We start from the raw sequence: 72089 nt of genomic DNA on the forward strand, positions 1-72089 counted from the left end.
GGTTTCTGTAATGGCCACCAAATGATATGCCTTGGTACTGATCTGTGCCACAAGTTCACTAACCTTGTTTTTAATACAACAGGCATTATGCTTATATGAGAATACTGTTCTTGGACTACAGTTCAGCATTCAACACCATCGTTCCATCCAGGCTCAACAAGAAGCTCAGAGACCTTGGCCTTAACCCTGCCTTGTGCAGCTGGATCCTGGACTTCCTGTCAGATCACCAGCAGGTTATAAAAGTGGACTCCCTCATGTCCAACCCTCTGACTCTCAATACAGGAGCCCCTCGGCTGTGTACTGAGTCCCCTCCTTTACTCCCTGTATACTCATGACTGTATTGCCACCCACAGCTCCAATCTGCTAGTTAAATTTGATTGGCCTTATCTCAAACAATAATGAGGTGGCCTACAGGGAAGAAGTCATCTCTCTGACATAGTGGTGTCAAGAAAACAACCTCTCCCTCAATGTCACAAAAACAAAGGAGCTGGTTGTGGACTACAGGAGGAATGGAGATGGGCTAACCCCTATTATCCTCAATGGATCTGGGGTTGAGAGGGTGACCAGCTTCAAGTTCCTCAGCATCCACATCACCAAGGACCTCATGTGGTCTGTACACACCAGCTATGCGGTGAAAAAGGCACAATAGTGCCTCTTTCACATCAGATGGTTGAGGAAGTTTGGTATGGGTCCCCAAGTCCTATGAACTTTCTACAGGGACACAATTGACAGCATCCTGACTGGCTGCATCACTGCCTGGTATGGGAGCTGTACCTCCCTTAATCACAGGACTCTGCAGAGAGTGGTGCAGACAGCCCAGCGCATCTGTACTTGTGAACTTCCCATGATTCAGGACATTTGCAAGGACAGGTGTGTAAAAAGGGCCCGAAGGATCACTGGGGAGCCACGCCATCCCAACCACAAACTGTTCCAGCTGCTACCATCCGGGAAGTGGTACCGCAGCATTAAAAAGCCAGGACCAACAGGTTCCGGGACAGCTTCTTCCACCAGGCCATCAGACTGATGAACTCATGCTGACCTGAGTGTACTCTATATTACATTGACTGTTCTATTTATTATAAATTACTATGACTGCACATTGCACATTTAGATGGGGAAGTAACAAAGATTTTTACTCCTCGTATGTGAAGTATGTAAGAAATGAAGTCAATTCAATTCAATTCATTTTATTTCATAAACCTCTACAAGCCTCCTACACTCGGGGGGAAAAACCAGACTAAGCCTATTCAACCTCTCTTTATAACTCAAGCCCCCCAATCCAGGCAATCTTTTTTCCCCTCTCCAATTTAATCACAGCCTTCCAAAAGCAAGAGAACCAGGACTACACACACTATTCCATGTATGGCCAAACCACTGTCACAGAATGTCCAGACTGCTGTGCTCACCTCCCAAGCCAATGCAAGCAGCATATCACCATCCTGTTTACCTGTGAGGCCATTTTCAGGGAATTCTGTATTTGCACCCCAAAAATTTGCTGTTCGATAACATTCCCTCAGGCCTCGTCATTCACTGTGAATGTTTTGGCCTGATTTAACTTCCCAAAGTCTATCACTTCACACTAATCTGAGTTAAGTTCCATCTGCCCTTCTCTTGCTGATTTTCTCTGTTGATCTAGAGCCTTAGTCATCGAGTCCACTCTACCATCAGTTTTCAGGGTCGAACTCTGGCTGCTTTGGCTGTGAGGCCAAAAACCCCAAATAAATGCAGCTGGTTTCTTTTGCCAGTTGCCTCCAAGCGAACAATTTCAGGCTCTCTACCTTCTCTGTATAAGTGGTCTGCCACTGTTGGTATAGTTACAGTGCGTCTCTGTACCATCATCAAGACTGTGACACCCTCCCTTTAGTATCATAGCCAGAAACAACAGCTCATCCAGTTGTGAGACCTGGCCAGTGATAGAAGGGTTGTCCACAACGTCCATATCAGACTGCTGCAGTGATAACTCTGCCAAAATAGTGGCAATACTTTTATCAGAGTAATGTTGATTCTAATCTTATTGACTTTATTGTCTGTTGTTTCCCATTGCCTCACTTTTCCAGAGGTAACGGATACGAACAGAGAAGAAATAATTGAAATGAATCCCTGCCACTTTTTGCTCAGAAGTGCCAGCAAAAACTGATTTCCTGTGGTATAACGAGCTTACTGATACAATTGTATCAAACATTTTGTAGTACTATCCTAACAACAGAAGGAAATTGTGCTTCTCACGGTTGCTCCCCATAACTCTCCACTCTTGTCGATCAAGGCTGTTTGACCATTTGTGAATATAAGACTCTTGACAATCACTCTCGTGATTTTTTCCTTCCAGCCGATTGCACCTTCACCACTTGAAGAGAAGCCTGTTTGGTTGGCTGTTAACGAAGATGGAATGAACATACTGGAAAGCAGTACAATGGTATGTGTCCACCGTAGGGAGTTTCTGCAAATGCGGGAAACCCTGAACAACGCACAGACTGCTGGGGGAGCTCAGCGGGCAGGTCAGGCAGCATCTGTGGAGAGTCGACATTTCAGGCTGAGCCCCTTCGTCAGGACTCCAGTCTTCCTTTTCTTTCCCCTTTGGTACTTTGCAGCTGTGGTGAAGAGATCCAAATATAATCCAGAAAGATAATTACTGTTTTAAAAAAAATACTATAGGCCTGACTGCTACTTCCAGGAGTAGGGATTGATTCTGTCAGAACTCCCATTACTAATGCAGGGGCAGCTTGCCCTGAACAGCCCTGATGAAGGGTCTTAGTCCAAAACATCAACTGTTTACCTGTCTCCATACATGCTGCCTGACTTGCTGAGTTCCTCCAGCAATTTTTTTTTTGTGTGTATCCACAATAGATCTGCTCAGATCTCCCACAGGTATTCAAACTTTGCATCCCAAATTTCCTCTACTTTCTGCATTGGTGTTCTGTAGCCTTGACGAAGAGGTCCAACTGGGACCTAGACAGATATTTCCTCTAACAATTGCTGGAAGTTACAACTGTTCCTTCTAGGTACAGTGGTTGATTCTCTGTCAGAATACTCATTACTAATGTGGAGACAGCTTGCACTAGACAATAACTGTCTACGGCTTATAATTTGCTACAGGGCCTGTTCAAATCTGCTCTAGGTCTGGTCCATCTCATTGAAATCAAATCAGGCAAGTGTTCTAGCAAAGCAACCTGCATTAGGGTATGATACATTGACTTCTGATTACTTCCTCCCTCCATCCAAAGCCCATTCCCGAGTTCACACACTATCCACAGAAAGGAGAAGGTAATGTAAATTCCATGTGGGTAGAGTTGAGAAACTGCAAGGTTAAAACAACTCTGATGGAAATTATATATATCCCCCCCCACCCCTGAACAGTAACCAGGATGTGGTACATGCATTTCAATTGGAAATAGAAAAGGCATGTAATAAGGACAATTTTATGATAAGTCATGGGGGATTTCAATATTGGGAAATTCAGATTGGTGCTGGATCCCAAGAGAGTGAATTCGTAGAATGCCTACAAGAAGGCTTTTTTGAGCAGTTTGTGGTGGAGCCCACTAGGGGAAAAGGCAATTCTGGATTGGGTGTTGTGTAATGCACAAGATTTGATTAGGGAGCTCAAGGTAAAGGAATCCTTGGGAAGCAGTTATCATAATATGATCAAAATCACCCTGCTGTTTGAGAGGGAGCAACTAAAGTCAGATATATCAGTATTCCAGTGGAGTAAAGGGAATTACAGAAGGATGAGAGAGGAGCTAGCCGAAGTTGATTGGAAGGGGACACTGGCAGGGATGATGGCAGAACAGCAATGGCTGAAGTTTCTGGGGGCAATTTTGAAGGCGCGGATTAGATACATCCCAGAGATGAAGAAGTATTCTAAAGGGAGGATGAGGCAACCATTGCTGACAAGGGAAGTCAAAGACAGCATAGAAGCAAAATAGAGAACATATACTATAGCAAAAATATTAGTACGAAGTTTGAGGATTGGGAAGCTTTTAAAAACCAACAGAAGGCAACTAAAAAAAACTATAAGAAGAAAACTGAAATATTAAGGTAAGCTAGCCAATGATATCAGAGGATACAAAAGGTTTTTTCAGATATATAAAGAGTAAAAGAGAGGCAAGAATGGATATCAGATTGCTGCAAAATGACACTGGAGAGGTAGTAATGGGGGACAAAGAAATGGCAGACAAACCTAATAAATATTTTGTGTCAGTTTTCACTGTGGAAGACACTAGCAGTATGCCAGAAATTCGAGAGTGTCAGAGAGCAGAAGCGAGTGTAGTTGCTATTACTAAGGAGAGGGTGCTTGGGAAGCTGAAAGGTCACCGGACCAGATGGACTTGCACCCCAGGGTTATGAAAGAGGTGGCTGAAGATATCACTCCATTCTTTAAGAAGGGAGAGAAAGTGTTAGAGTCCATTAGTAAGGATGAGGTTTTGGGGTAGTTAGAGGCACATGATAAAGTAGGCCAAAGTCAGCACGGTTTCCTTGACAGGAAATCTTGCCTGACAAATCTGTTGGAATTCTTTGAGGAAATAACAGGCAGGATAGACAAAGGAGAATCAGTGGATGTTGCTTACTCTCCTTTGTCTATCCTGCCTGTCAGAAATGATGTTGCAGGGATCTCATTGAACTCTTATCAGATGTTGAAATGCCTTGATAGAGTGAATGTTTCCTATAGCGGGGGAGTCTCAGACCACCACAGCCTCAGAATAAAGGGACGCCCATTTAGAACATAGATGAGAAGGAATTTCTTTAGTCAGAAATTGATGGAATTCATTGTCACAGGTGGCTGTGGGGGTCAAGTCACTAAATATATTTAAAGTGGTGGTTGATAGTGTCTTGTTTATTCAGGATGTCAAAGGTTACAGGACCTAGCGGCCTAATTCTGCTCCAATGTCTTATGGTCTAATGAATTGGGAGGCTATGTATTGTTAAGAGGGTGACTTTAAATACTTATTGCCAAGGAATATCTGGTATGCAGGAGTTTTGTCATTTCTGACAGAAAGTTTATTGCTTTCAGCATCTGGTGTTCAGTTACCCCTACCTGTCCATCATGACTTTTGGAGGATATCGCGATGACTTTATGATTGTACTCAGCAAACCCAAGGATGAGAGCACAGCAAAGACCACTGTAGAAAAGCTAGTGTTTGCCATGGCAAAGTCGAAGGTAAGCAATTTTGGATTGTTCCATCTGCTATTGAATCGCAGCAACTCTCCAGGGTAGATTGGCACAGGAGATATTCAGCCCATTGTGCCCTGTGCTGGCTTTTTGCACAGCTTTGCAATACTTTGTGCTGGTACTCCCCCACCAGAGCAGCAGTTCAAGAACCCAGTTCTCCACCACCTTCCCAAAGGCACTTAGGAACAGCCGACCAAGATCCCAATCCAAACTAATCACACCATTGGCTAGCTCCAGAGATTGTAGACTCAGCCAGCTCCATCATGGGCATAACCCTCCCCAGCGATGGGCACCATCAGTGGGCACCAGCGACGGTGCCTCAAAAAGGCAGTGTCCATCATTAAGGACCCTCACCATCCAGGAGGTGCCCTCTTTTCACCACTACTATGAAGGGGGAGATGGAGGAGGTACAGGAGCCTGAAACCTACACTCAGTGATTCAGAAACAACTTCTTCCCCTCTGCCATCAAATTTCTGAATGGTCCATGAATACTTCTTCATTATTCTTTTTTTCAGTGCTTTTTGTAATTTATCGTCATTTTGTCAATTTGCAAATCTATTGCTGCCAGAAGACAACAAAGTTCACATCGTATAAGACAGTAATAATATTCTAATTCTGATTCTATCTGAAACCTGTTACATTACAATTTTCAGAAAGGTATTGATCACTAATTACAAACACTGTTATAGGTTCCCTTTACCTCCCTAATGGTGGGCATCTTAACAACCCAGCATGTGAGTCACCCCTTAGGCTGGACAGCCCCTGGGCCCCCGTTAGACCAGACAGCCTCAGAACTGGAATTCATGCAGCCTTTCGACCTGTTTGGAATTAATCCTAGTTTTAGTTTGGCCAAGTAAACTCTACTGTTGTCAGTCAGTTAAGCATAATGGTTAGAGTTTCCCAATTGCAATGCTGAAAGCATTTCAGTAAACTGCGTCTCTGTCATTGTGATAAGTGGGGAGATCTAGGCTAGTATTTTTGAGCATGATTGTCTGCAAGTATCTTGGCAACCCTAGGCCACTCCTTCCCTTTCCTCAATTGTTGTCCTTGCAGAGTAAGGCCGGGGATCCCAAGCTCCAGAGGGTGGGGAACAAGTGCTGTGAAGTTACTATTCCTGTTTCCAAACTGATGGAGAGGACAGAGTGGGAGAATACAGCCCAAGTATGTTTTAGTTACTGACTACTTCCTGTGCCTAATTTACTCAGACATAAACCTGGCCAATGTTGTTTAATGAGATATTTTCTTCTCAACTCCACATCAGCAAATGGGTTAGAGATGGCACAGGTTAACAGTGGTCAATTGTGCAGCAAGATCTAATGGCCTGTTCCTGCACTATACTGTTTTACGTTCCATGTTCCGTAAATCCATTACCCACCACTCTGTGTGATTAAAATAAAACCATGCTCACACATCTCCTTTGCACTTGACCCTTCTCACCTCTAGAATAAGGCATTTTGACCATGGGAAAAAGATACCACTTTTAATCTGATAACTTTGAGTTTTATTCGTTAGCATGAACAATGTCTGAAGAATTTCATAATCATAGAAAAAGTACCACAGAAACAGGCCCTTTGGCCCATCTAGTCTGTGCTGAACCATTTAAACAGCCTAGTCCCAAAGATCTGCACCCAGACCATAGCCCTCCATACCCCTACCATCCATGTACCAATCCAAACTTCTCTTAAACGTTGAAATCGAGCTCGCATGCACCACTTGTGCTGGCAGCATGTTTCCCTTAAATGTTTCACCTTTCACCCTTAACTCATGACCTCTTGTAGTCCCACCCAACCTCAGCGGAAAAAGCCTGCTTGCATTTACCCTGTCTATACCCTCATAATTTTGTATACCTCTATCAACTCTCCCTCAGTCTTCTACATTTCAAGGAATAAAGTCCTAACCTCTTCAATCTTTTCTTATAACTGAGATCCTCCAGTCCCAGCAACATCCTTGTAAATTTTCTCTGTACTCTTTCAATTTTATTTACATCTTTCCTGTAGGTAGGTGACCAAAACTGCACACAATACTCCAAATTAGGACTCACCTACATCTTATACAACTTCAACATAACATCCCATCTCCTGCGCTCAGTAATTTGTTTTATGAAGGCCAAAGTGCCATAAGCTTTCTTTATGACCCTATCCACTTGTCATGCTAGTTTCAATGAATTATGTACCTCTATTCCCAGATCCCTTTGTTCTACCACACTCTCAGTACCTTACCATTCACTGTGTAAGATCTACTCTGGTTGGTCCTACCAAAGTGCAACACTTCGCACCTGTCTGTATTAAATTCCATCTGCCACTTTTCAGCCCATTTTCCTAATCCAGATTCCGCTGCAAGCTCTGATAGTCTAGCTCACTGTCTGCTACACCCCCAGTCTTGGTGTCATTCACAAATTTGCTGATCCAGTTTACCACATTATCATCCAGATCATTGATACTGATGAAAAACAGTAATGGAACCTGCACTCCAGTAGTCACAGGCCTAGTCAGAGAGACAACCCTCTACTACCACTCTCTGGTTTCTCCCACGAAGCCACTGTCTATTCCAATTCACTACCTCATTCTCAATGCCGAGAGACTGAACCTCCTTGACCAGCTTCCTATGCGAACCTTGTCAGATGCCTTGCTAAAGTCCATAGAGACAACATCACTGCCTTGCCTTCATCAACTTTCCTGGTAACTTCCTCAAAAAGACTCAATGCAACCTACCACACACGAAGCTATGCTGACTATTCTTAAACAGTCCATGTCTATCCAAATACTCATATATCCGATCCCTTAGAGTACCTTCCAGTAATTTTACCACTCCTGATGTCAAGCTTACCAGCCTATAATTTCCTGGTTTATTTTTAGAGCCTTTATTAAACAGTGGAACAACATTAGCTATCCTCCAATCCTCCAGTACCTCACCTCTCACTAACAATAATTTAAATTTTTCTGCTAGGGCCCCTGCAATTTCTGCACTTGCCTCCCACAGGGTCCAAAGGAATACCTCGTCTGGTCCTGGGGATTTAACCACCCTAATTTGCCTCAAGACAGCAAACACCTCCTCCTCTGAAGTCTGTATAGGGTCCATGACCTCACTGCTGTTTTACTTCACTTCTACAGACCCTGTCTCCTGAGTAAATACAGATACAAAAAATGCATTTAAGATCTCCCCCATCTTTTTTGTCTCTATGTATAGATTACCATCCTGATCTACCAGAGGACCATGTAAAGGAATTATCTTGTACGGGGAAATTGCTTAAAAAGGGGCTGAATGTCAAAATTAGAAGTGGGCTGTACTGCACAAAAGCTGAAAAAAAACATTTTATGCTCACACAGGGTGCAAATTATAATTACTAGAATGATTGAAATGTAATAGTTTTGTGTGATGTCTGTCAAGGGGCGAGGAGCAAAGATGGGGATGTGGAATTGGCCTGGTAGTTACCCGGATTAAATTAATATGGCATTGCCATCATACGTTGGCAATCACTCAAGAGACACCAACATGACAGCTAGGAAATTAAAGTCTCATTTCACAAGAAGCTCTTTATTAACTTTCACCTTCTGAATATGTTTGCAGATCCTGGAGTTGACGCTGATCCTGGCCAGCTACATCAACCACAGCAGCTGTCATCCGCTGGCCATCTCGTCCAGCTCGCCGCCCACAACCCTCTCCAGCAAGAAACTGTGGGAGATAGACAGCAAACACTTCCCGAGCATGACGCGGACTACGCAAGGTCCCACCCTGCTCTGAGACCCTTTTGCCGGTGCTGAATGGCGTGGAGCTGTCAGGGGACAAACCAGTTGGACAATTCAAATGGTGCACAGTTGACACTTGTGTCTGAACTTTATTGCAGTTGTGTGTATTTATGTGCTCGATTAGTGCTTAGACTTTGTTTATCTACTGACGATTCACATACCACCTCATGGCCCATTGTTAGCGGTTGGGTTCATACTGGTGTCAAGTTTTGGGCTCCTTGGGGACATTAATGCTGAGGCTGGTCCACATGCAACAAACTGGAATGTTTGTGGCTGTTTAGATGGAGACTGTCCATTGGGGGAGGTGCCCTCCTTTTGGGAAGAGTGCTTTCTATCAGGAAGAACCTTTCTCAAGGGCTCATTCTGACCCCTTACATTTATTCCAAACCCCATCCAAAGATCCCCCAATTAAGATGGGTTGGAATGCCAAGGGCAAGGGTACAATGCACATTATGTTGCTGCTAAGTTATTTCTGAGTCAGAGACTATGAAAGTTCCAGCGGGAACTGGATACCTGTGGATGATAAAAAGCCCTGCTGCGCCAGGAAACCCAGTAGCATGAACAGAGCACCAGCATGGTCCTTGAAAGTGGTCCCAAGACCTGCGAAGCTGCTCAGCGTCCCCTCCCCTTCAGCCTTTTCTATTGGGATTGATGGCAATGCCATAGGTTGCTTCCTAATGATGGAGAGAGTGAACTGTTCAGCAGCTCATGGTATTTCAGGCCGTTGCTGAAGAGGCTGCCTTGTAAGGTCTCTGGAATAACCAACAGATCCCTCATCAAAGCCCCTCGCCCCCACTGCAGTGCCTGATACAACGAGCACATACCTCTTGAACGCGTGCCACTGAGGTACAAAGGACACTGGAGTGACCCTCTAAGTGAGGAGGGTGCCAACAGCACAGCACGAGCATCATTGCACAGCCCGGCCGCGGGTAATCAACAACCCAGTCCTTCAGTCAATGTCTCCATTCGATTTAATAACTGGAAGGGGTTTCTGGGAGGGACTGTGAAATGCTTAAGTGACCCAATTTTGTCCTCGTTGTCAGTGGGGGGGTCGGGGGCCAAAGTCACCACTGAACACAGCAGCTGCTAGTGCCCAGCAGTGAGTTATCTGAACACAGTGTAAAGCAGGTGGATATGTTTGTGGCTGAGTGAAGTTGTGTGAGATTACTGTGGAGGGATTGTTTATCAAAACAAATCATGACTATAGTTGAAGCTTCACCTTTCCAGTGCACTTGATTCAACTGCCAACTGGAAGAGGCTGGTACTGGACTGATCTTTTGTTTCTGCCAAGTGTTCATTCTTCCTGCCCACCCAAAGCACCCACTGGTTCACAGACAGTCATTGTCCCTTGATGCATGTGCAAGGGAGATGTTTATAGAGACATTCTGGTTCTTCACATTTGCACAGCTGCACCACACACCTAACCCTTGCCTTCAGAAAGTGGGAGTGAGGTGTGCCCCCTTGTGGAGGATGTTTGTTTATAATATGAGTGACTACCTCAAGGACAGTGAGAGCCAAGTGTCCTTAATAAAACACCATTACTGAACCATTTCTTCTCTGTACGTGGACAGCGTTCATTACCAGACCCAGCTCTCACATCTTACTACTCTGATGCAGTTTTAAATTCTGACTTCTGAGTTGCTATCTTAGTAACCATGACTCATTCTTTAACACTGTTAACATCTTGCATTTTGAGTCACTCTCCTGTGTAGTACAAAAGCAGTGCTGCATTCTCAGAGGTGAGAAGTTAATCTTCACTCTTAGATGAATGTGGAACTAGTCAATATCCTGACCCAGCATCTCTAAGTGACATTTATCACAGTGTCGTTTGTGCGATTTCATTGTACACAAGTTGACTGCTGAGTTTCTTCTTAAACCTAGTCACTGCACTTCTCACTTCAAAAGTGTTTTGGCTGTAAAGTGCGCTGAGGCATCCTGATGTCAAAAGTCCTGTTTGGACGAATATTCTTAAGTTTCATCAGTGATTTAGTTGTATTTCTGCATTGACGCTACAGAGTTGCATATCATTAGAAAATAGTGGTCTGAGGGCTGTGTAAAATGCCAAGAAAGAAAATTTTCCAAGTTCACTGCCTTTCACACCATCAGGCAGTCCCAAAACAAGGCCTTTGTAAAGTAGGGAAAAATACTAACCTGTCATTGACTCCCAGTAAAGAACATGGGTCCATGCAGTCAGCCAGATGCTTCCAACAACCAGTAAAGACGGGCACCTTAGAAAATCGTCTTACACCCACCCCCTCCAGCCAGCCTAAAGGCTGATTTATACTTGTGCGTACCAGCTTGCGCCATCGCCTACACAAGTGGGCTACACGAAGAAACTCAAACTTCAAATAATGGCGACTGAAACTGAGGGAGGGTGAATTTTCTGTGCTAGTCTGGCCACTGAGAGACATGGACGAGGAAATGCATTTCAAATATTTTCAGATGTCGGCAGGTAGATTTGATGATTTGGTTCATCGTCTCCAACCATTTATTTCGCATCAGTGTACGCAGAGTATACTCAGAGACTGGCAACCACCATTCGAGTTTTAGCTTCAGGTGGAAGTCAACAGGCTGTAGCTGCTAGCTACAAACTGGCGTCAAGCACAGGGTCCTCCATAATTTCAGAGGTCTGTGAGGCTTTATGGAAAGCATTGCAGCCAGAGTTCCTTCCCTGCCCTTCAGTCGCCCAATGGGAAGCTATTGCAGCGTAGGAGAAATGCGATGCTACCAAGCGGACCAATCGCAGTTGTTGCGGTCTGCGTCGCCGCAACGCGTAGTTACATTTTGGGAGAGGTGCGCGTCAGGCTACAGTGTAGGGTTGGTGTAGAGTACAGTGTAGGGTACAGTGCTACGCCATACTTACGGTGTACCTTTGACACACAAGTATAAATCAGCCTTTACAGTCACCTTGGGTCCATTCTCAGGACACGATACTCTTTCTACCATCAGCATTCGCCAATACACCAATGTATCTTCTTGCTTCCCATAACTTCCCTCTGTATCTGAGTCAAGTCCTTGCCGCTGAAGTAACAATTTGGCCAGCATTGTAATAATTCAGAACATAGAAGGGTACTGCATAGGAACAGGCCAATCAACCCACAATGTTGTGCTGAATCAGGTAAAAAGCAAATCAAAAATACACAAATACTAATCCCTCCTACCTACCCCATGTCCATACCCCTCCATCTTCCCCACATCCATGTGCCTATCCAAGCATTTCTTAAAAGCCTCTGATGTATTTGCCTCTACTGCCATCCTGGCATCTACCACTCTGAGTATAAAACTTAGCCCTCATATCTGTCTTAAACCCACCCCCTCTCACCTTCAATGCATGCCCTCTGGTATTAGACACTTCAATCCTGGGAAACGGATATTCCCTGTCCACTCTATTTATGTCTCTCATAATTTTACAAACCTCTATCAGATCTCCCCTCAGCCTCCAGTGCTCCAGAGAAAACAGCCTAAGTTTATCCAGCCTCCAGTGATAACACATGCCCTCTAAACCAGACAGTATCTTGGTAAAACTCTTCTGCACCCTCTCCAAAGCCTCAACATCCTTCCGCTAGAGGGGCGACCAGAACTGTATGCAGTACTCCAGAAGTGGCTGTACTGAGACATTTCAGATTACTTTCCTATACTCCAATTGAGACTAAAGTTGGGTGTGTTAGTGAAAATCCTCAGCAAATAAGGCAGTACACATTGAGAGGGCAGTTAACATTTCAGACCAATGATCTGTAATCTGAACTGAGAAATGCCCCATATTTTGAATATTACCAAGCCAGGTGAAAGTGCTGTGGGGGTTGCTGATAGCTGGGAGGTGCTTGTGGTCTTGTACAAGACCTTGGGGATGGTCTGTGATGGAAGGCAGGAGGGAATTGTGGAGGAGGGGGTCAGGGCAAAGGGTGGACAGGTGGTGCAAATGTCACAGCAAGACCAGTAAAGCTGCTGTCTGGTAAAGGGACATTTGGTCTTTATGATCTCGTTGAGTTGGAATGTCCCAGCAGCCCTGCCCCACTCTGTAAAGAATTCACCATTCTGACCTGACCTGCCTCATTGTGGAGCAGGTTTAAAACTAGCATCAGTAATATTTTTAGTTTGTTCTGAACAGAATGAGTAATATCCTTGTGTGAATAGGGAGATGAGCAATTTCAAAGCAATAGGTTTAAATTTGGGCATTGCTTTTCTGCCCTCTTCAAAGCCTGAATACAGAGCTGCCAACACATGTAATGCCAAATAGGGACATTAATAACTTTACCTGGAGAGACTAGGGACTATAAGTGCTGAGATCTGGATTAAAAACACAAACTGCTGAAAGAATTTGGCAATTTACTGGTCAATTAGACTCTCCTAAATGTGTGTTTATCTGTTGGGAGCCAATTACAACTACATTTATGTGAGTATGATATAAAAGATGCCAGGATAATCACCCAAACCCTCTCCCATTTCCCAAAGATCGTCAATGATGTTCCAACCCAAAGCTCTTGATCTTTGGGGATGAATTGGGTTTAGGAGGACTTGCTGTTAAAATATAAAGAAAATCAGAAGAAATTCAGATGATTTGGAAATTACTATTAACATGGATGAAATCAGCAACCATTTGCTACACTACAACAGGTGAAAGTCCACCTGGTGTATGTTGCAATTGATGGTTTTGGCTCACTTTGTGTACTGTAGCCGATCTTACCAAGTTGTCTCCTGCTGTTCAGCATAAGACATAGGAGCAGAATTAAGCCATTGGGCCCATAGAGTCTGCTCTGCCCTCCCATCGTAGCTGATTTATTACCCCTTTCTCCTGCCTTCTCCCTGTAACCTTTGATACCCTTACTAATCAAGAACCTATCAACCTCTGCTTTAAATACACCTGTCCACAAATGCATGTGGTTGAGTTGTCAGTACCTTGTACTGGACCACTGCTAGCCATTTGAGTAGCCACTAGCTGTTCCAATAACCTTTTTTTTTCCCGCTGTTCCCCTGTCTAGTGTTGGATCTGACAAGTAAAATCCTGCACTGCAGCCATAGTCAATTTGCGTCACTCCTCAACCACTTCAAACTTGCACACACAGTCAAGTCTGACTATTCAGCAGAGAAGGCTGATAATGGGATCTGGTGATTGAACAGAATTCTCATAACACACAGTGTGTCCCTTCGCCCTGGTTATAAACACTACACACTTTGTGCTATAAATTGAATACTTGATCCTAATGGGGCAAGACCCATCTCTGAATGGTTATACCTGATGTACTGTAGCTTTTATTTATTCCAGCTGTTGAAGTGAACAGTGAAGGTTTTTTTCACTTTAACTTGAGTTGTCTATAGTTTGACATTCACAATGTGAAAGAGGATTGTACTGGAATATTCTCATACTCCTTTCCCTCCATGACTGGTAGACAAAATAAAGTAATGCCAAAAGCATTCTTCAGTATTATTAGCATCTGCAGTGAATGCTTGCTTCAAAGTTCATGTGCTCTGCAGTTACCAAGCAGTACTTTACATTTTCTGAGCCAGTTAACGTTGCTGTAGATCTGACTGTTCAAAAGAACTTAGAACTATATAACACAAGAACAGGCCCTTTGGCCCACTATGTTGTGCTGAAATAATTAAATTAATGATATCTAATCCCTTCTGCCAGGCCGCAGGCCATATCCCGCCATTCTCTGCAGGGAGAATGCAGAGGGTGTACTTATCCTGTGCTTAAAAGCCAAGTGATTGTCAAGGAGCAGATGGTATCTCAGGCATGAGCTGCATGCAGCTAGTTTTGACTGCAAGTATGCCCTTAGAGGTTTCCCCAAGGAAACTGGAGATCCTCTTAAAAGATGCCATAATATGCAGGTGGTAATTGACTGAAGAATCTTAATAGAACATGGAACTAATCAGCCCACCATGGTGCACTGACCTTTCAAAACATACTCCACCATAAATCCAACTGTTTCCTTGTACTTTTTTCTACTAACACCCCTGCCAGTGTATTCCAGGCATCTACGACTCTGTGTAGAAAAAAAACCTCTGCTGTCTCCCCACTCTCCTTAAACAAATGTCTGCTGGTACTGGCTATTGCCATCCCAGAGAAAAGGCATGGTGTTCCACTCTGTCAATGCCTCTCGTCATCTTATAGACCTCTATCAAGATACTTCTCATCCTCTGTCACTCTGAAGATAAAAGCACTAGCTCGCTCAATCTTTCCTCATAAGGCACATTCTCATATCATCTGCACCCTTTCTAAAGCTTCTACATCCTTACTGTGGTGAGACCATAAGACATACAAGCAAAATTAGGCCATTCCATCAAGGCTGATATATTATCCCTCTCAACCCCATTCTTCTGCCTTCTCCCCATAACCTTTGACACCCTGATTAATCAGGCACCTATCAACCCCCACCTTAAATATACACAATCACATGGCCTGCACAGCTATCATTGGCAATGAATTCCACAGATTCACCACCCTCTGGACTAGACTCTCCCATTATAGAAAACACCCTCTCCACATCCACTTTATATCGGTCTTTCAATATCCAATAGATTCGAAAAAGATTTCCCCCTCATTCCTGGGATCATTCTCATGAACCTCCTCTGGGGCCCCTTTATTCCCCCTCTGCCTCCTGCCAGACAGCCAATTTTCCATCCATGCTAGTATCTTAGCCTCATGTGTGGTACCTTGTCAAAGGCCTTCTGAAAATCCAAATACACAACATCCACTGACTTTCCTTTGTCTACCCTACCCATTATCGAAACACAGAAAACCTACAGCACAATACAGGCTCTTCAGCCCACAAAGCTGTGCCGAACATGTCCTTATCTTAGAAATTACCTGGGGTTACCCATAGCCCTCTATTTTTCTGAGCTCCATATACCTGTCAGGAAACTCTTAAAAGACCCCATCATAACCGCCTCTACCACCGTCGCCGGCGCCCATTCCACGCACTCACCACTCTGTGTAAAAAAAAAACTTACTACTGACATCTTCTCTTGGTACTTCCAAGCACCTGAAAACTGTGCCTTCTCGTGCTAGCCATTTCAGCCCTGGGGAAAAGCCTCTGACTATCCACACAATCAATGCCTCTCATTATCTTATACACCTCTATCAGGTCACCTCTCATCCTCTGTTTTCTAAGGAAAAACGGCCGAGTTCACTCAACCTATTCTCATAAGGCATGCTCCCAAATCCAGGCAACATCCTTGTAAATCTCCTCTGCACCCTTTCTATGATTTTCACATCCTTCCTGAAGTGAAGTGAGCACAGTACTCCCAAGTGGGGTCTGACCAGGGTCCTATATAGCTGCAACATTACTTCTTGGCTCCTAAACTCAATCCCACGATTGCCGAAGGCCAATACACCGTATGCCTTCTTAACCACAGAGTCAACCTGCACAGCAGCTTTGAGTGTCCTATGGACTCAGACCCCAAGATCCCTCTGATCCTCCACACTGCCAAGAGTCTTACCATTAATACTATATTCTTGTCATCATATATGACCTTCCAAAATGAACCACCTCACACCTATCTGGGTTGAACTCCATCTGCCACTTCTCAGTCCAGTTTTGCATCCTATCAATGTCCTGCTGTAACCTCTGACAGCCCTCCACACTATCCACAACACCCCCAACCTTTGTGTCATCAGTAAATTTACTAACCCATCCCTCCACTTCCTCATCCAGGTCATTTATAAAAATCACGAAGAGTAAGGGTCCCAGAACAGATCCCTAAAAGGGATTATTTTTATTCCCTCAAAGAATTCCAATAGATTTGTCAAGCAAGATATCCAAGGAAACCATGCTGACTTTGGCCTATTATGTCATGCACCTCCAAGTACCATGAAACCTCATCCTTAATAATAGACTCCAACCACTGAAGTCAGGCTAACTGTCCTACAATTTTCTTTCTTCTGCCTCCCTCCTTTCTTAAAGAGTGGAGTAACATTTCCAATTTTCCAGTCCTCTGAACCATTCCAGAATCTAATAATTCTTGAAAGACCATTACTAATGCCTCCATAATCTCTTCAACTACCTCTTTCTGAACTCTGGGATGTAGTTCATCTGATCCAGGTGACATCTAGCTTCAGACCTCTCAGCTTCCCAAGCACCTTCTCCTTATTAATAACAATAACACTCACTTCTGCCCTCTGAAGTCTTACATTTCTGGCATTCTGTTAGTGTCTTCTGTTTGACGTAAAATACTTAAGTTTGTCCATCATTTCTTTGTGTTCCCCCCCCCCACCATTAATACTTCTCCAGTGACAATTTTTCAGCAGTTCAATACCAACTCTAATCTCTCTTTTCAGATATATGAAAAGACTTTTTGTATCTTCTTTTATCTAATTGGCTAGCTTACCCTAATATTTCATCTTTTCCCTCTTTATGGCTTCTTAGTTGCCTTTTGGCTTTGAAAGGCTTCCCAATCGTCTAACTTCCAGGTAATTTTTGCTCTATTATATGCCTCTCTTTTGATTCTATGCTGTCTTTGGCTTCCATTTTCAGCCACAGTTGCCTTATCCTCCTATTAGAATACTACTTCATCTTTGGGATGTATCTATCTTGTACCTTCTGAATTGCTCCCAGAAACTCCAGCCATCACTGTTCCGCCATGATCCCTATTAGTGACCCCTTCCAATCAACTTTGGCCAGCTCCTCTCTCATGTCTCTGGAATTCCATTTACTTAACTGTAATACTAATACATCCAATTTTACTTTCTCTTTAGAAACTGCAAGGTGAATTCGATCATATTATGATCACTGCCTCCTAAGGGTTCCTTTACCACATCATATCTGCCAATCTTTAACTGCACTACAAGATCACCTACCTTATTTATGCATTCAAATGTAACACCTCCAATCCTGTATTCATCATCCTTTTTGATTTTTCCCTATTGCTCTTTAACTCATCCCACTGACTGTATTTTTGCCCTATCATTGGCCTGTCCCTCAAAGTCTCACTACACAATACATATAGCTGCAAACCAACTTCCCCACCCTCAGCCCTATCACTCTAGTTCCCCTCCCCCTGCCAAATTATTTAAACCCTCCCTAACAGCTCTAGCAAACCTGCCTGCAAGGATATTGGTCCCCCCTGGGTTTAGGTGCAACCCGGCCTTTTTGTACAGGTTACACCTTCCCCAGAAGAGATCCCAATAATACAGAATTCCAAAACCCTGCCCCCTGCACCAATTCTTCAGCCACACATTGATCTGCCAAATCATTCTATTCTTACCCTCACTGGAGCATGGCAGAGGCAGCAATCCAAAGATTACTACTCTGGAGATCCTGCTCATCAGCTTTACCTTGCAGCTCTTGAACTCAGTCCCCTGACTAATGAAGGCCTACACACCATATGCTTTCCTAACCACCCTATCAACTTATGTAGCAACTTTGAGGGATTTATGGATTGGACCCTAAGGTCACTCTGTTCCTCCCCACTGCTAAAAATCCTGCAATTAACCCTGTATTCTACCTTCAAATTCAACCTTCCAAAGTGAATTACTTCACATTTGTCTGGGATGAAATCTATCTCCCACTTCTCAGCACAGCTCTGCATTCTATCAATATCCCATTGTAACCTACAACAACCTTCTATGCTTCCAAAACTCCATCAAACTTTGTGTCCTCTGCAGACTTATAAGCCACACTTCCACTTCCTCATCCAAGTCATTTATAAATATCACAAAGAACAGATGTCCCAGAACAAATCCCTGTGGAACAGTACCAGTCATCAACCTCCAGGTAGAATACACTCCATCTACTTCCATCCTCTGCCTTCTGTGGGCAAGCCAATTCCAAATCCACAAGGATCCCATGCCTCGTGACTTTCTGGACAAGCTTATCATGGGGAGCATTGTCAAATGTCTTACTACAATCCATATTCACCACTTCCACTGTTCTAATTTCAATTAGTTTTGTCATCCCTTCAAAAACTCATGTAGGCTGATGAGGCATAACCTACCCTTCACAACACCATGTGTACTATCCCCAAGAAGACTATGCTTCTCCAAATGCTCATAAATCCTGTGCCTCGGAATCCTCTCCAATAGTTTGCCCACCAATGATCTATAATTCCCAGGATTATATCTATTACCTTCCTAGGACAATGGAGATGTATCCCAGGGAAAATTTGTCTCACAATCCTCAAGGTCCCTCTTCTTGGTGATCACTGAAGCAAAGTATTAATTAAGGACCTGCAATGCCTCCTCCACTTCCAGGCACATTTCCTGAGCAGTCCATCCATCACTCTAGTTATCCTTCTGTTCTTCACTTGTGTAGATTGCCATTGAGGTTTCCTTAATTCTTCTTGCCAAGGCGTTCTCATGCCCTTCTCAATCTCCTAAATTACTTGATAATCTCCTTCCTGGCCACCCTATAACTCTCAACAATCCTGTCTGATTTTTGCTTCCTAAACCTTAAGTGCACTTCCTTCTTCCTCTTCATTAAATGTTCCACTCTTCTTGGCAACCATAGTTCCTTCACCCTATCACCCTTTCTGTCACAGCAGGGCAACCTAACAACCTTTACATTTCTGATGTGCATTTCGCCAAGAACATCTTTTCCCAATTTATGCTCCCAAGTTTCTGCTTAATACCACCATAATTAATCCTCCCTCGAGACTTTCCTATATGGTCCACTCCTATTCTTGTACATGGCCATAGCTAAGGTCAGAGAGTTGTGGCCACCATCTCTGAAATGCTTGCCCATGGTGAGGTCTGTCACCTGTCCAGGTTTTTTTTATCTAGTATAAAATCCTCTGTGACCCCATCTAAACCTCTTGCACTAAGGAGGTGCCAATCTGCATTAGGGAAATTGAAGTCACCCGTGACAACAATCCTGTTATCTTTGCACCTTTCCAAAATCTGCCTACTTATTTAATTTTATCTATCTTTATTTGTTTTGTTTGTAGAGGTACAGCGTGAAATAAGCCCTTCCAGCCCTTCAAACCACATCACTCAACCCTAATTAACACTAACCTAATCACAGGACAATTTACAATGACCAATTAACATGTTTGGACTGTGGGAGGAAACTGAGCCCTTGGAGAAAACCCATGCATTCCACAGGAAGGATGTACAGAGACTCGGTGCATAGAACAGTTCCGCACAGGAACAGGCTATTCAGCCCACAATGGTGTGTCTAACCAGCTATAAAGCAAATCAAAAACACCCAAACACTAATCCCTCCTACCTACACAATGTCCTTATCCCTCCATCTTCCTTACATCCATGTGCCTATCCAAACTTCTCTTAGAATTCTCTAATGTATTTGTCTCTACCACCATACCAGGCAGCGCATTTCAGGCATCCACCACCCTGAGTAAAAAAACTTACCCCTCACATCCCCCTTGAACCTACCCCCTCTCACCTTAAATGCATGCCCTCTGGTATTAGACATTTCAACCCCGGGAAGCAGGTACTCTGTCCACTCTATCCATGCCTCTCATTATCTTGTAAATCTCTATCAGATCTTCTCTCAGCCTCCAGAGAAAACAACCCAAGTTTATCCAGCCTTTCATAACACATGCCAAGGCAACATCCTGGTAAACTCTTTGGCACCCTCTCCAAAGCCTCAACATCCTCCCTATAGTGGGGTGACCAGAACTGTATGCAGAGGACACCAGGTTTGAACTCTGACACGTTGAGTTATAATAGCATTGCGCTAACTGCCACCGTGATATCTTATATGCTCCTCAGTGTCCCGGTGGGTACTACAGGACCTACAGAAAACTGTACTCCCTATAGAGTGATTGCTCCCTTCCCATTTCTGACTCCCACCTATATTGACTCAGTAGACAATCCCTCCACAACATCCTCCCCTTCTGTAGCTGTGACACAATCCCTGATTAGCAATGCCACTCACTCCACTCTCATCTCCCTCCATCCCTTTAGAAACATCTAAACCCCAGAACATCGAGCAGCCAACCCTGATCTTGTCACAGCCAAATCTCTATAATGGCTACAGCATCATAACTCATTGTATTAATTCATGATCTAAGTTTATCATCCCGTAATACTTGTTCATTTAAATTAAACGCATTTCAACCCATTTCAACCGACTGTATTTATACCCTATTCTCAAAGTCACTCTATACATTGCATCTACCTTTACACTTACTGCTCCATCATCTGACCTACCACTCTGGTTCCCATCCCCTGCCAACCTAGTTTAAACCTTCCCCAACAGCTCTAGCAAACCTGCCCAATGACATTCGTCTCTCTCAAGTTCAGATGAAACCTGTCCTTTTGTACAAATCAAACCTTCCACAGAATCCCAATGTTCCACAAATCTGAAATGCTGCCAGTGCACCAGCTCCTCATCCATGCATTCATCTGCCAAATCATCTTATTCTTACCCTTGAAGTCCCACTGCTTGGCAGCCTTCCTAGTTCCCTGTGTTCCCTCTTCAGGACTTCGTCCTATCAATGTCATTGGTAGCAATGTACATCATAGCTTCTGCTGCTCACCCAACCCTTAAGAATGTTGTGGACTCTGATCCTGGCACCTGGGAGGCAACATATCATCCTGGAGCCATCCTTTCATCCTCAATTGCCTATTTCCCCAACTAATGAATGGCCTTATCACTACTGCTCTCTTCTTCTTCCCGCTTCCCTGAAGAGCCACAGAGTCAAACTCCATGCCAGAGATTTCCTCTGGTAGGTCATCTCCCCCACAACACTATCCAAAATGATGTACTTGTTATTGAGGGGTACCATCACTAGGATACCATGCACTGACTGCCTATTCCCTTTCTCTTAGTCACTCAGCTACCTGCAATTTAGGTGTAACTACCTAGTAACTTGTAATTCTTGTCTATATACTGCTCAGCCTCCTGATTGACCCCGAGTTCATCCAGCTTCAGCTCTCCACACGGTCTGTAAGGAGCTGCAGCAGCATGTTCTTTTCTCAGGTATAGTCATCAATGACACCGCAGTTCCCCTGACTTCCCACATCCTACAAGAGGAGTACACCACTGCCCTGACTGCCATTCCACTGCTCTAAATATGCAATAAAAAGGAAACCACACCATAGCCTCCATTCACCAAAACCTCCTGAACTAAAGCTGAATCAATGATTAGAATAAAATAAAACCTTACTTGTTCTTACTTATGCCTACCTACCGAAATTTTTTTTTCTAGGGAGCCGATCTCACTTCCTACACTTGGGCAATTTACTCCACCTCTTGAACCAAAGCCTCATCTCTGCACTCCAATGCTGGCCTGCATGACTGCTACCAATTAGCTGATTACCCAATCAAATATCAACTAACAATTTGAAAATATACCTAATTTAGGATCTTGCTACATGAAACTGAACAGAAAGTCCCAAGACTCATCTCTTTTAAAATCTCCCAGCTCTCACTGCGTCTCAGCTCCTGCTTCGTAGACTCTTGGTGTCATCCTCAGGATCCCACTCTTTCATCCAGGAGAAGTCCATGCTGCTAGTCATCTTTACTGGGTCTGAGAGTGGAGTTGGCTTCTGACTGTGCACTGCTGCTACTGCAGCTGAGCAGTGATACAAACACTACAGGGTACATGCCCAACTGGTGTGGAGGTTTGATTTGTAGTTCCGCGTCCTGTCCAAGAGACATTAACCAGGAAACCCAGAGCCAAATGATCTGGAAGCAGACATAATCAGTGGGCCAACAGAAGGAGGATGTTCCTCCTCAACAATATGGGGTTCTGAAAGGGATATGTTGTCTGGTCACAAAGTAAGGGACCCCTCCCCCCCCCCCCCGTCACCTTTACGGTGACACAACAGCACATATGGTAATAAATATGTACAAAGCAGATGCACGGCCACATTGACTCGGTGTCATAAACACAAAATAATCCTTCTATCTGCACTTGATCTTTTTATCTCCAACTGTCGCCGAGACATCAACCGTCTCAACTTCACCACTCCTCTCCCCTGTTCCAACCTCACTCCCTCTGAACGCACTGCCCTCCACTCTCTCCGCACTAATCCCAACCTCACCATCAAACCGGCTGACAAAGGTGGTGCTGTAGTAGTCTGGCGGACGGACCTCTACCTCACTGAGGCCAAACGGCAGCTTTCTGACACCTCCTCTTACTTACCCCTGGAACAGGACCCCACCAAAAAACATCAAATCATTGTCTCTCGTACTATCACCGCCCTTATCAACTCTGGAGACCTTCCGTCCTCAGCCACTAAACTCATAATTCCCACACCCAGTACCACTCGGTTTTACCTCCTCCCCAAGATCTACAAGCCTGACTGTCCCAGCAGACCCATAGTTTCTGCCTGCTCCTGTCCCACCGAACTTGTATCTGCCTACCTGGACTCCATTTTGTCACCCATAGTTCGGCCCCTCCCCACCTACATCCAGGATACATCCCTTGCCCTCCACCTCTTCAATAACTTTCAGTTCCCCGGTCCAAACCGCTTCATTTTCACTATGGATGTCCAATCCCTATACACCTCCATTCCCCATGAAGAAGGCCTCAAAGCCCTCCACTACTTTCTGGATAAAAGACCTTACCAGTTCCCCACCACCACAACCCTCCTCCAGTTGGCAGAACTGGTTCTCACACTCAATAACTTCTCTTTTGGCTCTTCCCACCTTCTTCAGACCAAGGCTGTAGCTATGGGAACTCACATGGGCCCTAGCTATGCCTGCCTCTTCATTGATTATGTGGAACAGTCTGTGCTCCAAACCTATTCTGGTACTGCTCCCCAACTTTTCCTTCGCTACATTAACGACTACATTGGTGCTGCTTCCTGCACCCATGCTGAGCTCGTCAATTTCATCGACTTTACTTCAAACTTCCACCCAGCCCTCAAATTCACTTGGTCTATCTCCGACACTTCTCTCCCCTTCCTCGATCTCTCGGTCTCCATCTCTGGAGACAGACTGTCCACTGACATCTTCTACAAGCCCACTGACTCTCATAACTACCTCAACTATACCTCTTCCCACCTCGCCACATGCAAAAATGCCATTCCCTATTCCCAGTTCCTCCATCTCTGCCGCACCTGCTCCGAGGATGAGGTTTTCCATTCCAGGACATCTCAAATGTCCTCTTTCTTTAAGGATCGTGGTTTCCCTTCTGCTATCATCAATGATGCCCTCACCCGCATCTCCTCCATTTCCCGCACTTCGGCCCTCACCCCATCCTCCTGCCACCACAACAGGGACAGAGTTCCCCTTGTCCTCACCTACCACCCCACTAGCCTCTGGATCCAACACATTATCCTCCGCAATTTCCGCCACCTTCAACAGGACCCCACCACTAAACACATCTTTCCCTCTCCACCTTCCGCAGGGATCGGTCCCTCCGCAACTCCCTGGTCCACACGTCCCTCTCCACGGATCTCCCACCTGGCACTTATCCCTGTAAGCGCAAGTGCTACGCCTATCCCTACACCTCCTCTCTTACCACCATTCAGGGCCCCAAACAGTACTTCCAAGTGAGGCAACACTTCACTTGAGAGTCTGTTGGGGTCAGCTATTGCATCCGGTGTTCCCGGTGTGGCCTCCTCTACATCGGTGAAACCCGACGCAGATTGGGGGACCGCTTCGTCGAGCACCTCTGCTCCGTCCGCCAAAACAGACAATCTCCCGGTTGCCACGCACTTCAACTCTGCTTCACATTCCCATTCAGGTATGTCCATACATGGCCTCCTCTACTGCCATGATGAGGCTAAACTCAGGTTGGAGGAGCAACACCTCATATACTGTCTAGGTAGTCTCCAGCCCCTTGGTATGAACATAGAATTCTCCAACTTACGGTGATTCCCTCCTCCTCCCTTCCCCTATCTCCATTTCACTCTGCCCCCCTCCCCCAGCTGCCTATCACCTCCCTCATAGTTCCACCTCCTTCTACTACCCATTGTGCTTTCCCCTATTCCTTATTCACCTTTCCTGCCTATCACCTCCCTGCTTCCCCTCCCCCACCCCTTTGTCTTTCCCTTTACTGGTTTTTCACCTGGAACCTACCAGCCTTCTCCTTCCCACCCTCCCCCCACATTCTTTATAGGGCCTCTGCCCCTTCCCCCTACAGTCCTGACGAAGGCCTCCGGCCTGAAATGTTGACCGATCTTTTCCACGGATGCTGCCCGACCTGCTGAGTTCCTCCAGCGTGTTGTGAGTGTTGCTTTGACTCGGTGTCAGTGAGCACACATGACCTCTGTACCACCCTGTGCAGGAGGTGGACTCTCTTCACCAGCATAGTGAGATGCTGCACTCAGAACCACAAAACAATAGCCCATCCCTTACTTGCCCTCCATACTCTTATTCATGGTTTTAGCTTAAATAGAGGACAATGAATGACCTTATTGTTATCCTAGGCTTGTGAAGCTTGAGGCAAGTGTGAGGATAAATTGTCTATGCTGAGGGCATGGGATGGGGATAGAAAGAGAAAGGGTGTGTTTATGTCTGTCTCAAAATCCATTATTTTCCTTCAACACAACATCAAAGTTGCTGGTGAACGCAGCAGGCCAGGCAGCATCTCTAGGAAGAGGTGCAGTCGACGTTTCAGGCCGAGACCCTTCGTCAGGACTAACTGAAGGAAGCCCTGACGAAGGGTCTCCGCTTGAAACGTCGACTGCACCTCTTCCTACAGATGCTGCCTGGCCTGCTGCGTTCACCAGCAACTTTGATGTGTGTTGCTTGAATTTCCAGCATCTGCAGAATTCCTGTTGTTTTCCTTCAACATGGGCTTTTCAGCCCAGTGGGTCTATGGTGGCTTTGCAGAGAACTTCCATCAGTCCCATTTCTCCACCTATTCTCCCTCTACTTGTGTCAAAATGAAGGAACAGTAATTTTAAGCAACATACAGCCCATATTCACGCATCTGGGGAAGTCATACCATTTCTTTAAATGCTTTTCAGAATCAGAATCAGGTTTATTATCACCGGCATGTGATGCGAAATTTCTTAACTTAGCAGCAGCAGCAGTTCAATGCAATACATCATCTAGCAGAGAGAGAGAAAAAAAAAGAAATAAAATAAAAAATAATAAATATACAGATAAAATATGCAAAAACAGAAATACCATATATTAAAAAAAAGTGAGTAGTGTCCAAAGCTTCAAAGTCCATTCAGGAATGGGATGGCAGAGGGGAAGAAGCTGTTCTTGAATCACTGAGTGTGTGCCTTCAGGCTTCTGTATCTCCGACCTGCTTACCTCAGCACTTACATACTATCACTTCCATACTCATCTAGACATTGACTGTAACTTCATTTCAGCGCTTCCCATCAGAAAGCACCAGACGCTTTCAGTGTTTATTCTAACCTCCAGTCTGGCTGTTTTACACAGGCTGTTTAAGAGAGCCAGGTTCTCAGTTTCACTTCACGAGTAAAGCTGAGTTCACTGCTGTCTGGAAATTCTGGAGTACTTTGGCTTCAGAGAACAGGATCAGAATAAAAAGGGGTTTTGCTTTCTTGTTTGCACACAGAATTAGGTAGTCACTGCCAATGTTGTATCTTCAAGCCCAGTAGGGAAGCTAGTTTGGTGGGCACTACATCATCAACAGCAAGATATACTCAGTTTCTGTTGAAGGTCTCAGTACAAGTTGACTGCTGTGACTTCTTTAATTACAACATGTGGCACTGCCATACTTGTTAAACATAATTAGCCTTTAATCATCACTCAAGGGCCCACTCAAGCTAATATTCCATTACATGTAGACTCAGCCTTAAATTCATTTTCCATATTTCTTTACAATATAAATCATTCAGCCCACAGTCTATGCTGTCTTTCAGGGTGATTCCATTTGTCATATTCCATGTGACCTACTGTCTCTCAAATTCCCATCAGCTCTGATCCTCCTGCCACCACCAGGAATAAGGAGCAATTTACAGAGACCAATTAACCCACCTTTGCAATGTGTGAGGGAACACAAGGACTCGAGAGAAACCAATGCAGCTGAGGAAGACAACATCAGAGGTGAGAACTGAACCAGGATGGTTAGTGATACAGGGCTGCATATCTACTGCACCACTGCCACCCCAAAAAAATGTTTTAAAATGAAGCTCCTCCATTACCAAACAAATAATTAAAACAATAGTGTGATACACACCAAACAATAAGATATCAGTAGATGGAATATTAGGTACAGGTTTCCATAAAGAAATTCTTTAGCAGCTTTACTTCGGAGCACATAATGTTTGCTGACCTCTGCTTCAATATGGAAGGGGTTGCTACAGTATCAAATGCACAGCTTTTCAGATGAACTATTAAAACCCTATTTAATCACTTAAGTTGATCATGTGCTAGTATTTCAACAAGGACCAGAAGAAGCTTCTCTCTGGTACGGTCAATGTTTTGACTCTCAACCAACACAACACATCACCTTGCGGGAGATCACTGTGTAAAACTCAACAGTGGATACATTCCAAAAGCACTTCTTTGGCTGCAAAGTGTTCTGGCACATCCTTAGATCACGAATGAAAACTTTTCTTTATTACTACAACTTGGGGGGAAAAAAATCCTTTGTGCTGTAACTCTCTCACCAATTCTATATCCAATGTTTTGCTGTATTTTCAAAGTAAGGAAGAAAACGTTCTTCACGATATATCCCATCAACACTGCAGTCATCAGTAGCGCCAATGGACAGTGGCTTGGTGCTTTGTAGCTGCTAGGCCCACCTCTTGCAAGCTGTGGCAAGTTTTCAAAGCTTTCTGCTAATTGGTTGCAAGTGTCCTTTGGTGCAAATATTTTAAAAGGGTATTTTTTAAAATATCTTCCCTGATCTGGATCTCTACCTGAAAGAGAAAAATTCCACATTATTCTCTGGCAGAGATGTTTCTCAAGCACACACTTGTATTTATCTGTATCCTCCATTACCAGTTTTTCCTCCTTTAATGGTCCTCTGGCTGGGATAGAGTTCAGTGGGCAAAACTAGACCCTAAGGATGGCCAACTGACTGACTTTATTGGGCATTACGCTCAATTGAAATACTAGTATCTATTGACAGGAAATTAGAAATGTGTGCAATAAAGGAACAGCAGTTATAATGGGTGACTTCAATCTACATGTAGATTGGGTGAACCAAATTGGTAAAGGTGCTGAGGAAGAGGATTTCTTGGAATGTATGCGGAATGGTTTTTTGAACCAACATGTCGAGGAACCAACTAGAGAGCAGGCTATTCTGGACTGGGTTTTGAGCAATGAGGAAGGGTTAATTAGCAATCTTGTCGTGAGAGGCCCCTTGGGTAAGAGTGACCATAATATGGTGGAATTCTTCATTAAGATGGAGAGTGACATAGTTAATTCAGAAACAAAGGTTCTGAACTTAAAGAGGGGTAACTTTGAAGGTATGAGACGTGAATTAGCTAAGATAGACTGGCAAATGACACTTAAAGGATTGACGGTGGATATGCAATGGTAAGCATTTAAAGGTTGCATGGATGAACTACAACAATTGTTCATCCCAGTTTGGCAAAAGAATAAATCAAGGAAGGTAGTGCACCCTTGGCTGACAAGAGAAATTAGGGATAGTATCAATTCCAAGGAAGAAGCATACAAATTAGCCAGAGAAAGTGGCTCACCTGAGGACTGGGAGAAATTCAGAGTTCAGCAGAGGAGGACAAAGGGCTTAATTAGGAAGAGGAAAAAAGATTATGAGAGAAAACTGGCAGGGAACATAAAAATGGACTGTAAAAGCTTTTATAGATATGTAAAAAGGAAAAGACTGGTAAAAACAAATGTAGGACCCTGCAGACAGAAACGGGTGAATTGATTATGGGGAGCAAGGACATGGCAGACCAATTGAATAATTACTTTGGTTCTGTCTTCACTAAGGAGGACATAAATAATCTTCCAGAAATAGTAGAGGGTCCAGTGAGATGGAGGAACTGAGCGAAATACATGTTAGTAGGGAAGTGGTGTTAGGTAAATTGAAGGGATTGAAGGCAGATAAATCCCCAGGGCCAGATGGTTTGCATCCTAGAGTGCTTAAGGAAGTAGCCCAAGAAATAGTGGATGCATTAGTGATAATTTTTCAAAACTCGTTAGATTCTGGACTAGTTCCTGAGGATTGGAGGGTGGCTAATGTAACTCCACTTTTTAAAAAAGGAGGGAGAGAGAAACCGGGGAATTATAGACTGGTTAGCCTAACGTCGGTGGTGGGGAAGCTGCTGGAGTCAGTTATCAAGGATGTGATAACAGCACATTTGGAAAGCGGTGAAATGATCGGACAAAGTCAGCATGGATTTGTGAAAGGAAAATCATGTCTGACGAATCTCATAGAATTTTTTGAGGATGTAACTAGTAGAGTGGATAGGGGAGAACCAGTGGATGTGGTATATTTGGATTTTCAAAAGGCTTTTGACAAGGTCCCACACAGGAGATTAGTGTGCAAACTTAAAGCACACGGTATTGGGGGTAAGGTATTGGTGTGGGTGGAGAATTGGTTAGCAGACAGGAAGCAAAGAGTGGGAATAAACGGGACCTTTTCAGAATGGCAGGCGGTGACTAGTCGGGTACCGCAAGGCTCAGTGCTGGGACCCCAGTTGTTTACAATATATATTAATGACTTGGATGAGGGAATTAAATGCAGCATCTCCAAGTTTGCAGATGACACGAAGCTGGGTGGCAGTGTTAGCTGTGAGGAGGATGCTAAGAGGATGCAGAGTGACTTGGATAGGTTGGGTGAGTGGGCAAATTCATGGCAGATGCAATTTAATGTGGATAAATGTGAAGTTATCCACTTTGGTGGCAAAAATAGGAAAACAGATTATTATCTGAATGGTGGCCGATTAGGAAAAGGGGAGGTGCAACGAGACCTGGGTGTCATTATGCACCAGTCATTGAAAGTGGGCATGCAGGTACAGCAGGCGGTGAAAAAGGCGAATGGTATGCTGGCATTTATAGCGAGAGGATTCGAGTACAGGAGCAGGGAGGTACTACTGCAGTTGTACAAGGCCTTGGTGAGACCACACCTGGAGTATTGTGTGCAGTTTTGGTCCCCTAATCTGAGGAAAGACATCCTTGCCATAGAGGGAGTACAAAGAAGGTTCACCAGATTGATTCCTGGGATGGCAGGACTTCCATATGAAGAAAGACTGGATGAACTGGGCTTGTACTCGTTGGAATTTAGAAGATTGAGGGGGGGATCTGATTGAAACGTATAAGATCCTAAAGGGATTGGACAGGCTAGATGCAGGAAGATTATTCCTGATGTTGGGGAAGTCCAGAACGAGGGGCCACAGTTTGAGGATAGAGGGGAAGCCTTTTAGGACCGAGATTAGGAAAAACTTCTTCACACAGAGAGTGGTGAATCTGTGGAATTCTCTGCCACAGGAAACAGTTGAGGCCAGTTCATTGGCTATATTTAAGAGGGAGTTAGATATGGCCCTTGTGGCTACGGGGGTCAGGGGGTATGGAGGGAAGGCTGGGGCGGGGTTCTGAGTTGGATGATCAGCCATGATCATAATGAATGGCGGTGCAGGCTCGAAGGGCCGAATGGCCTACTCCTGCACCTATTTTCTATGTTCTATGTTTCTATTGAGCCCAGTTCCACAGAATGCTCTTCTACACGATAACACTCTGGATTCTGGCAAATGGACGAATTTAGCAGCTTCAATAACATAATTAGGTTTTGCGATTAAAGATCTTACTTAACTTGTACTTTCACAGTGCCAGTCAGTGCTGAACAGCTGCTTGGTGTTGGCAGTTGTAAAATTAGGTGAACCACTGGAACTGGTTACTTAACATTAACTATCAATACCAATCAACTTAGGTTTTTAGAATTCTTGCTTATATATATAAATATAAAGAATAAGCTGTGTAAGCACTAACAGAATACAAAGTTCAAAGAAAAACAATTAAGTGAAGCACGGCAAAAAGGGCAGCAATTCTTGTACTTTATTGCTGTTTAGTGAGTTAACCCGGTAGAGACATTGCAAGCCACTTCAGACCCATGCAGTGCACATGTGATTGGTATAGAATGGATGCTTCCTAGATGATTCAATGCAAATCACTGACATGGTTAAATCACCAATTAGAAGCTCAGCAGCAGAAAGTAGCAATAGCTTTAGTGAAAGAGAGAACGGGTTAGTGAACATGCAGGTGGAAGACCAGTTCATGTCCTTTCCAAGGAGCAGCACGCGTAATATGGGGGTGATACAGGGGGAGGGTTGGGAATAGGGTGGAGGACGTGGCAGACAAGAGTAAAGGTGAAAGAGTATAGTGTTATAAAGTGCAGCTCTGAGGCCAGCAAGGGAAATTAGAGAGGTCTACACTTCAGAAGTAGCAGAGAAGTCATGAAAACATGACAAGAACTAATGGCTGTACAGGACATTGTTAGGGACAGTCAATAGGTGGAGGATCTGGTGAGAAATGGTCTTTTAAAACTTGCACAGGAAGGGATGAGAGAGCAGACAACGTGTATTTGGGTGAAACAATGCTTGGGAAGAAAAGCAGGTTGGAAGAGAGTCCACTAACTGACCTGTGCTAGAGGGGATTCAACCATGTCTACTGGGTTCAGGTCATTATTTCCTTGGGCTCAAATCAGGTCCTATTTCTTTTTCTCCCATCTCTTGGAGGTCAAGGTAAGAGAGGGATTGGACCAAGGGAGATGACAATAGTACTGAAAGGGACATGCTTATAAGGACAAGCCACAGTCAGCCAAGAAGACATTCCCTTTCTGTCAAATTCATTATCTCCTCTAGCATTCTCTTCTTCTAAGATGAAGCTCTAAGAATTCAGCCAGTACCATGTTTTAGTGAACTCAGAGTGTGCTACTTGAACTGGTCACATATTGTTACTTCATGCAGATTAGTGAAGGCTACACAGGGAAGTGTAAGGAACTTGATCAAGATACACCAGTTAGTCTACGTTATTGTTTGCACACAACTCTGCACAAAACACCAACCAAAACAGTATTAAAAAGAACATTACCTTGAAACAGATTGCCCTTCAACTGTGATAAGTTCACTGATCAACCTGTGCCTTCTGTAAGATTTCTTGACAGCTTCTGTACACTTGGGACAGACAATCTAGGCGTGGTTTTGCACTCTTGAAACAAGAAAGATGAATCCATTAAGGAACCATGGATTTTTTTTGGTTGGCCATTCAACTGTTCACACCTGCTCTGTCACTCAACAAAATCCTGGCACATCCTTTGTCTCAATACCATATCCCTACTTTCTCCCCATACACATTGAAGCTTCTTGAATCGAGAAAACCATCTCTTTCTTAAACATATTCAGAGACTTGGCCTCCATGATTTATGTAGTAATAATAATTTCTATAGGAATAATAAAAAATCACCAACAAGGTGGAACAGACAAGAGATCCAGGGAAATAGCAAGTCAGACATACAATGGCACAGAGAAAGATGTTGTACATGCCTTTTTCCTTTCATTAATGAATAGACTGTTGCATCTGGAAGGCCTACTGTTGAATACTTGGGCAGTACAACAGACACAGCTGAGTTGAATGTGGCGTTTGTGCACCAGGATGGAGAAATCATCAGGGTAGAAGTCTGTGACCAACTTACTCCCAAGTCTATTCCCAGTACAGTAGCTGTGCAAGTGGCACTTACGACTTCCACACAGAGGAGGGCAATATTACACACAACCATTTGACTTTCCTGCAATTTACCTGGAACACTGGCACCACTTCAGACACTCCTCTAGGGCTCTCTGGGTCAATCAGTAGTATACACAAGTAGTAGATGACCTTCTGCTGCAAAAAGAAAAATAATTTACACAATAGGTCCCTTGTTAACTCCCCCCTCCCATGTTTCTCAAAATGCTGGACTACCTGATTGATTTCAATTCATCCTTGAGATATGGACAACATTGGAATGGTTAGCAATTTTTGCCCATATCCCTGAGCATGGTGAAACACTACATTAATGAGTCTACCTTGTTAAGATACTCCCATGGTGTTAATGAAACTACACACATCCAAGCAAGGGACGAGTACTGCTTATTTGTGAGACAGAGGAGATCTGGAAAATGAAGAGGAGACCACTCACTACAGAATAGTCTGCCTCTGATATGCTCTAAAACCCAATGTATTCATGTAGCTGAACCAGTTGGGTTTCTGATTACTGATCCCAAACTCACACTTCCCAGCTTCCCAGTCAGGTTTACAGTGGGAGGTTCAGCACTGCTGATGATAGTGAAGGTGCATGGATTCAGTCTTGTTGGAAATGCCCATAGCTCTGGAGTAGCTTAAATCTGGATGTGGTCCATTGGTGCACTTGGTCATAAACTGCTTCAATTTCTGACAGATTGTTACTTGAACTGAGCAAACTCTGAAAATGCCATCAAACATTTCTGACCTTATAGTCAAGAAATCAGTGGTGAGGCAGCTAAAGATGACTATGCAGGCCACCACTGAGAAATTTCCTCGGTGGTCTCTCCAGGAATACTACCTTTTATTTCCACTATTTATTTTGTAATTTATCGTAGTTTTTACATCTGCTGCCACAAAACAACAAACTTCACATCAAATAAGTTAGTAATGATAAACCTGATTCTGCTCGGCTTCCAATATCCACAACCATTTTCCTTTCTGCTAGTATGAAAACCACCACTGAGGAGCTATCGCCTGATTATCATTAACCTGTTTCAGCAGTATTCCTTGCTAAATATTACAACCACCCCTGGGTAGTTATCCAGATTATAATTAACTTGCTTAACTGGGACCCTTTGATGCCTCACTCAGTCAAAAATGTCCTTGATGTGAAAAAGATCTGAGCCTTACAAGAGGAATTCCAACATTTACACCAAAACTGCATCCATTATTTAATTGTGATCCTCCCACTTCATTACCTTTGACTGGAATGAGCTTCTAAATGCCAGTTTCAGGCTCAGAAAGCTAACATTCTACTTACTGTCCAGAAAACAGCACAACGAGGAAAATTATTCACAACCAGTTGTTGCAAAAGGTTATGAACTGAAACATAATCCAAGCTTTCTTCCACAAATGCTGCTGCAAACTGTCAACAGCTTGTCTGTTGACAACAAGCTAAAAGCCCGAGAGGGGTTTATTCGTCATACACGCCAGAAAAGCACTAGATCCTTTTTCAGCTTGTTTTTAATTCAGATTTTCAGCAGCAATTGTATTTTGAAATGGGAAAGTACAGGTGAAAGCCATTCAGTTGATTAAAACTGTGCTAGCCCCTTGAAAGAGTGGTCCAATTAGTTCTATTCTGCTCCCTATCTCTTGACTAATTTCTCAGATATACATGCAATCCTTTTTAGCTTCTTACTCTCCAGAATAATTATTATTTTCCAACCTTATGCATTTTTTCTTGTTCTCTTGTACCACTTTTTAACTAATCTATCAAGTTCTAAGACTTGGATCTGCAAAACTTTTCCTTTTATGTCTGTGAGTTTTTGAACAAAAAAGCTAAGTGACACCTCCTACATTTCACTCTGTTTCCTTTCGAACATTCCCTGCCACCTCTCAACAGATTTCACTACCTTTTTTTATCACTGCTTATTTAATTTACATATTCTCTCCCACTTAATTGGGACAGGAGCCTGTTGCTAAACAGTTTTTAACTAATGTCAGTTGCATGCACTTGTGTGGGCATTAGATACTACACTGTGCTTAAAGCAATCAGTTTTTAAAATAGTGTTAGTTGTGTGTGTTTGTGTTCACAAAGCAGTGGTTGTTGTCACTGATAGTTGCAGATAAATAAGCCATTCTGAACTGTTTTTCTCAACACGGTTTCAAGCATTAGGCTTGGAGATGCCAGAAACGGCCGAGAGAGAAAATGAAACAATTTCACTACTTCAACAAGTTAGGAAATACGAAGAATTTGAAGACATTGACAATCATCTTGAAAGTTACAATTAAGTTTAAGATTTGGAGGATGCAATCATTCAAAACATTGTACAAAGGCAGTCTAGTATCTGTACTAGATATCTGTGCTGAATTTGGTCATTTACAGTCAAACAAACAGAGCAGCACAACCAAAATTACACTGAATGAGTTCCTCCATCGATAGCTATTCGGTACTAATACAATTCTATAGTACTGTAGTAGTATTGGTAGTGTTCTAACTTGTTTTGAATTGTTCATTTATAGGCATCCGTTAGTTTCGTGAGACCATGGATTTGCGCCTTGGAAGGTTTCAAGGGTGCAGGAGGCTGCCCATGCTGCAAGTCTCCCCTCTCCACGCCACCGATGTTGTCCAAGGGAAGGGCACTAGGGCCAATACAGCTTGGCACTGGTGTTGTCACAGAGCAATGTGTGGTTAAGTGCCTTGCTCAAGGACACAACACGCTGCCTCAGCTGAGGCTCGAACTAGCGACCTTCAGATCACTAGACCGACACCTTAACCACTTGGTCACGTGCCAACATAATTGTTGAATTGTTCATATATTTCATTTAAATACATAATTAGTTATTCTGTTAAATAGTGATTTGTATTTTTATACCTCTTTACCTATTTCCATGAATCTATGGCTAATTAGGGCAGCCACCAAAATGTACCAGTCCAAATGTGTTCCAATTAATTGTAATCTCTCTCTCTCTACCTATCTATATAATTGTAATTTATAGTTTTTTATTATTATGTATTGCACTGTACTGCTACAGCAGAACAACATATCTCACCACATATACCAGTGATATTAAATCTGATTCCGATTCTCCCAGTACCATCTGTCACCTTCTACATTATATTTCCACATTTCAGAACCCTTACTAATGTTGATTTAGTCATACAGTAATACAGAGTGTTGTTGATTTTGTTATATTTCCACACTTCAGAACCCTTACTACTGTTGATTTAGTCATAGAGTAATACAGCAGGAAACGGGCCCTTCAGCCCAATTTGTCCATTCCAACCAATGTACCCACTGGAGATAGTCCCATTTGCCTGTGTTTTGTCCACATCTCTCTGAACCATTCCAATCTATATAGGTACTTATACAAAACACTTTTAAATGTTGTTATTGTACCCGCTTCAACTACATGCTTTGGTAGCTTATTCCATACGCACATCACCTCGGAATAAAGAAGTTGCCCTTCAGTTTCTATTTAAACCTTTCCCCTCTTAAACCTATGCCCCCTAATTCTTAATTCCCTTTCCCTGAGAAAAACAGTGTGCATCCACCATAACTTCAGAGGCTTTTTCCCAGGGCTGAAATGGCTAACACGAAAGGGCGCAGTTTTAAGGTGCCTGGAAGTAAGTATAGAGGAGATACAGTATCAGGGGTAAGTTTTTTTTACGCAGAGTGGTGGGTGCGTGGAATGGGATGCCGGCGACGGTGGTGGAGGTGGATACGATAGGCTCTTTTAAGAGACTCTTGGACAGGTACATGGAGCTCAGAAAAATAGAGGACTATGGGTAACCTTAGGTAATTTCTAAGGTAGGGACATGTTCGGCACAGCTTTTTGAGCCGAATGGCCTGTATTGTGCTGTAGGTTTTCTATGTAACTATACCCCTCATGTATAAAATCATTTACAAAGTCAACTCTCAGTTTCTAACATTTCAAAGAATAAAGTCCGAGCCTGCCCAATCTCTCTCTAGAACTCAAGTCCTTTAATGATCTTTAAAGTTTTAAATGAACATTTTAACATCACCTTAATTTCTAACTTTCAAAAGTCTTATTTTAGTAACTCTACATAAAGTAAAAGATTTGGCCTAGTCAGTCACAGGTAAAACCCTTCCCACCATTGAGTACATCTACATGGAGTGTTGTTGCAGGAAAGCAGCATCCATCGTCAGAGACCCCCACCACATGCTCTCTTCTTGCTGCAGCCATCAGGAAGATGGTGCTGGAGCATTAGGACACACACCACCAGGCTCAGGAGCAGTTATTACTCCTCATCCAGCAGGCTCTTGAACCAAAGGGGATAACTTCACTTGTCCTATCATTGAAATGTTCCCACAACTAATGGGCTCACTTTTAAAGACTCTTCATCTCATGTTCTCAATATTTATTTGTCATTTATTATTATTTCTTTCTTTTCGTATTTGCACATGGGTTGAACGCCCAAGTTGGTGCGGTCTTTCATTGATTCTATTATGGTTATTATACTATTATGAATTTATTGAGTATATACCCAAAAGAAAATGGATCTGTGTTGTAAACAGAGACATATATGCACTTTGATAATAAATTTACTTTCAACTTTGAACAACTGCACTCCACTCTATTACATTGTTAAAACGAAACTCAGTCAACAATATGACATAGTTTACTATCCCTTACAAATTCAGAACATTTCTCCCTTATCAATCCACACTGATCCCACTTAAATTTCTCCTGAATTATTGCATCTAAAATGTCATAGGATTGCCTTTAGTCCGAAGGAGAACTTCCGTTCTGCCAGATATTTTGTTCTCATTTTTGAACATTTGCAATCTGTAAAGATGGAATTAGGAAAACATTAAAGATCCAGTTAAAACTCCACACCCATAGTAACATCCCTGATGAAGGATTTGCTCAAGCATCAAATTCTAAAGTCTGACTTTCAGTTGCTGTATTCATAGCTCCTTTGCTGCTGAAAATTAATGGTAATCAGTCTCTGCTTCACTTACCATATAAAAGCCTTCATTGATCACAATATCCTTCACTTTCTTCATCTCAATGAAATTCACGTGCTCTCTGCCCGAGGCATACAAGGTGTTCATTTGGACTCCAATCGATCCAATAATCAGCATGGATTCCTGATCGACTTTACAAAAATGAAGGTGCAGAATCATTCCAAGGAGAGTGATGATAATGGTAGCTGAGAGCACTGAAGTGTTCTGCAAAAATCAATTCCACATATGAAGTATCAAGTTTGTCTCTATGACATGCTGACAGACGCATTGTAAACTCTACTCCAACCAGCACTGTGCGTCCACATTCCTATGCCTGAGCAGTACCATTTTCTACCCCACACATCATAAGCAAGGGTTTATACCTTATTATTCTGTCATTTCCATGCAACAATTTAACATGTTTCTCTTGCTCAAATTTTGGGCCATCCTGAATGATGTTCTTGTTAAAATTATAAAAAACAAAAAAAAAATTACAATGCATCAATAAGTGTAAAGTGCGAAACCAGTTTTGAGAACAAAGCAGACACGGCCTTCTGACTAACTTTGTTGAGACCACAGTTAAGAGTGTTGTGTGCAGTTTTGGTCTCGTTGCTAAGACAGAATAAGCAGGCTATGGGAGGGGCGGGGGGGGGGTAAGAGGATTACAGTAAAGGTTCATCAGACTGATTTAACACAGAATGTGTGAGTATGTGGAGACACTTGCCGGCTGTCCCAAGCACATCCTTAGGTTTTGTTGGTTGTTACCGCAAACAACACATTTCACTTGATGTTCTAATGTACATGTATGTGTGATAAATAAATGAATCTGAATCCTGAGACATGTGGGTGCATGCTTGGAGGAACTACACGGGCTGTGGGTTACCTGCAATTGATTCATTCCATTGGGTTGTAATTTATCAAGGTGGAATACTAATTTTTGTTGTTCCAGTTTGCACTTGCCTTCTTCGTAGCAATGGAGAAAGCTGAGGGGTAGGCAGCTTGGTGAGGGAATGTGAAGGAGAGTTAAAATGACTTGCAACTGGATTTCTTCACTCAGAGGATACTGAATGTGTGGAATTCACTACCATTGTAGATGGAAGATCATATTAAATGGAAGAGCAGGCTTGAGGGACTGAATGACCTCCTCCAACTCCTATATTGCATGTTTCTGTTTTAGTCAGTAAAGGAATACCAATAAAAGCTAATTAGAGATTAAAAAGATGTGCTCAGTCTGGTTTGTGTTTTGACATGAGAATGTATTTTATACCAGGAAGTGTTCCCACGTTATCAGTTTAATTCTGTCTCCTGGACCATTAGCTTTCCATTTGTCTAAATCATCTTGTGTCCCATGGTTAGTTAGTGCTCACCAGCTAGCCTTTCAATGATAGTCCCAGGTCTGCCTTACACAGTGATCTCAGTCACATGTAACCCTTCACTGGTTGCTCTAAACCAGGACATTACTCAGCAACTACAATTTCACAAAAACTAAGAGCTTGGCTCAATCTTCACAGTCGGTGCTGTCCGTGCACGCTGCGACTATGTAGGCTTTCAGCAGTGCTTCCATATTGCAATGACAAGTTGGTAGATTAATTGGCTACTGTAATACAGTATAGGGAAGTTGCAAACAAATCCAAGGGGTATTGATAGGCATGTGTAAAGAGAATGGGGTTTCATGGAAGAAGTAGAAATGGGATGGATGTTGTTCTGCTAGGATAAACCAAGTGTGCTGTGCTTTTCCTTCATTTCCTTATTCTATCAGATAAGGGGTGTATGGGGTGTCAGGGAGGGGTAGCACCTCTGGTGGGGGAACATGTCGCGTCCTTTTCAGGGCGGTTAGTCCACCTTTGGTCCCCACCTGGCACTCAGCTCTCACTTGTGGCTCCCCGTAGCTGTTTGCATGCGACAGCGGCCACACCCCGGGCAACGGCTTCGACAAGCCGGCCAAACCAGGTGAGGGTAGCCGACGGGTTTCAAACCCTCAGTGTGATAGAGAGTTGTCTATCCCAGCATGTGAAGACAGACTCTGGCGGATTGAGCGGACGAGACCTATGGAAGGTCCAATGGTCAAGAAGGCGGTCTCTGCAAGCGTCGTGGAACGTGTCGAGCACGACAAGACACAGAAAACGTCCTGGTCATCCACTGCGCCTAGTCCCATTTCCAGCCGTCTCGACTCTTGTCTTGCCACTGGATCCAGATGGGAATTGGGAAGAGAGAGTGAGGCTGACGCTGCGCAACTCTCCCTCACTTAAATCCAAATCACGTGCTAGTCTTGACATCATCATAATGGTGTCGAGGTCCTCATCGACGTCAACGATGGACGAACGACAACAACAACTATCAGATAAGCACAATTCTCCAGGCAGTGCCCTCTTTCCCAACTTTCCACTCTCAGCAATTACTGCCCACTGCGAATCATCCTATCACTTCTCTAGTACAGTGGATTCTGGTTAACTGGGCTATTGGTTAATCAAGGCAGCCACTTATTTGGGACAACTCTTAAACAGCCTATTTGGGACATGATGCCTCTTAATTGGGACAACTGCCCAGCAGTTTCTAGCATCAGTTGTGTGCACGTGTGTCCATGAGACACCACGCTATACTTAGAGCAAACAGTTTTTAAATAGCATCAGTTGTGTGTGTTTGTATTCAAAAAACAGTGATTCTTGTCACTGATAATTGGCGAGAAATAAGCACTAAGACAATTCGGAACCTTTTTCCTCACTGAAGTTTCAAGCATTCAGGCTTGAAGATACCAAAAATGGCCGGGAATGAAAATGAAAGAATTTCACTAATTCAACTAGTTAGGAACTACAAAGAATTTCAAGGTGCAGACAATCATCTTGAATATTCAGTGGAAATCAATATGTGGTGGATGTAACCACTGAAAGTATTGTACGAAGGCAGTCTATTGGGTGTTTACATTGATTTTGTTCATTTTCAGTCAATCAAAAGAACATAGCAGAGTGCACTAGATGAAATCCTCCATCAAATTAATACACAGTTTTATAGCACTGTAGTGGTATTGGTGAGTGTTCTAATTTGTTCTGTGTTTCATTTAAATAGCTAACTTGTTACTCGGGTAAACGGTAGTTTGTCTTTTTTTATACCTTTTTACCAATTTCCATGAAACTTTGGCTAATTGGGGCAGCTGCTTATTTGGGCCAAAATATACTAGTCCCAATGAACTAGAATCAAGTGTACTGGTATATTATTGCCACATGTATCAAGGTACAGTGAAAAAGATCTTCTCACAATATCAGTACTTCTGGATAACAAAAGGGAAAGCATTAACAAAATGCAGAATATAATGTTAAAGTTACAGAAAAAGTGGGGTGTGGACAGACAATGAGGGGCCAATGTCATTATCAAGTCGGCTGTGTGAAGAGTTCATAACTGCGAAGTCAATAGAACATCTGGTTTAGAGGAACTAATGAAGATTACAAACTGTACCCAGTGAGTAAGATAGCTGCATAATACAATCACACCAGTACCCAAGACCACCACTGAGCTGCCTCAGTGCCTCTCATCCAATTGTACTAACATCGACTGTGATGAAGTGCTTTGAGAGGTTGATCATGGCCAGAATCAACTTCTGCCTAAGCAAGGACCTGGACCCACTGCAATTTGCCTATCACAATAAAGGTTACAGCAGATGCAATCTCACTGGCTCTCCACGCAGTCTTGGCTCACCTACACAATAGCAATACCTATGTCAGGCTTCTGTTTATTGATTACAGCTCAGTGTTCAACACCCACAGTATTAATCGACAAGCAGCAAAACCTGGGCCTCTGTACCTCCCTCTGCAACTGGATCCTTGACTTCCTCATCGGAAGATCATGGGCAACACAGATCAGAAATAACACCTTCTCTTTGCTGACAATCAACACTGGCATAACTCAAGGCAGCGTACTTAGCCCAATGCTCTCCTCTCTCTACAAACACAACTACCCTGTGCATAGGGGCAGCTCAAACTATCTATGAATTTACTATTGTTGGCGGGATTTCAGATGGTGACAAGGAGGTGTACAGGAGTGAGATACAACAGCTGGTTGAGTGGTGTCGCAACGACAGCCTTGCATTCAACATCAGTAAGACCAAGGAACTGATTGTGGGCTTCAGGAAAGGGAAGTTGAGGAATCAGAAGTGGAAAGGATGAGCAGTTTCAAGTTCTTGAGCGTCAACATCCCTGAAGATCTATCTTGGGCCCAAAATATTGATACAATTACAAAGAAGGCACAACAGTGGCTATATTTCATTAGTTTGAGGGACACTTGGTAATCACCAAAGAAGCTAGCAAATTTCCACAAATGTATCAAGGACAGCAATCTAACGAGTTGCATCACCTTCTGGTATGGAAGGGCCTCTGGCACAAAATCAGAAAAAGCTGCAGACAGTTGCAAACTCAGCCAGCTCCATCGTGGGCACTAGCCTCCCCAGCATCAAGGGCATCTCCAAAAGGTGACGCCTCACAAATTGGCATCCATCATTAAGGGCCCCCATCACCCAGGGCTTGCCCTCTTCTCATTGCTACATCAAGGAGGAGGTACAGGAGCCTGAAGACACACGCTCAACATTTTTAGGAAAAGCTTCTTCCCCTCCGCCATCAGATTTCTGAACAGACAATGAAACAACCCATGAACACTCCCTCACTATTTTTATGTCACTTATTTATCTTTTTTTTTAACTTTTTTTGTTATAATTTATATTTTTTTTACATATTGTACTTCTTCCCCACCACTATCAGACTTCTGAATAAACACATGCACACTACCTTACTATTTTTTCTTCTTTTTGCTCCATCTAAATATATTTCATACTGTAATTTATAGTTGTTTAATATATTGCAATGCACTGCTGCCGCAAAGCAACATAATTCACGATATAAGCCGGTGATATTAAACCTGATTCTGATCATTATCGTACAAGAGATCAATTTCTTAGAGAGTGACAATGTGCTTTCATCAATCTGGTAATGTCCACTGGCAAGGTGAAGGGATTCACTTTCAACTACCCGGAAATCACAACTGCGCGCAGTTGTCTGTATCTTGAATCTGCGAAAGCCGTTTTATAGTCAGTGGGCGGGGCAAGGCGCTGACTGACACGGCCCCGGACCAAACATTAGAGGACTAGCACACCATCATCCGATTCGGCTCTGTTCAACCAATCGCCGCGCCCCTCTCTCCGCTCACCTGCGTGCGGTAGAAGATGGAGTAGGCGATGAGCCAGATGAAGGCGGTGTACCCGAGAACAGACCGCAGCGATAACTTCGGAGAGATGACGGTGAATTCGCGGCAGAGCGGAGAGTGATCCTCTTGACTGAAGACGATGTCGCGGCCGTTAATGTTCCTGAATGGCGCCGCCATTCCTCTCACCCACCAGCGTTGCCGCGTGACGTCAAGTTGTCGCGTGGCTCGGTGGAAGGTCACGTGGTCGCAACCTGCACCTGTCGTGGCATCTTTGCAAACTTTATCACCTGCAAGGTTATTCATTTTTATACAAGATGTTGAGTTCCGCCAGCATTTTGTGTGTGCTGCAAGGGTCATTTTACCGCATTGTTGATACTTATTCACTTTTCTGAGCATCCCCCATGAGGTGGACTCTTACTGCCTCTGTGAAAGTGTTGGTGAAGATGCTCCTAGTGTAATTCCAGGATTTTGACACACCGACGGTGAGGGATTGGCGGTAGATAATTAAAGATGGTGTCTTGCCTGGAGGGGAGTCTGCAGCAAGTCACATTCACCCCACTTGGTGTGAGAGGTCGGGGGTTTTTAGGAAAAGGCTATTGGTGCAGCTGAGGCAATAAATTACGTAACGTTTTGTTGATGGTGCATATTCCAGCCACGGTGTGTTGGTATTGAATGGTTTGTATGTCTAGGGTATATGAACAGGCTTCTGTTTTCCCGAATGAAGGTGAGCCTGAGTTTTGTTGGCGGGGCACTCAACAGCTGAATGGGGAATTCTAATATTCATGTTCCTGACTTCTGCATTGTAATGGCTGCATAGGTTTGAAATGACAGGAGGTTACTTACTGTGGAATATCCAGCCTCTAACCTGTTCTTGTAACCATGGTGTTTAGAGTTATAGAACATGGGGACAGGCTCTTCAACCATCCGAAGCCATGGCAATCATTAAGCACTTAAGGCAGAAGTGGCTAGTATCAGTGGCATAATTTTAAGGAAAGTATGGGGGTATGTCAGAGGTAAGTTTTTTTTATGGAACGGCTTGCTAGAGTGTCTTGGTAGAGGCAGATACGTTGGGACATTCAAGAAACTCTTAGGCACATGGATGATAGAAAAATGCAGGGCGATGTAGGAGGAAAGGGTTAGACTGATCTTAGAATAGGTTAAAGGATTGGCACAACATTGTGGGGCAAAAGGCCTGTACTGTGCTCTAATGTTCTATTTATAAGACCATTAGATGTAGGAGCAGAATTAGGCTATTTGGCTCATTAAGTCTGATCCATTTTCCCTCTCAGCCCCAATCTCCTGCCGTCTCCCCGTATCCTTTCTCGCCCTGAGTAATTTACAATTTATCAACCTCTGCCTTAAATATACCCAATGACTCAGCCTCCACAGCTGCCTGTGGCAATGAATTCCATAGATTCACCACTCTCTGGCTAAAGAAATTAAAGTGCCGGGCTGTTTTCAGGCAGTGTAAAAATTACTTGCTCAATTTCTTGGTCCACTCAGCTGTAAAACAAAAATAACTCGAAAGCTGGTATGTAGCTAATGATATTTTGAGGATTAATTGCCAAATCTACTTCGGCTATGACTACTCAAAGTTCAACATAAGTTTATTATCAAAGTACGTGTTTGTCACCATATCGAACCCTGAGATTCATTTTCTCATGGGCATACTCAGTAAATCCACAATAGAATAATAACCAGAACAGAATCAATGATAGACCACACCAATTTGGATGTTCAACTTGTGTGCAAATGACAACAAACTGTGCAAACACAAAAAGAAAGTAAAAATAAATAAGTAACCAATAAATATTGAGAACATGAGATGGAGTCCTTGAAAATGAATCTGTAGGCTATGGAAACAGTTCAGTGATGGGGAAAGTGAAGTTATTCCCTTTGGTTCAAGAACCTGATGGCTGAGGGGTAATAACTATTTCTGAACCTGCTGGTATGAGTCCTGGGGCTCCTGGTACCTTCTTCCTAGTGGAAGTAGCAAGAAGAGAGCATATCCTGGTTGGTGGGATCCCTGTTGATGGATGGCAAAGCTTCATTCAGATGTGCTCAATGGAGGAGAGGGCTTTACTCATGATGGACTGGGCTGTATCTGTTACTTTCTATTCAATGGCATTGGTGTTTCCATAGCAAGCTGTGGTCCAGCCAGTCAATATACTCTCCACTACATATCTATAGAAGTTTGTCAAAGTTTTGGATGTTGTGCCAAATCTACACAAACTCCTGAGGAAGTAGAGGTGCTGCCATACTTTCTGTGTAATCGCACTTATGTGCTGGGTCCAGGACAAGTTCTCTGAAATAGTAACACTGAGGAATTTAAAGTTGCTGACCCTCTCCACCTCTGATCCTCCAATGAGGACTGGCTCCTGGACCTCTGGTTTCCTCCTGCTGACGTGGGTCGAAGGACCTGTATTCCTGCTGGGTTTCTCTGCATTGCTACTCCTTCACAATGCTGCAGCATTTGCACCAATAATATAATTGAATATCAACGGTAGGGGGTTAGGCTCTCTCCTGGAGAGACAGAGTCTGGCATGAACATTACTTTCCACTTGCCTTACCGTGCCTGAATGCTGTCAAAGTGGTGGGGTGCTTGGATCCCAACTTGAATTCAACAATGTGGAACAGGAGCAGAGGTTGATACTATAAGATGGCTGACACACAGACCCAGGTGCATTTGTGGGAAAGATGCAACAGGGCTTCATGCCATTTTAGACATGTGAATGGAAAACTACATGACAGATGCAGTACAAAATGGATCAATGTGTTGTTACCTTCAACAAAAATATTGTTTAAGTGGTGATAAATTGGGAATTGTTGATATACAAAGGGACATCCATGTCTGAAGTTTTATCACAGGAACAAGGAGTTTTAGTTACAGTTATACGCTGGAGTATTACATGCAGTTTTGGTCGCTTACCTAAAGAAGAGAAATTGCTCCACTCAGAGGGGGATGAGCCTGTGGAACTCTATACCACAGAGGGCTGTGGAGGTGAAGTCACTGAATATATTGAGGAGGAGACAGATAGACATCTGCACACAAGTATGGAGAGAGAGTGGGACTATGATATAGAGCTCAAGATCAGCTGTGATCATATTAAATGGTGGAGCAGGCCTGAGGGGCTGAATAGCCAATTCCTGCTTGTTTTTCTACATTTCTGTTTCTGGGTCTGGCAGCATGCAGGCGCAGTCTGCTTCATTCTCAGAGTGAAGCTGATCATTGCGCAATCATCAAACCCACTCAGGCTTTACAATGGAAGGAACGTCATATGTAATGGAAACAGGCCCTTCAGTTCAATTGGTCTGCACCGACAAAAATGCCCATCTAAGCTGATCCCATTTCTGATCAAACAACAGCAAATCTTTGGAACGAGGACTCTGCCCTGAGGAACTCGGGCTGCAATATGTTTCCTCTTAAAAACCATCTTCAGTGGTGCAACCACTTCAATGCTTTCCCCTTAACCTCAGTACTACTAAGGCTTCTTGTTGCCATGCTAAGTTGGATGTCAAGGGCATTCTCTCTCAATTCACCTCTGTACTGTAGCTCTTTAGTCTGTGTGTGGTCCTTTGACTGAAAGATCAGATCTGTTACCAACCCCAGTAATACTGCTCAGTGTATTTGAAGGCTTCTGACATTTTCAGTTTTTGTATTGGTGAAGCAGGTTATTGGAGAAGAAGTGTTGTTTGATAACTGTCAATAACATTTCCATCACTTTGCTAATTCAGAATAGACTGATTAGGCTAAAATTAGCAGGATTGGATATGAAGAGCTTCTTGAGAACAGAACACCTGAGCAATTTTTCACACTTGCAGACAGGAGTATTGAATTTTAAATTTGCATCGACAGCAGCCTGTGCTGTCCTCAGATTCCCTGTCAGGTTCAGATTTACATTTAGATGTATTTATTTATCACGTGTATGTCGAAACATACAGTGAAATGTGTTATTTGTGTTAACAACCAACACATCCAAGGATGCGCTAGGGGCAGCTCGCAAGTGTCACCAACATAGAACACTCACATTACTCGACAGAGGACAACAAAACAGAACATAACAAGAAACCAAGCCCTGTTCCTTTCTCCCTCCTAATGCCCTTACACAGTCCTCTAAACCCAGGATAAGTCATCTCCTTTGGTCTCCAGTGGATTCGCAGCAGTCTAGCAGACCCAGGCTCTGGCCACTGGTCCTCGACTTCCGAACTTATGATCAACATTTGGGCCTCAATCCAGACCATTGATTGGCCCTTGCGCCTTCATCTGGATCCCTGACCAACCTTCATGCTTCGATCTGGACCCTTGACCCTCGAGTTGGGATCAATCAGTCTTCATTCATCAATCCGGATTCCTAATCAACCACCGGTCATCGTTCTGGATCTCTGATCTGGACCTCTGATCAGACATTAGGCCTCAAACCAAACCTATGATCAACGCTTGGGCCTCGATCTGAACCTTCCATCCACCTTAAAGCCTTGATCCTGACTTCTGATCCACCCTCGGGCCCCGATCTGGACATCTGATCCACCTTCGGGCCCCGATCCAGACGTACAATCCATCTTTGGGCCCCAATCCGGATGTCCGATCCACCTTCGGGCCCTGATCCTGATGTAGGACGCACCTTTGGGCCTCGATCCCAACTTCTGATCCACCATCTGGCCTCAATCCGGATGTACGATTCACCTTCGGGCTCCAATCTGAACCTCCAATCCAACTTTGGGCCACAATCTGGATGTACAATCTACCTTCGGGCCCCAATCCAGACCTCCGATCCTCCTTCGGACCCCAATCCAAACCTCCGATTCACTTTCAGGCTCCGATTCACTTTCGTGCTCCGTCCAGACATACAATCCACCTTCGGGCCCAAATCTGAACCTCCAATCCACCTTCGGGCCCCAATCGGAACCTCCAATCCACCTTCGGGCCCCAATCGGAACCTCCAATCCACCTTTGAGCCCTGATCCAGATGTATGATCCACCTTCAGGCCCAGATCCAGACATCCAACCCACCTTCAAGCCCCCATCCGAGCCTCTGATCCACCTTCGGGCCCCGATCCAGACCTTTGATCCACCTTTGGGCCCCGAACTGGACCTCCAATCCACCTTCGGGCCTTGATCCAAACCTCTGATCCACCTTTGGGCCCCACTCCAGACGTCTAATCCACCTTCGGGCCCTGATCTGGATGTACGATCCACCTTCAGGCCCCGATCCAAATGTAAGATCCACCTTCGGGCCCGGATCTGGACATCCAATCCACGTTCAGGCCCTGATGAAAACCTCTGATTCATCTTTGGTCCTTGATCTGGACCTCGGGGTTCAATCTGGACCTCCGATCCACCTTCCGGCTTCATTCTGGATTCCCAATCAGCCCTCAGGCTGCGTTCCAGATCGCCGAGTGACCCATTTAATTCGATTGGGCCTCATCCTTTCATCCAGACCTCCAATCAGCCTTTGGACTTCAATGCAGACCTTCAGTCAGCCTTTGGACCATGATCCAGACCCTTCGGCCTCAAGCCAGAACTCCAATCTACTCTCAGTCTTCAATCAATTCTCGGGCCTCGGTCTGCACCTCCGATCCATGTTTGGGACACCAACGATTGGCCTTGGGGCTTTAATTCTAATCTCCAAACAACCCAGGGCCTCAATCCCGACCACTGATCAACTTTCGTGCCTCAATCCGGTCCTCCTATCAGCCCCCGGGCCTTGATGCAAAACTTCCAGTGGGCCCCCGGGCCTCAATGCAAAACCTCTGATAGGCCTTTGGGTCTCAATACTGACCTCTGATTGACCTTCGGGCTTCAGTCCAGACATCTAATTAACCTTCAGTCCTCCATAAGGACCATTGAGCCTCGTGCCAAGCTTTGATTGACCATCGAACCTCTTGTCGTCCATCAGGCCTTGATATAGACTTCTGATCTGCCCCCAGGCCTCAATGTGGACCTCTGATCGGCATCTGGGCCTCGATCCGGACCTCCAATCCACCTTCAGACCCCTGATCGACTTAAGGGCCTCAATGCAGACCTCCAATTGAGCTTCAGGGCTCGATGCAGACCTCCAACCTGCCCCCAGGCCTCAATGCGGACCTCTGATCGGCACCTGGGTCTCCGATCTGAACCTTCGGGCCTTGATGTGGATCTCCGATCGAGTTTCAGGCTTTGATCGACACCCAATCCTTGATCCAGAACTTCAAATGACATCCAGACTTCTGTGGTCATCCTTTCAACCCCCAGACCTCAGATTGAGCTCCAGGCTTTGATTTAGATCTCTGATAGGCCCAAGGGTCTCGATCTAGAACGCTGATGGGCCTTTGGGCTTCGGTCTGGACCTCCAATCAACCCTTGAGTCAAGATCCCAAGCTCTCATCCGCATTCAGGCCTCGATCTGGACCTCTGATCAGCCCAAGTTGACCTTCTGGTTTTGAACTTAACCTCCAATAGACTCTCGATTATCGATTGAGATCTCCGATCCACATTCAGGCTTTCATCTGGACCTCTAATCAACCCTTTGTACTCAATCCACATTTGTCCTTGATCCAGACTTCTGATCAACCTTGCTGTGGCTATCCATTCGACCCCCAGACATGGATCGAGCTCCAGGCTCCGATCCAAACCTCCAATCCACATGAAGGTTGCTCAGAGACCAGATGAAGGCCCAAATGTTGATCGGAGGTCTGGATCGAGGCTTGAAAGTCAATAGGTGGTCCAGATCTGAGCTTGAGGATCAATCAGAACACCAGATTGAAGGCTGATGGTCAGTTGGAGGTCCAGATAGAGACCTGATCATCGAATGGAGTTCTGGATTGAGGCCTGTTGGGCGAATAATGGTCTGAATCAAGGCCCGAATGTGTATAGGAGGTCAGAATTGAGGCCCAAGGATTAATTGGAGTCCAGATCGAGAGTTGAGGGCTGATTGGAGGTCAGGTTCAAAACCTGAAGATTGACTCGGGCCAATCGGAGGACCAGATTGAGGCATGAGGGCTGATCAGAGGTCCGGATTGAGGCTTGAGGATCGAGTGGAGACTGGAACAAGGCCCCCGAGGCTGATTGGAGTCTAGTTTGAGGCCCGATGGTCGATCACAGGGCTGGACTGATTTAAATCCAGAGCTCCAATCCTCGGGCTTCAATTCCAACCTCTGATCGACCCACGAATCTCGATCCCAAGTTCTGATCCATGTTCCAAACCTCTGATCGACTTTCGAGCCTCGATCCGGACCTCTGATTGACCCATGGGCATCGATCCGGACCTCCGATTGACTGTTGGAACTTAATCCACACTCCGGCCTCAATCTGGACCTTGGATTGATCATTGGGTTTCAATCGACCTTGAACTTCAATCCGGAGCACTGCCTGACCATCAGGCCTCAATCTGGACCTCCATTTGACCATCGGGCCCCGATCTGGACCTCTGATCAGCCCCCAGGCCTTGATCCGGAGCCTCCGATCAGCCGGAGTCAACCTTCAGGTTTTGATCCAGACCTCCAATCAACCCTTGAGTATCAATCTTAAATGCTAATCCAAATTCAGACCTCATTCCTGACCTCTGATCTGCCCTTGGGCCTTGATCTAGACTTCCATTTGACCTTCTGGCCTCGAAGTGAACCTCCATGCAACCTTCGGGCCTCAATCCAGACCTCCGATCAGACCAAGTCAACGTTTGAGTTTCAACCCAGACCTCCGATCAACCTTCAGGTCTCGATTCCGAGCTGTAATCCACATTCAGACCTCAATCTGAACCTCCAAGCGACCCTCAGGCCTAAATCCGGACCACTGATCTACATTTGGACATCGATCCTGACCTGCAATCCATCTTCGGGCCTCAGTCCAAATCTCCGATCCACCATCAGGCCTCAATCTAGAACTCCAGTGAACTCTTCAGCCTCAAATGGACTGTGAACTTCTGCGTTTTGCTCCCGATCTCTGATCGACCGTCAATTTTTGATCCCCAGCTCTGATCCATGTTTGGGCCTTGATCAGGGCTTCCATTCAATCCTTGGCCCTCAATCTGGATCTGCGATCCGCATTCAGGCTTTGATCCAGACCTCCGATGGACCTTTGGGCCTTTATGCAGATCTCCGATCAACCTTCAGACTTTGATCCGGACCCTCAATCAACACCTAGACCTCAAATTGGATCTCCAATCGATGCCCAAACCTCGGATTGAACTTCAGGGCTCAATCCCGACCTCTGATCAGCATTCAGGCCTCAATGCGGACCTCCAATAGATCTCTCAGCTCCTATCAACCCTCAGGCCTCGATCCAGTGTTCTGGTCAGCCCGAGTTGACCTTTGGATTTAAATCTAGAGCTCCAATCCTCGGGTTTCAATTCCAACCTCTGATCGACCCACAAATCTCGATCCCAAGTTCTGATCCATGTTCTAAACCTCTGATCGACTTTCAAGCCTCGATCCGGGCCTCCGATTGACCCGCGGGCATCGATCCGGGCCTCCGATTGACCTGCAGGCCTCGACCCGGGCCTCCGATTAACCTGAGTCGACCTTCAAGCTTTGATCCAGATCGCTGATCAACCCTTGAGTCTCAATTCCAGGTTCTAGTCCAAATTCAGCACTCAATCCTGACTTCATTTCCACCTTCATGCCTCAATCCATTCGACCTTCCAGCCTTGAATTGGACCTCCATTCGACCTTCCGAACTCAATTTGGATCTCCGATTGACCATCAGGTCTCAATCTTGTGCTCTAGTCCACATTCAGACCTCAATCCGACCCTCTAATCGACCCTCGGGCCTAAATCCAGCCCACTGATCCACATTTGGACCTTGATCTTGACCTCTGATCCACCTTCAGGCTTTGATCTGGATCTCCGATCAATCATTGGGCTTCGATCCAGACCTCCAATCAAACATCGAGCATAATCAGGATCTCCAATCCACCTTCAGGCCTCAATCTGGACCTTTGATTAGCACTTGAACCTTGATCTGTACCTCCAATTGGACCTTCAACCTTCAGGTTTTGCTCCCAGCCTCTGATCAACCATCGACTTTTGATCCGGAGCTCTGATCTGTGTTTGGGTCTTAATCAGAATTTACAATCAGTCCTCGGGCTTTAATCTGGACCTTCGATCCACATTTGGGCCTCGATCCGGATCACCGGTTGACCATCAGGTATCAATCCGAACCTCCAAGGCACATTCAGGCTTCAATCCAGACATCTGATCGACCTTTGGGCTTTGATCCAGACCTCTGATCATCAGCCGGGCCTCAATCTGGACTTCGGATTGACCCCCCAGGCCTCGGATCAAACTTCAGGCTTTGATCCCGATCTCTGATCAGCCTTCGGGCCTCAATCCGGAGTTCCGCTCAGCCCGAGTTGACCTTTGGATTTCAATCCAGAGCTCTGATTGATCCTCAGGGTTTGATTGACCTGAGTCTCGATCTGTTCGGGCCTAGATCCGGACCTCTGATTGACCTTCTAGGGCCTCAATCCAGACTTCCAATTCACATTCGGGCTCCAAAACAGACCAATTGACCCTCAGACATTGATCTTGGCCTCCAATATACCCTGGAGCCTTGATCATCTCTGATCCAACTTTGGGCCTTGATCAGGACATCCAATTGGCCTTCAGGCTTCGATCCAGACATCTGATTGGCCTTCAGGCCTCCAATCCACATTCGGGCCTCAATCCAGACCTCTGATTGGACTTTCTGCCTCGATAGGGAACTTCAATCAACTTTTGAGGCTTAATCAGGCCTTGATCTGGACCTCTGAGCAGCCTTCAGGCTTTGATCAACCCTTGGGCCTTGATCCACCTTCAGATCTCGATACGGAGCTCCAACTGGCCTTCATTCTTCAATCCGGACCTCTGATCGTCCGTTGCGCCTCGAACCAAAACTCTGATTGACCCTCTGGCGTCCTTCCGATAGACCACTCCAAGCAGCAGAAACCTGTTTGAAGTTGCCCTGATGTTGCATTAAACCAAAGGAAGAGCTGTAGGCCATGGTACCCTTCCTCATGATTTAGTCAGCCGTTGTTTGATGATGCCGTTCATTCTTTCAACTTGTCCTGATGACTGGATAATGTCGGCAACGAAAGAACATTCCATGTTCATCAGTTGACATAATTCTTGACAAACATTTCCAGTGAAATGCGTTCCCTGGTCAGAGTCAATGAGGCATCGCCATCCCCATCTAGGAGTATAGTCCTTAATCAGAGCTCTGACTGTATGTGTGGCAGTATCTTTTCTTACTGGGATGGCTTCCACCCATCCTGAAAATTTACGCACTATTATTAAGACATTTGAATATCTGAGGCACTTCAGTAATGTAATCCACTTGTAGATGTAAAACTGGACCAGGTGGGGCAGGAGTACTTAGCTGAGTTAGCTTCTCTGTTGTTCCAGGTTTGTTTCCCGGCATGTCAGACATCTCTGAACTGTTTGTTGAATTTGCATCCTTATCTTTGGATTCCACCACCACTGGGAGAATGTGTGCTAAGGGGTGTATTTGCTGTGCCAGGTAAGGAAGCAGCTCAACTAGGACCACCAGTCTGTGACAAGTGCCACATCTCCATACTCCATCGTCATCGTTTTCCATCCCGTGCCACTTTCTTCACTTCAGCACAGATCTTGCATTTCTTGAATATCTTACACATTCATCTGACACAGTGTTTAACTTGGTTTCCGTGGTTTCATTTATCAGGTTTTCTTCCATTTCTTCAATTTCCTTTATTCCTTCTTTTCCTGCCCATTTTACAGTTTTGTCTGCGAATGTTTTTCCACCGTTTTCTACTGTGGTTATTTTAGAGTGACCTTTACATTTTAATACTGCAACTTCTGATGGTAGTTGCATGACTTCCATGAGTTCTTGTACCAGTGCACCATCCTTGACTGGAGTTCCCACGGCTGTAAGAAATTTCCAAAGTCATGAACAACTCCTAAACCATATCAAGAATAACCGTAGATGTCAGCTGATCTCCCTTTTACTGACTTACAGGCAGTTTTCAGTTCTGTCTGTGGTGCATAGGTACCAGGAGCTATGGGTCCTGAGGCCATCACTTCATTTCCTGTGACAACAGCCCAATCAGCCACTCAAATTCCTCCCACAATGGTTGAGGAGACATTAATATACAGAACTAGATCTGGGTTCAACAAAAGCACTGCTTTATGGTGTTACATACCTCAAGGAGATCTTGTGAGAATGATGTAATGGTCTTTTGGAGGTCACCTGATGTAATTTTCCCGCTGATGTGAGGTCACGTGATGACATGTTCACCACGGGTATATAAGGGAAAACCTCAGATGACGCAGTTGATTTTTAGTTTTTAGTTTTCCAGCTCGAACGTTAGTGTGTCTCCGTTTCTGTTGTGTATTTATTTTATGACGCAGTTTCATTTTTAAAATGGAGTGTTACGTTCTATTGCGAGGTACAGTAGTGCTAGTTTGGCTATTTTTGCTAGATGTGTTGATGTACCTTTTTCCAGCAGTACTGGAGAGTGAAGACTTTGAAGTACAGGACCCGAAGGATTAAGAGAAGTTGGTATCGTTCGGCAGTTTAACAAAGGATTGACCTTATTGAGTCTTCGTTGAAGAAGTAGCAACCTGCATCGAAGATAACTCTTGCCAAAAGAGCTAGGAAGTTCATGCAAGATTTGCTCTCTAGAAATTAAGGTCAGTTGTTTTAAGCCGTTTATTTCCTGCATCGTGAATCCTTTAGACAGAACCAACAGGAAAGTCGCATCTATGAGAGATCCTTCTCCAGGGAAGTCTGTCCCAATTGAATGTATAAATCTGTTGGACTTTCGAATTTACCATTTTAAGAACTGTATCTGACCTTACTGCTTTAAGAACTGTTTTCGCATTTAACGCTTTAAGAACCAGTTGTTGAACGGCCACATAGCGGTTAACTTCCGGTTAAGGTTTTCATTTGTTTTTTATTGTTTATCCGTGCTTAATAAATGTTTGGTGGTTTTTATATAACCTGTCTGGATTGATATTCATTGTTGCCGGTTACGTTACAATGGTAATTTGCATCTTCTTGGCATGTTACGGTTCTTGCAGTCATGATGATCATCGGTCTTCCATGTCCACTGTCAACATTGTGGCTGGAGCTGCAGGACTTGCTTGTTGAATGATGATATTAGGCACCTCAGGAACAGTGAACCACTTGAACCACCAAAAGCTGTCACTTGAGAAACCCTGTTCGTAGTCAGTAAAGTGTATACTGAGTGTGGACGTCCGACTGTTAAAGTCTGATCCAACACGATGTTAGAAACAGTTCTGACTGCCAGGTAAGTTGCTTGCATCACTCATAGGCATCAATAAAGTGTGTACTGAGTGTGGACATCCGACAGTTAAAGTCTGATCCAACACGATGTTAGAAACAGTCCTGTCTGCCAAGTGAATTGCTTGCACCGCTTGTAAGCGTGAACCCCATTCTAATGCTACGTTGTCCAATTTGGCAGAGTAATACCCAACATGACGCCATTGGAATCCATGTTCTTCAGTCAAAACCATGTAGCCACATACAGAGTGAATGGTCTTCCCATGTCAGGGATTCCTAATGCAGGTGCAGTACTTAATATCACCTTTAAGGTTTGAAAAAGCATCAATCTGTTCATTAAGAGTCACAGGATCGTCAGAATGCTGTTGCCTTTCAGCAGTCTAGTGAGGGGTTGAGCAGTTTCATATGAATCGACCCATGCTCAGTTGTGGTTACACAAACCCAGAGATGACTGAAGTTGCTGGACTGTTGTAGATTGCGGTGCTGACGTAATGGCCTTTGTGCAATCTTCAGTGATTTCTCTTTTGCCTTGGCAGATTTTCTGTCCAAATTTGCATTGTACCCCTTGAGCACTAGATAATTGAGTAGTCAGAGTACATCACATTCATGCCGATCTGCAGTCTCGGAGGCAATTAATCCACATGTTGTATGATAGTTGAGTCAGTGCCTGGAAAGTCCCGTAGGTGTTGTCTCAACACCATATGGTAGACAGTAGGATTGTTGTGAAGTCACTGTGGTAGCCTCGTCTACTCAAATTGTTGACCATCTACTGTAAAAGCCAACCATGGTTGACATGAATGGCCAGTGGTACCAACCAGAAACCATTGGCCATATCAATAACTGTGAACCTCTTATGTGATAGATTCAGGGTTTTGAAGGTAGTTGATGGATTTACCACCAGAGGGGTTAACTTGTCAATACATTGGCGATCCTGTGATCCACTGTCAGTCTCCAAGTGCCATTCACCATCTTGCCAGGCCAGATTGGACTGTTTGATGGACTGTGTGCCCTTGACAAGAATTCCTCGCTCCTCCAGCCGATTGACAATAGGTATGATGTCTTCTATAGAAGTTTTGCTTAGAGGATATTGCTTGGTACTGGGTGACATCTTCCCCGTAAATCTTGACAGGATCCATTTCTGACAGGCTACAGTTGTTTTGTCTTGTGACCATATAGGATGTCTGGTTGATGTAGATTTTTCCAACTACATAAGATTCCAGATAATTTTACCTTCCATGAATTCAAGAGTGGAGTTTAAAGACAATAGGACGTCCTTTCCGAGAAGAGTTGTGAGATATCTCCCACCCAGAATTGTATTTCTTCTAGGTAAGGACCAAATTGTGCTTCAACTGGTCTGTTTTAGGTTAGCTCAATTGTCTTTCCTCCAGCACCATGTGCATATGTTCGGGTGCTAGTAAACGGCACATTGCATTTTTGGGCAAGAGCTTCCTTTATGTAAGTTAGTTCTGCTCCTGTATCCAGTAAGGATTCAACACGCTCATCTTCAATTAATAAGTTAGCATATAAGCTGTCCGAGTTTTGCTCTACCACTGCAGACAAAGGCTGCAGGGCCAGGCTTAGTCATCTTTACAACTTTGACAACAAGTCTACTACATCTGTAATTGTAGCTTCAAATTGTACCACCTGATCAACATTCTCCGTCCCCTGTGAGGAAGGGTGTTGAGGTTGCTGATGAGCTTGTGGTGAAGTTGACTTCTTATGTCAACAAGATCTAGCCTGAAGTCCTCTTCTGCCACAGAATGTGCATATTATTTTATCACCTTGAGGTTGCATCCCAGACCGAGATTGCTGTGAGTTTCAATTCGCTTGCTCTGTTGGTTAGCAGGTGTAGACTGTTAACTCATCTGTACTGATCTTATTCAGACTTCGATATCTTGCTCTACTTGTTTGGTAGCTTGTACCAGGTCACTGGAGGAAATGGTAGTTTCACTCCAATTTGCTTTTGTTAACTTCACCGTTGTGCCAGCGTCTGGTTTCAAACCATCCATGAAGGTTGACTTGAGAGAGCCATTTGTGGATTCTTCTATATTATCTTCAGATATTGCTTGATCTCATGAGTAGCGGATCCAAACTATCTTATAATGGTCTTCATATTCAGAAACATCATCTGAAGCCTTTTTGTTTGCATCAGTCTCTGTTGGGGATTATCATTCCAACCATTTCTTAATTTCTAAATGGTAAATTCTGTTTGTCCTCTCCCATATTATCCTCAACTCGCTGAGTCAACTGGGTTATTTGCTAAGGTATTAACATGGTAGCTAAAATCTGAATGCCATCACATGGATGCAATTTGTATACAGTACGTTCTTAATTCATTGAAGTTCGGCCCAAGTCTTTAAGCTTCTTTCATTAGGATGTGGAACTTCCCTGGAACATTTGTCAGTTTTTCTGGATCTGGTGGTTAATGATAAATCTCCTGTCTCCTTTCATAACCTCCATCATCAGTCTTGCATGTTTTCACTCACTTGGTTTATACTGCGGCAGGATTTGCCATGGCTGCCAGACCAGTTGCCTCATTACTGTCATCATCACTAAGGCCACTAGGGGTCTCTGTCGAGTCAGTATCCCTTTGCAGTTCTTGGAATTCCCATGGTGTTACTGTTTCTGGGGACTAGTCAGTTTTGGCTTCATCACCATTAACATGGCCCACTGGGTTGACTGCACTGTCCACCACTGCAGTGCATATTTGCCTCATTTCACTTTGCAACTCTGAGCAAAGAGGACATACTTTGCTTGCTGTTCTTTCATCCACTAGTTAACGTGGAGATTTGTTCCTTAGATTTCTTCTTGACTTTTTTATACTGCTCTTTTAGCATGCTCTATGTTGTTTCCTTTTCTCTCAGTTGGTTAGTTAAGTCATTGACCTGCTGATGCGGTCCACAAGTTTGATTCTCTAATTCGTCGCGTTCATGTTTTAAAGCATCTATCAGGTCTCGCAGCTCACTACACTCACACTTGTGTAGCTCTGTTAAAGTCGCTAGCATCCAAGCTGTCTTCCCAAACACATCTTTTTGATCTTATTATATATCATTTCAAATTCACTTATAAGCCAATCCTCACTAGACTTAGCATCAGTAGCACATTTCTTGCATATCTCCTTATTAATGGTATCAAGTTTATATGCATCACTTAAGTAAGTGCTGAAGATTTCAGTTAATTGTTCCCTCCCAGCTGGAAAGCCAGTTTGCTTCAAATCTTTAACCATTGTACTAGATTTGACCTTAAGGATTAATCTTCACTTTTAGGCATCACCATTATCAAAAATTTCACAACCACGTTGCAACTATAATATTAATTTATAACCACGAAGCAAACTTATTTGTCCGATATTTTAGAACTTACATCGGCCTCTTGTCCAACCACTTATATCACCCTCTGTGTTTGTCCAATAATTTATACCAGCCCCTAGGTTTCACAACCATGAAAATTATACTAGGATCCGCCACAGATAAAATACAGCCTGCCCTCACACTTAAACTCCCTGTAAATGATGTACTAAAGATATTTATTCTCAGACAATTAAGGAAAGGAGGAAGATGTCCTACCTCCCAGATGTAAGCCTAAGACTTCCTTACTTTGTTCGGTTTTCTTCAAGTAATCGTCCCTGTTCAGGCACCAACTTTCTGGATCTCTGTTATTTTTCTAATCCTTGGGACATGCCCTCTTCTCATTGCTGCCGTAGTGCCCTGGTTAATAAATATATACTCACTGTAACTCACTGTTTTCCTTTTCTCTCTATTCCCATGTATTGCAATGTACTGCTGCCATAAAGTTAACAAATTTCACCGCATAATGCCAGTGATATTAAATCTAGTTCTCATTCTCATTCTTCCGGTAACAAGAATGGTGAGGAGTTTTAATTCTTAACGATCGTCTATTTTAAAGTATAAACAAACATACAAATACGAAGCAAGCAAAGTGAAAGCAGAGAAGCAACGCGGGAATTCAATGAAAAGCAAAGATGGAAAAGGCAAAAAAGTGGCGCCTCTGAAAACTGCCTCACCTTTATAATTGAGATAGAGAAATCCCTTCAACAAGAGTAAACCAATCAACGGTCGCACAATTACATCACGTGGGTAAAGTGCCGACATTTAGCCAACAAAAACCAAGAAAGCTGGTAAACGATTATGTAACTGCTCCACCACCTTCTGCCAATGTGGGGACAAGCTGTCACTTACTGTGAAAAATACTTGAGTTTGTTTTAAAAAAAAGTACAAATGATTAAACTACGATTTTAATCTTGCATTAATTCACCTAGTATCTTATAAAAGTAATTTAAAAAAACATTGGATTCCAATAATCCTGACCACAGATCCGCCTTCGGACCTCGATCCGGAACTCCTTCGTGCTTCAATCTCGACCTCTGAATGACTCTCAGGCCTCAATCCAGACTTCCGATCCACATTCAGGTCTTGATCCAGACTCCAATTGGCCTTCAGATTGTGATCCAAACCTCTGATTGGCCGTTGGGCCTCGATCCAGACCTCCAGTTGACCCTTGGGTCTCAATCCCAACCCCCCACTTGGCCGAAGGGCTTCAATCCGGACCTCCAACTGGCCTTTGATATGGACCTCCGATCGATCCTCAGTCCTTGAACTCAACCTCCGATTGGCATTCAGGCCTCTCTACAAGACCTCTGATCGACTCTCATGCCTCAAACCCAACCTCCGATCGGCGTTCGAGCGTCAATGCGGACTTGTGATCGAACCCTGGGCCTCAATCCGAAGCTTTGATTGACCCCCAGGCCTTGATCCAGGTTTAAATTTCTTGGTGTTATCGTATCAGAGGACTTGTCCTGGGCCCAGCACATAAGTGCAGTTATGAAGAAAGTACGGCAGTGCCTATACTTCTTCAGGAGTTTGTGAAGATTCAGCATGACACCTAAAACTTAGACAAACTCCTTTTCAATGTCCTTGAATGGAAAATCCTTGAAAAAGTAGTGGATATGGCCCAATTGGTGGTCCAGAGCAAGGCCTGAGGGTCAATCAAAGGTTGGGATCCAGCATCACCTGTGCTGATGGAGATTCTGGAAGAGATGTTGTTGCCAATTCAAACTGTCTGGAGTCTGCAAGTGAGGAAATTGAGGATTCAGTTGCACAGAGAGGTCAAGGTCTTGAAACTTATTGGTTAGTTTTGAGGGGATGATAGTACTGAATGCTGAGCTGTAGTCGATAAAGAGCATCCTGATGTATGCATCGTTACTGTCCAGATGTTCCAGGGTTGAGTGAAGAATCAGCGAGATGGCATCTTCTCTGAACCTCTTGCTCTCGTAAACAAGTTAGAGCGGATCTGAGTTGCTTCTCAATCTGGAGTCTGTTTCCCTCACAAATGTTCCCTCAATCCTACATCTCAAACTTTGTCGCAGAGCAGTGAGCCCTCTGGTCTCTGTTGCAAGGTTACAATCTGCACTAGCAACACTAGTTCTGCCAATTATATGTCAAGTGTTTCCCACTCGCGATGATTTCTCCTTGAAAAGCTTAAGTTTGCCCTGTTTCAATTCTTGTAGAGCTGAAGTCGTTCTGAAAAGCTTTTAGAGCCTGCAGCTGTTTGGTCTACAAAGCAAGCAGCATCTCATATTGCCTGGTTGCTTGGTAGACCAAACAGCTGCAACTGCATTTTTTGTTTCCATGGTGTTAAAACAATAAGGAGGAACCTCTTCCATTGAGGAAGTTGCTTGCTTCAGCTTTATCTGCTCCGTCCTTGAATTCCCAGGTTTTCTTTCATTTCTGCCATTTCCAGTTAATGGCTGGACATTTACCATCAGCTACCTGACTAGAGTTATTTCTCTGTAGATCCAGTCAAAACAGATGGGGTCTCTGTAGGAAATGAATCCAAAACTTTCTGAATCTTGCCATGCATCCTGTTGTCCAACAGCAAATCCATACTACTTTATATAGCATGCCTAAACATTGTTCTGACACTATGTTGTTATGCAGTACCCAGTAGGTGTCCTTGCCTTAAATAAAATACTTTTTATCATGTTAGCAAGTTGAATTATGTGCTATTTCTAAGCTAGTCACAACCACCTTCCATCTTGACAGCATCAGCTGAGCTGCAAATACCCAAAGTTCAAAGTAAATTTTTTATTAGAGTACATATATGTCACTATATACAACCCTGAGATTCATTTTCTTGTGGGCATACTCAATAAATCCATGATGGAACTATAACCATAACAATCAATGAAAGACTGTATCAACTTGGGTGTTCAACCAGTCTGCAGAAAAGAACAAACTGAAAATACAAAAAGAAAGAAATAATAATAAGATATAAATATTGAGAACAGGAGATGAAGAGTCTTTGTGAGTCTATTGGTTGTGGGAACAGTCTAGTGATGGGGCAAGTGAAGTTATCCCCTCTGGTTCACGAGCCTGATGGTTGAGGGGTAATAATTGTTCCTGAACCTGGTGGTGTGAGACCTGAGGCTGCTGTACCTTCTTTCTGATGGCAGCAGTGAGGAGGGCGTGGCCTGGGGGGGGCGGAGGGGAGGGGAGTGCTCCCTGGTGATGGATACTGCTTTCCTGTGATAACACCATGTAGTTGTGCTCAATGGTGGGGAGGGTTTTACCCAAAATGGACTGGGCCGAGTGCACTGCTCTTTGCAGGACTTTCCATTCAAGGGCATTGGTGTTTCCATAGCAGGCTGTCACGTGGCCAGTCAATATACTCTCCATCACACATCTATAGGAGTTATAACTGTTGCGTTACCATGAGGTGGCAGCACATGTCTTGCAGGAAGGGAGGTGTGGACGAAGATACTGAGAGAGGGTGGTGAAGAAGAACATGTCACTGAAGAAGCTGAGCAAGAATGGTTCACCTCAGTCATGTAGTGGATATTATTTATGATTCATTGAGAATCACTTTAAGTGCAGTGATAGGAAGGATTTAAATAGAAACAACACTCACAACACGCTGGAGGAACTCAGCAGGTCGGACAGCATCCATGGAAAAGATCAGTCGACGTTTCGGGCCGGAACCCTTCGTCAGGACTGAAGAGGGAAGGGGCAGAGGCCCTATAAAGAAGGTGGGGGGAGGGTGGGAAGGAGAAGACTGGTAGGTTCCAGGTGAAAAATCCGTAAGGGGAAAGATAAAGGGGTGGGGGAAGAGAGGCAGGGAGGTGATAGGCAGGATAGGTGAAGAAAGAATAGGGGAAAACACAATGGGTAGTAGAAGGAGGCAGAACCATGAGGGAGGTGATGGGCAGCTGGGGGAGGGGGCAGAGTGACATAGGGATAGAGGAAGGGAGGGGGAGGGAATTACCGGAAGTTGGAGAATTCTATGTTCATACCAAGGGGCTGGAGACTACCTAGACGGTATATGAGGTGTTGCTCCTCCAACCTGAGTTTAGCCTCATCATGGCAGTAGAGGAGGCCACGTATGGACATATCTGAATGGGAGTGGGAAGCAGAGTTGAAGTGGGTGGCTACTGGAAGATCCTGTCTGTTTTGGCGGACGGAGCGGAGGTGCTCGACGGAGCCTTCCCCCAATCTGCGTCGGGTTTCACCGATGTAGAGGAGGCCACACCGGGAGCACCGGATGAAATAGATGACCCTAACAGACTCACAAGTGAAGTGTTGCCTCACCTTTAAATAGAATATTGTGGAAACCAGCGGTGAAAACATGTCCAAAAGCTTTGGAGAGGGCAAAGAAAGCTCTTGCAAGCTCCTGGTCCCCTAATGAAGCATTACCGTTGAAGTACATCTGAAGTATAATCACTACTGAATTATTGGAATGTAAGACTCATCGCAGCTAATGTAAATTGTAGTCTTGCACTGTTAAATATATTATACTAACAGTTATTTATAGCGGAATACAATCCGAGCTATAATTGGAATTTAAAACTGTAGTGGAATTATAAAGTTGTAATGGAACACTCTACCAATTAAAGTGGCATTGTGCTAGTAATCATGGTGAAATGTGTTGTTAATTATAATGCAGTACAACTCCAGTGAAATTGAACTACTAGCATGCTGCTAATGTGTAACCTTGGTGCATCCACAGATAAACACACATGAGAGTAACAAAGCTGGAACCTGGGCAACAGTTTGGGAATGGCCATAAGGAGATGTCACCAGCGTCTCTGGGCCCATCATCAAAGTAAGAGTTTGTTGCTCATTGACCCTGTTTATCTTATACCAGTTTCCGAGGCAACGAGGTCGTTTGAATCAGAGACATGACAACATATTCAGCTTCCTGTTGGAAGTGTTGATGATCAAATCTCATCTGAGCAGTTGTCCTTGGGGTGGGCAGATTCCTGGAGGTTATTTGGTGCTTCATTCTGCCACAGCCCAGCTACGGCTCCATGGTGCTGGTGTACCACCTTTCCAAAGGATGAACCCTGAATGTCAATCAAGTCACTTTCTATACACACATTCAACCAGTAAATGAAAATATTGCAAAAAAAAAAGCAAATGAATGGTTAAACCCTTTATGACACACACAGTATCTCCTTAGCGAAGCCTGCATGCTAATCTTCAGTTCCTAAATTTTCTAGGGCAATCTCTACCAAGCCCGGGCTCCTGCACTCCTCCTTGAGTCAGAAACTTGAGCAGCCACGCAGGCCGACACTCCCAGTGCAGTGGTAAATCAAAAACAAAATTGCAGGTGCTAGAAAACTCAAAGAAAAGCACAAGAGTCATAGAGACATCGAAAACTACAGCACAGAAACAGGCCATTCAGCTCATCTAGTCTGTGCCAACCCATTTAATCTGCCTATTCCCATCAACCTGCATCTCCCCACAATCTTCTGCATTTTAGGGAATAAAGTTCTAATCTATTCAATCTTTCCTTGTAATTCAGGTCCTCCAATCCCGGCAACATCCATGTAAATTTTCTCTGTACTCTTTCAACCTTATTAACATCGTTCCTGTAGATGGGTGACCAAATCTGCACATAATACTCCAATTTGGCCTCACCAGTGTTTTATACACCTCAATATAACAACCCATCTCCTGTACTCAATACTTTGATCTATGAAGTCTATTGGCCAAAATCTTTCTTTATGACTCTATATACCTGTGACACAACTTCCAATGAATTATGGACCGGTATTCTCAGAACACCTTGTTCTATCGCGTTTCTCAGTGTCCTTCCTCTCACTGTGTAAAGCCTACCCTGGTTGGTCCTCCCAAAGTGCAACATCTCACACTTCTCTGCATTAAATTCCATACCAGCTGGTCCTGATCCTGCTGCTGGCTTTCAGAGTCTTCCTCGCATTCCACTACATCCCCAAACTTGGTGCCATTTGCAAATTTGCTGATCCAGTTAACCATATTATTATCCAGTTCGTTGATATAGATGACAAACAACAATGGACCCAAAACCATTCCACTAGCCACTCCACTAGTCATGGGTATACAGTCAGAGAGGCAACCATCTACTACCACTCTCTGGCTTCTCCCACAAAGCCAATGTCTAATCCAATTTACTACCTCATCTTGAATGCTGAGCAACTGAACCTTCTTGACCAACTTCCCATGCAGACCTTGCCAAAGGCTTTGCTAAAGTTCATGTAGACAGCATCCACATTTCTGGTAACTTCTTTGAAAAAACTCTATAAGATTGGGCAAACACGACTTACCATGCACAAAGCCATGTTGATTATCCCTTGCCAGTTCCTGCCTATCCAAATGCTCATGTATCCAGTCACTTAGAATACCTTCCAATAACTTACCCACTACTGAAGTCAGGCTTACCAGCCTATAATTTCCAGACAGACGGATGCCAACCATCATGCATGGATTACCACTCTGATCTTCTAGAGGACCAATTTTATCCCTTGCAATCCTTTACCTCTTAACCTATCTGTAGAAACCCTTAGGATTCTTTCTTACCTTGTCTCCTAGAGCAACCTCATGCCTTCTTTTTGCCCTTCCTGATTTCTTTCTTCTGTGTTTTCTTGTATTTCTTATACTCCATAAGCATCTCATTTGTTCCGACCTGCCTATACCTGCTATGCACCCTTTTTTTCTTTACCAGGGCATCAAATCTCTTGAAAACCAAGGTTCCCTACACCTGTTACAACCATATAACAATTACAGCACGGAAACAGGCTATCTCAGCCCTTCTAGTCCGTGCCGAACATTTACTCTCACCTAGTCCCACTGACCTGCACTCAACCCATAACCCTCCATTCCTCTCCTGTCCATATAGCTATCATTATCCTTTCCTTTTATTCTGATAGACACATAGAAGCTTTGTATTCTCAAAATTTATCTTTTGAAGGCCTCCCACTTACCAAGTTCAGCTTTGACAGAAAGTAGCCTGTCTCAATTTACACTTGCCAGATCCTTTCTGGTACCATCAAATTTGGCCTTTCTCCAATTTAGAATCTCAACCTGTGGACCAGACCTATCCTTTTCCACAATCATCTTGAAACTAATGGCATTGTGATCACTAGATCCAACATGTTCCCCTACGCAAACCTCTATCACCTGCCTAGTCTCATTCCCTAATAGCAGATCAAGTATTGCATTCCCTGCGACCTGTCTACAAAGTTGTTGCTCTAAATTCCACGGATTGTTGGGTGGTCTGTGATATAGTCCGGTTAATGTGGTCGTAACTTTCTTATTCCTCAGTTCCACCCGTAAAACCTCACTAGACAAGTTCTCCAGTCTGTCCTGACGGAGCACTGCTGTGACATTTTTCCTGACTAGGTACACCACCCCTCCTCTCACTCTGTCACGTCTAAAACAACAGAATCCTGGAGTATTAAGGTGCTGAAAGTATCCAGCAGGTCAGGACACATCTGTTGGTAGAGAAATAGATTTAATGTCTCCAGTCAAAGACCCTTCTTCAGATCTGGGAAGGAGAGTGAAGAAGCTTGTTAAGGAGGGTAGGGAAGTAGGGATGCCTCTGATATATAAAACCAGGGTGACCATGGGGACAAGCTGTGACAAGCTTGTCTTTTCCATGAGTGAATGTAAGTCAGTTGGATCAATGAGTCAATTATACAAAAGAATGGAAGCACAAGAGAACGTAGGTGCTGGAATCTAGCAAAACTGTAAAGCAGGTGAAACAGCTTCAATATGGGTAGAGAGATGATTGGCGTTTCAAGTTGAGACCTGGCAACATAGTCGATAGAATGTGTGGTGGGTTGTGGGGTTAAATGGAGCAGGAAGACACGACCAGCAGGTCAGGCTCAGAATGGCCTCCACTCCCAGAGAGAAAAGGAAAAAAAAAGCAAGATTAAAAACCAACAAGCTGAGCTAGCAGTGCAGTACTGAATTACTGATGCACTGTTGAATGGGAGAGTAAAGTGAGAAATCACATAGCTTTAAAGATAGACCATTTTAAATTCCATTGGATATCACTGGTAATCCCAAAATATGTTATCCAGCCCCATGTGGAGGTAGTTGAGAGATTCTAGCGTCACAAATAGGCCAATGGCGACAGCAGATTCCCTTAGCTAAAGGAGTGAATGAGATGGGTTTTTACAACAATGCAATGGTTTAATGGTTGCTATCATTGATACAAGCTTTCTAATTACAGATTTATTTTGTTACCCTAATTTAAATTCCCTAGCTGCTCTTGTAGGATTCAACTTCTCATTTCTGGTTTACAGTTCAGCCACTTTGAGTTTGGCACGCTGCAGTTTCTTGTGATTTTTATTTACCTAAAATTGTTTTGTTCCAAACCATCAGAGAATGCTGACTCTATTGAACAATCTTTTAGATTAGAAACTTTGGGTCAGTGTTTGCATCTGATAAGCAGCACCAGGCATACCAACACCCTTGAGCATCGTAGAGACATGAAAAAAAAAGACTAAACGAAAAGATCCTCCTACCCAAAGGAGAAAGCTTGTGCTTTTTTTATATAATGGCAGACCAAAAGCACACAAGTAGCATTCTAAGAAGTGAATTGACTCTCGCCTATGCTGTTCATAAACTTATGTCATTTTAATATTTAATATTTAATGAATGATTAGCGTAGCTGATCTGCTACAAAACATTTGCGTTGGTACTTGAGTCCCTACGACGTCTCTTTACTACGTCCGCTCAATGTGTGATGTTGGCCCAGTGGAGGATCCCTGAATCATGTCTCTGGTGGACAGAATACAGCAGCAGCAGCAGCACACATTCAGATGGGTTGAAATTAAGTATGAATTTGTGGCACAGATCTGACAGCAGTGGGTTATCTAGATATGAATCGGCTGGAGGGTTTTAACGAATCGGCTAGATGGTTTTAACCTGAGTCTACAGCATCTATGAAAAGGAATCTACAGTCAACCTTTTGGGCTGAGAACCATCATCAGGACAGAAAAGGAAGGAAGAAGAAACGAGAATAAGAAGGAGGGAGGGAGGGAGGGGAAGGATACAAGTTAGAGGGTGATAGGTAAAACCAGGTGAGGGGGAAGGTAGGTGGATAGGGGAAGGGGGATGGTGAGAAATTGGGAGGTGATAGGTGGGGAAATGTGAAGATCTGTAGAAGAGGGAATCTTATAGGAGAGGAGAGTTGACAAAGGGAGTAGGTGAAGAAGGAGGAGCACCAGGGGGAGGGGATAGGCAGGTGAGGAGAGAGAGGGGGTGAGAGGGGAGCCAGAATGAAAAATAGAAAAAAGAGAAGTGGAGAAAAATTTCTGGAAGTTAGACAAATCGATGACCATGCCTTCAGGTTCAAGATTACCCGAGTGGAATATGAGGTGTTCCTCATCCAGCCTGAGAGTGGCTCATCATGGCAGTAGAGGCAGCTATGGATCCACATGTCAGAATGGGAATTGGAATTAAAGTAGTTGGCTAACGGGAAATCCTGCTTGTTGTGGACTGTGAAGGTGCTTAACAAAGCGGCCTCCCCCCCCCCCCCCCCCATCTATGTGGGTCTCACCGATGTAGAGGAGGCCAAACCGGGAGCGCTGGCTACAGATAGACCCCACCTGGAAGGACTGTTTGGGACCCCGAATGGAGGTGAGGGAGGAGGTGAATGGGCAGGTGTAGCACTTCCTCCACTTCCAGGGATAAGAGCCAGGAGGGAATTCAGTAGGGTGGGACGAATGCACAGGGAATCACGGAGAGACCGATCCCTGTGGAAAGTAGAGAGGGGGGGATAGGGTAAAAAAAAAGTTTGATGGTAGGATCCTATTAAAGATGGCACGTCGCAGAGAATGATAGAATGAAGTGTTGGATGTAGAGGCTCATGGGGTGGTAGGTAAGAACAAGAGGAACTCTATCCCTGTTAAGGTGGCGGAAAGATGGGATGAGGGTGGATGTCTGGGAAGTGAAGGAGATGCAGGTAAGTGAAAAGTAAATAATATTCTCATGAGTAAAGTGGCTCTTATGCTATAAGTCACAGGATTACTTGACTTTGATCAGAATCATGCACAGTCCTCTAATGTAACCTAAGTAGTGCTTTCTACTCTTCTCTTGTATCTCATGCCAATGCCAGTGCCTTCTAGATCAACACAGTGGCCCATCCTCCTACCTTCAGGCACGCAGTCCAGCTGAGTTCCACCGTGTTTGTTAATACTGAGCACCCTCTCTCCACTTCACTTATTGAGCATTCCCTTGTCTTCATTTCCTTCTCCAAATGCAGGATTCCAATTTCCCCCTCGAAACCAGTCCTTGGATACATTCCTGCAGCCCAGAAGTAACTCCCTCATTATTTTTTCGGGGTCATTTTTGGTATAATCTGCAAACTTCATAATCATGGACCCTATACTTAAAGTCCAAATTACTGCTGCTTACTTACTATCATTCCTCAATTTACAAAAGTGATGCATTCCTGGAGGTTTCATTACACATAATTTCATAGAGCAAAAAGTCTGGGTAAAATGCTGCAAAAGTAGTTTTGTAGTGTCTTCAGATGTGATGAGAACAGGCAAACTGCCCGTTATTTTTCATCGTGAGGATTGTGCCAAGACCTCAAAGCTACATCACTGATTGTAAAATGCTTTGGGGTGTCTCAAAGTCCTAAAGTTTTATAGTCATTCCTCACTTAGGAAAAGGATGTGTTCTTGGAAAACATTTCATTTTCCAAAAGTTCCCAAGTTGGGAAGACTTTACTGAAGTGCATTGTACGTATTTTGGCACAGAGTATTTGTATGGATGGTGGGGGAAGGGTAGGACATCCTTTACTGTAGTTAAAAAGTGCATTCCTAAACTGAAAACACATGCCCCATGTGTAGGACTGAACATTCATAAACTGAGGAATACCTTCACAATGACAACCCCCCCCCCCCCACTCCACTCCACACTCCAAACCCTGAAGCTCCTTTTCACTATTACCCTTGCCTGGGCCCATGTACATTCCAGCCTGCTGCTTCAGCTGGGATGCCTCCAGCTTTTCTCATCTCATCCACTCCAGTCACTTTGAACTTTGAACTAATTCTAACAGTGAGCTCACAATGACCGCCTCTACAAGGCGTTTCCTACGGGTAACATTGGCAGAGCAAGATTTTGAAACAATTGCTGGCATTTTCTATAATTATATTTCAAGAGTTAACAAGGCATTCAGTCCATTTAATGAGCAGTCATTGGTACAGTAATCGGAAGCACACCATGCCGAGAGCTGGGATTGCTGGAATTCCAGCCACGGTGACTGGTAGCTGTGTGTTTCGCAGACAGAAGTTAGTGATAGTTGTGTTATTTATAAAATGAGAAACAGTTGAGCTAGAATAGCAGCAGGACTGAACCAGCTTTGTGCTGAGAATGCTGATAAACTGGCTCAACAATGGTTAATGATCAGCAATTGTTCTGCTAGGGTCAGAAATGTCATGAAGTTTAGACCAATTTCAGGGATCAAAGGTAGCATTTGGAATATGCATGTCTGGTGACTCATAGTTGTCTAACAGTGGGGGAGAAGGGGGAAATGGGAGGAGGAAAGATTCTAATGCCAAATGTTGAGCACTGATGTGTGGGAAGGGAATACGGAGAAGATTATAATGCACAAGGTATGGGTGACAGAGCCAGGGCCTTTGAGAGGGTCACAAGTTACTTTAAAAAAAAACTAGATTTGTGCAGCCAATAATCTAAATTCTTCACTGAGATTCACCACCACTTGTAGAGTCACTGTGTGGTCGAATCCACCATATCCATGATGACTCTATCTAACTATCTCTCTATCTACAGCATGGAATAAACCCTTACAGCCATGCTGCCTAGCAATCACCCCCCCCCCAATTAATCCTTGCCCAAACATGAGAAAATTTACAATAACCGATTAATTTATCAATGAGTACGTCCTTGGAATGTGGGGGGAAACCAGAGCATCCGGACGAAACCCACGTAGTCTCAGGGAGAACGCTTATGGGCAGCAGTGGGAGATTTGCCCATCTAATCTCATCCCACTCTGTGCACAAGTAAACTCGACAAAGATTCCGGGTGCGTACACGGATCTGGAAGTTGGGTATGAAGTTCACAGTGTGTAACAAAACTAAACTGGGGTGGGGTGGGAGCTATTTATCTGATATCCATGGGATGTGGTGGTTATTATCTATCCCCACAGTGATCTTGAGTAGTTGGTGTCAGACTCCTGCAGTCCTTGTGGTGAAGTACCCCCACACTTACAGAGTTTACTCCAGGATTCAAGACTGAGCAAGGCATTCCAGATTACATCCAAATCTCAATGCTGTCAAGAGAACTTAAAAGGCACCGTAGTTATGCCCACAATCCTTTTGACCCACTACCATCAGGAAGGAGGTACAGGACTGCCAGACTGGGTAACAGCTTCTTCCCTCAGGCTGTGAGACTCATGAATACCCTGCCACCACCGTGGTCTCATCACCAGGACAGTGAGCTGTTTACTGTAGTGCAGTGCTTTACCACATGCATTTTGAATTACACATTTTTAACTCACTTATAGTATCATATTTTTGTTTATGTGTTACTCGTGATATATAGCTGCACCATGGTCTGGAGGAATGTTGTTTCGTTTGGTTGTATACATGTACAGTCAGATGTCGAGGAAGCAGGGGGCTGCAGAGGACTTAAGACAGATTAGGGGAACGGGTAAAGAAATGGCAGATGGAATACAATGTCAGTAAGTGTATGGTCATGCACTATGGTAGAAAGAATAAAAGCATAGATTATTTGATAAATTCAAGATTTAGTACATTTATTATCAAAGAATGTATAACTTATACAACCTTGAGATTTCCTTTCTCACAGGTAGCCACAAAGCAAGAAGCTTGAAAGAACCCAAAAAGGAATAAAAATAAAATTAAAAGACTGCCATTTGAACTGCAAGAGAAAGAAAAAAAAACTCGACAAGCAAATAGCTGAACAACTGAATAAATGGGGAGAAATTTCAAAAATCTGAGGTGCAGGGGGACTTGGGAGTCCTTGTGTGGGACTTCCTAAAGGTTGAGCCAGTGGTGAGGAAGATAGATGTGAAGTTAGCATTCATTTTGAGAGGACTAAACTATAAAAGCAAGGATGTAATGCTATCACAAACAAGAGAAAATCTGCAGATGCTGGAAATCCAGGCAACACAGTCTCAGCCCGAGACATCGACAGTACTTTTTCCATAGATCCTGCCTGGCCTGCTGAGTTCCTCCAGCATTTTGTGTGTGTTGCAAGGATGTAACACTGAGGCTTTATAAAGCACTGGTGAAGCCTCACTTGGAGTATTGTGAATAGTTTACGGCCCTTATCTTAGAATGGATGTACTGACATTGGAGAAGGCTCAGAGGAGGTTCATGAGAATGATTCTGGGAATGGAAGATTTGTCACATGAAGAGTGTTTGATGGCTCTGCCTGTACTCACTGGAATTCAGAAGACTGGTGGTGAGGGTGGGGAATCTCATTGAAACCTATCAAATGTTGAAAGGCCGCAATAGAGTGGATGTGGAGGGGATGTTTCCTATGGTGGGAGAGTCTAGGATCAGAGGGCACAACCTCAGAATAGAGGGACATCCATTTAGAACGAAGATGATGAGGAATTTCTTTAGCCAGAGGGTGGTGAATTTGTGGAACTCATTTCCACAGCTGGCTGTTGAGGCACAGTCACTGGGTATATTTAGGGCAGATTCATGATTAGTCAGGGTATGAAGGGTTATGGGGAGAAGGCAGGAGATTGGGGTTGAGAGGGAAAATGGATCAGCATTTCTTGATGGGCCAAATGGCCTAATTCTGCTCCTATATATAAAATAATGACAATAAACATGAGCTTGACTATTGCCCACCTTGCAGGTGTTGGGGCTGCGTTCCTCTGGGTGGTAGGGGCTGGCTGCACAGTTCCAGGTGGTGAGGCTGCACCCTCCCAGGTGGTGGGGGCTCAAGGTTCCAGGCAGTGGGGGCTCACATTTCCAGGTGGTGGGTGTTGCACCCTCCCAGGTGTAGTTCCAGCTGGAATGATGTCTTGATG

The 72089-nt window shown here is 44.1% G+C and overlaps 2 protein-coding genes across 5 annotated transcripts in view; one reads left to right on the forward strand and one right to left on the reverse strand.

Moving 5' to 3' along the window:
• Positions 1-14312, forward strand: part of plekhh1 (pleckstrin homology domain containing, family H (with MyTH4 domain) member 1) — a 283094-nt gene extending 268782 nt beyond the window's left edge. For both annotated transcript variants that reach the window (XM_072265032.1, XM_072265024.1), the window contains exons 27-29: positions 2327-2413; positions 5006-5152; positions 8732-14312. In XM_072265032.1, the coding sequence (XP_072121133.1) occupies positions 2327-2413; positions 5006-5152; positions 8732-8905 (408 nt within the window). In that variant the 3' untranslated portion in view covers positions 8906-14312. The remainder of the gene's footprint in view (positions 1-2326; positions 2414-5005; positions 5153-8731) is intronic.
• An 11405-nt stretch (positions 14313-25717) lies between these two features.
• Positions 25718-42742, reverse strand: pigh (phosphatidylinositol glycan anchor biosynthesis, class H). 3 transcript variants are annotated; one of them, XR_011888664.1, is made up of 6 exons: positions 42539-42742; positions 37364-37573; positions 32454-32537; positions 31749-31865; positions 27359-27610; positions 25726-25819 (listed from the first exon to the last, which is right to left on the reverse strand). XR_011888664.1 is itself a non-coding variant. In XM_072276530.1 (5 exons), the coding sequence occupies exons 1-4, from the start codon at positions 42710-42712 to the stop codon at positions 31782-31784; spliced, it is 549 nt and encodes a 182-aa protein (XP_072132631.1). In that variant the 5' UTR covers positions 42713-42742; the 3' UTR covers positions 25718-27610; positions 31749-31781. The 3 variants fall into 3 exon arrangements, 2 of the variants coding, with proteins under 2 accessions (XP_072132631.1, XP_072132545.1); XM_072276530.1 differs by having other exon boundaries at positions 25718-27610; positions 32454-32534; XM_072276444.1 differs by having other exon boundaries at positions 25718-27610.
• Between the last annotated feature and the right edge of the window lie 29347 nt (positions 42743-72089).

Source organism: Mobula birostris, chromosome 1 (genome assembly GCF_030028105.1).
Source record: "Mobula birostris isolate sMobBir1 chromosome 1, sMobBir1.hap1, whole genome shotgun sequence".
In the NCBI taxonomy this organism is placed as follows: Eukaryota; Metazoa; Chordata; class Chondrichthyes; order Myliobatiformes; family Myliobatidae; genus Mobula; species Mobula birostris.

What these genes read in the sequence shown, in the direction of transcription:
- pigh (XM_072276444.1), bottom strand. Translation starts at nt 42,712, where the DNA reads ATGGCGGCGCCATTCAGGAACATTAACGGCCGCGACATCGTCTTCAGT. An exon ending in TCAATGAAGGCTTTTATATG is followed by an intron (nt 32,538 to 37,363) that starts GTAAGTGAAGCA and finishes TTCTTTTTGCAG; the next exon opens with CAGAAGGTCATCTACTACTT. An exon ending in AAGTGGTGCCAGTGTTCCAG is followed by an intron (nt 31,866 to 32,453) that starts GTAAATTGCAGG and finishes TCTTGTTTCAAG; the next exon opens with AGTGCAAAACCACGCCTAGA.